The 71,907-nt window shown below is 51.1% G+C and overlaps 2 protein-coding genes across 2 annotated transcripts; one reads left to right on the top strand and one right to left on the bottom strand.

Moving 5' to 3' along the window:
• Positions 1–29,166: 29,166 nt before the first annotated feature.
• LOC101786174 (tropomyosin-1, isoforms 33/34-like) lies at positions 29,167–30,927 on the bottom strand. The gene is made up of 2 exons (XM_004963831.1): positions 30,333–30,927; positions 29,167–29,366 (listed from the first exon to the last, which is right to left on the bottom strand). The coding sequence occupies exons 1-2, from the start codon at positions 30,925–30,927 to the stop codon at positions 29,167–29,169; spliced, it is 795 nt and encodes a 264-aa protein (XP_004963888.1).
• A 33,798-nt stretch (positions 30,928–64,725) lies between these two features.
• LOC101765518 (ethylene-responsive transcription factor CRF3) lies at positions 64,726–66,779 on the top strand. The gene has a single exon (XM_004962409.3). It carries the CDS (start codon positions 65,367–65,369, stop codon positions 66,270–66,272), a length of 906 nt encoding a protein of 301 aa, XP_004962466.1. The 5' UTR covers positions 64,726–65,366; the 3' UTR covers positions 66,273–66,779.
• Positions 66,780–71,907: the final 5,128 nt, after the last annotated feature.

Genomic DNA, 71,907 nt, shown 5'->3' with positions numbered 1-71,907 from the left:
CAAAACTCGCGTAGTCTCTTCAGATCCAATCTGAAGACCCACCCGGACCTGCCCAATTTTCCGAACTGTGGCAAGTTCCAGACCCCTTGCATAACTCCGAACCCTTTTGGAAACGACGTCGAGACCAACTCCGAACCCTTAGAGAATCAAAGCCTTTGTGGTCTCCGCTGACGATCCACCCAAGGATGGCGAAACCTCTTCTCATGAAGAAGGTCACAACACCAAGAACCGGAACCATGTAGTACGACGCCAATGGTAGCAATTCGACGCCCAGCAACACCAACAACTTGCTGATAACATGAGAGCCATGGTAGCGGGAGACTAGGGCTGACTACCGCCCACCGCAAACGCTGACCCACCGCATGCCAACGATGGTGACAATGCCGATCAGGGCGGTGCCCGGGGCAGACGCAGGCACCCTATGCGCGCCTGCAATCTACAAGCCGACCTCGAGGAGGCCGGCCACAACATCTTCCCCACACCCTAGGCAAACTTTGGGGCTGCCTTCACCGATCTGGATAACCTTCTAGACTCGGAGCCACTCCGGCGGATCTGGGCATGTATCCACGTTGCCAACGCTCAAATCGAAGAGCGGGCCCAGAGCCGGTCAACACACTCCCAGTCCATATCTACCAGGCATGCTCGAAGCTGATCTGCTCATAGCAGATCCGATCACCACCGAGGTGACCATGGCAACCGCGCGGTTGCTCGGCTGGAGCCCATCCATAAAGAGAAGGTGGAGCAACCCACCAACCTACCCACCAACAACACCCATCAACTCAACAACCATGACAACCATCGCTGTGGTAGGAGAGGCGATGGCGAGAACCGTGGCAGACAAGATCAGCAACATGACCTCCGCGAAGAGTTACGCGACCGCCACGACCTCCGCGGCGACCTCAACAACCACCACCAAGAGCAGGAAGAGGCCGAGCTCCACCACCACGCTGAGTACGACCACGACTACGGTGCTTCTGAACTCGATGGCAGGCTAAACCACGACGCGGAACGGGAGGACCGTTGATGCCAAGAAGAGGAGATGCATCACCGTGACGACTACGATCGCATGTACGGTGACCCAAAATATGCCTACATCCCACCCAGACGCAACAATGGTGGACGCCCTAGGGCACCCCTCGTCGAATACAACCTCGAGGATGACGATGACATGGCAATTGATGGTTTCACTACCTTCAATCCCCACCTCAGGGCCGTTGAGTGGCCTGCCATGTTCAAGCAGGCGATCAACAAAAAGTACGATGGCTGCTCCGACCCACTATATGGCTCAAAACGTACAACACCGCGGTGAAAGCTGCCAACGGCACCTACAACCAGATGGCCGCCTATTTCCCGATGGTGATGGGTTGCGGCCCTCTCCTGCAGCTAGAGAACCTCCCGCCGAGCAGCATCGACACCTGGGGTCAGCTTGCTAGGACTCTCACCCAGAACTACCAGGCTAACTACAACCAACTTGGAAACACGGAGAATCTTGGGTAAGACCGCTAGTGGAAGAACCAAACTCTCCGAGAGTACATGAATTGCTTCTTCGAGAACTGCAACAGGCTGGTCGGCTTTGAGGACCGTGATGTCGTCTGGTACTTCTGCTCTGGCCTGATGAACCGCAACATGTTCCTGTATGAAGCTGACCCCACGACGGTCGGGCAGATGATGCAGCTCGTCAACCTTCAGCCTAACACAGAGGAGGTGGCGCAAGTACAGTTCTAGGGTAGCAAGCATTGCCAAAACGACGACCACGAACCACTGACCCATGAGGAACACCAAGCATGATCAGAGTCCTCCCGATTTCAAAAAAAGGCCCCCGAGGTCCTCATTGCCAAAGCCGATCCCGCCAGACCAACCACCTTCCTTCGAGAAGAGTTTGATGACACCCTGAACGCTCTGTGCCCCTTCCGTAAGGACGCACGTCACAATCTCTAGGACTGCACAGTCCTCAAGAAAGAGCTCGGTGCCCTGGTGGAATACAAGCAACCTTGCTGCAACGACTACCGCAGGGATGACAATCGTCGCGACAACTGCCGCCGTGATGACCATGATGACCGCGGCGACCGTCGCCGCGACAATCGTCACGACCGCCACCGCGACGACCGCGACCACCATCATGATGATCGCGACGATTGTGACCACTGCCACGATGATCGTGATGACCGTGGCAACTGCTGACACGACGACCGCGATGATCAGCACAGAGAGGAGCGTCGTGACCAGCCAAACCTAGACGCTCACTGGGCCAGTGCTGACCAGAACGGGGAGTTCCAACAACTGAACCGTCAAGTCAATGTCATCATGGGTGGCCCCAAGGCGTTCTGCAGCAACCGCAAACACAGGTTTCACCAACGAGAGGTGCACTTCGTCTCCATACGGCTAGTCCAGTATCTGCGTTGGTTAGAGATGCCCATAACCTTCTCCTAAAAAGATCACTAGGGTACACATTCCAGATCCCAGGTCATACCCGTTGGTGGTCTGCCCAACCATAGACCGGACTCTCCTCCCCAAATTGCTAATTGACGGCGGCAACGGGCTTAACATCATCTTCACCGAAAACCTTGAAGCGCATGGACTTCAATTTCGACCGCCTCCAGCCCTGTGTATGGCATTGTGCCTGGCAAAGGATCCTATCTTATTGACCGAGTTGTTTTGCCACTTACCTTTGGCATGCCTGACAACTACTGTACGGAGCACCTCACCTTCGAGGTGGCCAACTTCAAAACATCCTACCATGCCATTTTTGGCAGACCCATGCTCGCAAGGTTCATGGTGATACCGCATCACACCTACCTCGTCCTCAAGATGAAGGCTCCAAACAGTGTCCTCTCCATCTACGGTGATATTGAGATGTCATACAAGTGTGACACGGAGGCGGTACAGCTTGCTGAAGCCTTGGAGTACTCAACCAAAGCCACCACCATGCTTGCCGAGGCCCAGAAGGTGGACCAGAACCAGCTCACGATCCCAGAGACGAAGTCGACGCCTACAGCGCTGCAGCCCGATCCGAAAGTCAAGAAGATCAACCTCGACCTGGAAGACCCCTCCAAGATGGCCCTCATAGGGTCTGACCTCTCCCCTAAATAGGAACTCGCGCTCACCAGTTTCCACCAAGACAACTCGGACATATTCGCGTGGAAGCCATCCGATATGCCCGGTGTCCTGCGGGAGCTGGTTGAGCACTCCTTGTAATTGAGCAAGACAACAAGACCGGTCAAAAAAAAGCTTTGTCATTTCGCCCAAGATCGCAAGGAGGCCATTAGGGTAGAACTCAATAAGCTCTTAGATGCCGGTTTCATCCTTGAATGTAAGCACCCCGACTGGTTAGCAAATCCAGTCCTTGTAAAAAAGAAAATCGATGAATGGAGAATGTGTATCGACTACACCGACCTCAACAGGCACTGCCCTATGGACCCCTTTCCCCTTCCACGCATCGGCCAGGTCATAGACTCTACGGCTGGAAGAACCCTGTTGTTTTTCCTCAACTGTTACTCGGGCTATCACCAAATTGCCCTCGATCCTACCGACCAAGACAGAACGGTGTTCATAACACCCTTTGGCATCTACTGCTACAACACCATAACCTTTGCGTTAAAAAATGCCAGGGCCACCGACCAGAAGGCAATTCAAGGTTGTCTCAAGAAGCAGCTACACAAGAACATCGAGGCCTATGTCGATGATGTCATTGTCAAAACTAAGGATGAGAAGAACTTTATAGCCGACCTCGCAGCAACCTTCGACAACCTCCGAGCCTATCGCTGGAAACTCAATCCGGGCAAATGTGTCTTCGGTGTCCCATCTGGAAAGCTCTTGGGCTTCATGATCAGCCAGCACGGCATCGAAGCCAATCCCGTCAAGGTTGATGCAATCAGAAACATGAGGAAGCCAGCTAGCAAGAAATACATCATGAAGCTTACCGGCATGATGGCGGCCCTCAGTTGCTTCATCAACAAACTCGATGAAAAGGGACTGCCCTTCTTGAAGCTACTCAAAAAGGTGGACAAGTTCGAGTGGGATGACAAAGCCTTCCTTACCACTCCTCCCGTCATGACGGCCTTGGTCGACCAAATAACGCTACAACTCCACATCTCTGCAACGATGCACATTCTCAGCACTGTGCTAGTTGTGGAATGTGAAGAGCCCGACTATGCACACATGGTGCAATGATCGGTGTACTACATTAGCGAGGTCCTCAGTGACTCCAAGGTTCGTTACACACAAGTTCAGAAATTGCTCTACGCAATCCAGATCTCATCTAGAAAGGTGCACCATTAATTCTAGGCGCACAAGATCCGAGTAGTATCCTCGTACCCAATCAGCAAAATCCTCCACAACAGGCATGTCAACGGCCGAGTTGTCAAGTGGTTTGTAGAGCTCAGCGAGTTCGACCTCGATTTCTACCCACGTTATGCGATCGAGTCGCAGATCCTAGCCGACTTCCCTAGAGAGGCTAGAACACTAGACAATGTACTTTGACGGCGCCCTCAACCTCGAAGGAGCCAGCGCGGGAGTCCTCTTCATATCCTCCAAAGGGGAGCAGCTCAAGCACATCCTCTAGATCCATTACAAGGCAACCAACAACGGCGCCGAGTACGAGGCACTCATCCATGGCCTTCACGTTGTCGTTTCCCTTGGAATCAAGCACGTCCTCATGTACAGCAACTCCAAGGTCATCATCAAGTAGGTCAATAAGAATTGGGACTGCACTAAGGACACGATGGGCACTTACTGCACAGAAGCCCGCAAACTTGAGGCCCACTTCGACGGCCTCGAGTTTCACCATGTCCCCAGGGAGCATAACGTCACCGCCGATGTCTTCTCCAAGCTCGGCTCCAAGCGCACTCAAGTCCCAGTCGGCATCTTTGTCCAGGACCTTCGGAGACCCTCCATCAAGATTCTGGACCTGGACCAGATCAACGACAGTACTGAGGCTCCGGCCGACCCAACTCCTAGTGACGTCATGATGATTCAGGTAGAAGAAGACTGGCGCACTCCGTTCATAGCCTTGATCACTGACCAGCTGGTGCCAGGGGACAAGATAGAACACAAGAAACTAGCATGACACAGTGCAAACTACGTCATGATCAGGAAGGAGCTCTACAGAAAGGCCGCATCCATAGGCATCTTGATGACGTGCATTCTACGCAATGAGGGCATTGACCTCCTTCATGAGATCCACTCGGGCACATGCGGGAACCACGCCGCTTTAGGCACTTTGGTCGGCAAGGCATTTTGCTCTAGCTTCTATTGGCCAACAGCGGTAGCCGACACAAAGGAGCTCATCCAAAGGTGCAAAGGATGGCAGTTCTTCTAGAAGCAACAATGCTTACTAGCCCAAGCCTTGCGCACCATCCCACCATCTTGGCCCTTTGCATGCTAGGGGCTGGATATGGTCGGACCCTTCAAGACCACCCCGGGCAGCTACACTCATATCTTTGTGGCTGTTGACAAATTCATCAAATGGATTGAGGTCAAGGCTGTCACCAGCATCGAGTTGGCTAAAGCCGCTCAGTTCATGGAGGAGATCACACACCGCTTCGGAATCCCAAATAGGATTATCACCAAACTTGGCAAATGGTTCACAGGCTCCGATTTCTAGGACTTTTGCTAGGATAACCTCATCGATGTGTACTACTCCTCAGTAGTGCACCCGCATTGCAATGGACAGGTCGAATGTGCGAATGGGATGGTCCTCCAGTCCCTCAAGTCTTGCATCTTCGACGACACATCCAAGTACACCACCAAATGGCTATGCGAGCTACCCATGTCATCTAGGGCCTTCAGACCCAAAAAAGCCAGGCTACCGGCTACACTCTTTTCTTCATGGTGTACGGCTCAGAGGCCGTCTTGCCCTCTGACGTAGCTTTTAGCACCCCACGCATCCAATACTATGACGAAGGCAAAGCGGAAAAAGGCCGATGGATTGACATCGACAGTCTCGAGGAGCATCGAGTGGCGGCTCTCATCTAGCATGCACGCCATGAGCAGCAGATGCGGCGCTATCACAATCAGAATATTAAAGAACAATCCTTCAACATCGGCAATTTGGTGTTTCACTGGATCTAGTTCTCCAAAGATATGCACAAGATGGAAGCCCCCTGGGAGGGCCCCTTCATCATCAAAGAAGTCATCCAGCCAGGTACCTATCGACTCCAATGGGCGAACGGCTCAAGCATCCCCAATCCGTGGAACATTGAGCACCTGCGGCTCTTCTACCCTTAGGACTTAAAAGCTATGTATTCTTTTTTCCCTTTTTATTGCAAGAATAAAACCTTTGAGGTTCTTTGCATACCTACTTGCTTCTTGTTCCCTTGCCCGAGCTGTTCCTAACTCTCGAGGGCTGTCTGACCTGTTTGACAGACCACTCGCTTTCCAGCGCCAATCTCTGGGTCTCTAATCCTCCTCCTCCCCCTCTCAAGGCAATACGACTAACTCGTGTGGTCGGCATCCTATCTCACAAAATCCAGACAACCTTGCGTTCACCCCTTCTACAAGCTCGAGATCCGTTCTCAGCAGAATGCTAGTCAGGCAAGGCTGGGAGTTTAGTAGCTACAGGTCTCAGCTACACGTTGTCCTATCGTATACACCAAGGGAGGGATGGAGCCCTTTTTTTGTATATATTAAATCAATTAGATCACTTGTCTTATCACACAGTTTGAATTACCGCAAGTTTTATTTTATAGTTCTAGCTCCTTAACGATGTTTTCCACTACACCAATAATTCTTCGGCCAGTTCCGGAAGCTTCTCTACGTTGAAGTCCGACGTAACCCCTGTACCAGCTCGCTCCAAAGGAATTCACGAGAAGTGCATCTCTAACATTGCCAAGACATTCTTGATGCACTCCACCGCGGTGTCCTTCAGCAGCTCTTTCAGCCAACCAGGCGCACTCGTGAAGTAGCGTCGGCGTGGTTGGGTCGATTTTCGGTTGGACCATGTCCATCACATAGCTGGCTGCCCAACGCAGATCTTCCAGCTCCACCTCCAGCCTTGCAATCACCAATTGGTCATACTGAAGACTTTTCATTGCAGCTACTAAGCAGCGGTCAGTATCCTTGTGCAAGCTGGTCTCATAAGCTAGCTTCTACGACACAGCGTACTCACGGTGAACAGCCACGTCGTGATCTTCCTAGAGATGAGCATTTGCAGCTTCACATTCTTTGAGGTTTCACTTTAGCCTCTACTCCCTCACTTCGGCACCTGCTCATTTGAACCAGCACACATCTGCACCAAGACTTCAAGGATAGAACCAAGTCGACAGGTTGGCACAATGTACCTTCCAACTGTGCAGCAAGGATCTGTTTCTACTCGGCATGCTTCAGGTCTTTTTGCTTAATCTGCTCCGCGGCATCCTCTTTGGCCTTTTTGAGGTCGGCCTCAAGTTGTTGTGCCTTAAGGCAATATTCCTCGGCCTGTTGAATCACGTCTGCCCTCTTATGAGCACGCGCAGCCAGATTCTATTTACACTCTAAAAATCAGAGCACTGCAAAGAAACAAGATATAAGATGTAGGTTCTTCGGGTTGGTCAACATACTTACAAATAACAATGTGGAAATCCTAGAGGATGACTGCCGCAGCTCGGCAAGATCTTTCTTGTCCTCCGCCATGTCCCCAGCAAGGTTAGTCATGAAAAAGTCCAGGGTATCGGGATCATCTCCTCCTCGCATGTCCACGCTAGCGTCCCCGGTGGACTTCTCCGGTAGCAGATCATCCCCAGGCAACTCTTCCAGGTGAGGCTTGGCTCCAGCTCTCTCACTAAAGACTTGCTCGGCCTCGGAGCTGTCTACAGCAGCATCCGCGGCAACTGCACTCAAAACCACAATATCCCCGACTACGCCTTGCTACGGCACTGGGATTCGTACAGCTTCTCCTACGGCACGACTATCTTGATGCCCTACCAACCTCTGGAGGTGAGGACTGTTAAGGACACGGCCATCGCCCCTTTGGCATGGGATGAGCCAACAGTCAGTTGCGTACCAGATTCATCATCTAGCACGGCCTTCCTGTATCATTGGTGCGAGAGGCAACTTAAGCAAGATAGGCAGCAAAAGAACCACAAGACAAATAATATAACCAGATTGCACTTACATGGTGCTCTGCTTCACTTTTAACTTGGGACGCAAGGGCGGTGGTGGCGACAACACATCTTCACTCGGCCTCCTGCGAATTTTTGCCTTCATCATCTACTTGATCCGCTCCACGTCGGCCGCGGTCGTCTCAAGGAGCTCGGCCTTCTTCTTCTTGGTGGCCGGGCTCAGCGCATCTAACTTCTTGTATGCTTCTCTGGACGATCTGCCCACAGAGGCTATGCTCGGGGCAGCCTTCTCTTTCTTACCGGTCACCTTCTTCCTCTTGTCGATCGGCTTCTGAGATTTGGAGGAAGGAAGGTTCTTCACGGTCTACCGTGTTCGGCGTCCAATTGGTGCGGATCCTCGGCTCGGCCGACCTCATCTGACACATCCTCGTCTGACCCAATGGAGGAGTCTAACTCCCAATCAAGGGCAGCAAGCAGCAAGTCGGACTCGGTGGTCGGGCGGACCTTGGGTCATTGTTGCTCGGCCCCTCCAGGAAGTGGCACCAGGCAAAAGAACTAAAACTTGCGGTTCTACTCAATCAACAAGATTAGTCAGAGACCACACAATAGCAAACAGGAATGCCAAATCTAGGTATTTAAGATCATACTGGGTCGGTCGGCCTCTTGAGGGAATACGCCTTGGGGCAGCACTTGTTCTTGACGACACCACCAAAAAACTCGCATACCCGGTTGGCGACTTCTTCTTTGGTCATCTTTCACTACGCCTCTCAAGTTGGATCTAGTGGTCCTCTGTATTCATATGCTGGATGGACTCTGTCCTTGATTGGCTGCATTAACCTCTGACAGAAGTTGATGCTCATAACCCCGGATGTGAGCCCATGCCTTTTCAGGTCGGCGATTTCCTCCAAGAGCTGCTTCACCTGCACCATCTGTGTGGAGGTCGGCTGGTTTGACCACTCTGGCATTGTTACGGGTGCATATCCACGACGGGGTTGCAACTCAAGCTTCTGATTGGATATGATGAACCATTCCATATGCCACCCTTTGTTCAATTCTTTAAGCTTCAAATCAAAATATTCAAGGACTCTCTTCGGCTGCAATGAAAATCCACATCCCCCAATCACTCATAGCTTCCACTTGGTCGACACAGTTTTCAATTGATATAGATACTTCCTCAGATTGATGGCGAGGAACGCTTCACAGAGATGGATGAAAACTGCGATGTCCAGAATGGAGTTGGAGTTGAGATGCACTAACTCAAATTTGTAGTACTCCAGTAATTCACAGAAGAAATCCCCTGTTGGGATCCCAAATCCACGCTCAAAGAATGCCTCGAAGACAACGGTCTCCATCTTGTCCTCGGAGGGGAAATCTTGGTCGGTGATCACCTTCCACTCCAGCAGCATCTTAGGTCCCAGGAGATTCCGATCGACGAGGGCCTAGATTCGCTCTTCGGTCATCATGGATTTCATCTAGTAGGTGGATGGATCCAGTGCTTGCTCCACCACCATCTCCTCAGTTTCTAACCCTTGCTGCGCAGATCAAATATACGGGGCTTCTTGGTTCGCATATGGTGGGGAACCGTGCTCAGGTGGCAGTGGCTACACCCTGCGGGCGGAGGAGCACTGGATGTGCTCTATGGATATGATGGCGAGACCTCAGGATCCCAGGAGTGGTGACTGTGGCACTGGTGGCAGTGGTGTTCGAGTGTGGGCAGACGGGACATGAAAATGGATCTGCACCCCTTTGGATTTTGAAGACACTGACAGCGTAACCCTTGTGATGGAATCTGCGAACCATCAGTTACACGGCAAGTGTTGGATGGAATTTGCGGGTTTTCCATCAAGTCGGCGTGCCTCTGTGGCCCTGCCAGTCCTCGTACTCGGGGGCTGGGCGTCTATCTCTGATCGGCATGCTTCCATGGCCCCGCTAGTCCTAGTACTCAGGGCCTAGGTGCCTATTTCTGATCGTCGTGCCTCTGTGGCCTGTCAATCCTCGTACTTGGGGGCTGGGTGTCTATTTTTGGTCGGTGTGCCTCCGCAGCCCCGTCAGTCCTCTTTCTTGGGGCTAGGCGCCTATCTCTGATCGGCGTGCCTTCGCAGCCCGCCAATCCTCATACTCGGGGGCTGGGCACCTATTTCTAATCGGCGCGCCTCTGCGGCTCTGCTAGTCCTCATGCTCGGGGGGCTCGGTGTCTATTTCTGGTCGGTGTGCTTCTGCGGCTCTGCCAGTCCTTGTACATATGGATTCGTTCATACTATTTTATGTTGTGGACCATTGGACCAATTATTTTAATTGCTTCAATAATCGGGGGCTACTCCATATGGAGTGCACCTTGTGACGCCCTCCATGTCCTTCGTTTCGACCCACTAGATGCCCAACATCCATCAGCTTGACACTCGACTTTGTTCTGCGTGTATGGCTCTACGTTCGCTTAAATTTTCTTCTTTTTTGAGCACTACGCAGCCTCTCCGTCACTATGACACCATCGCAGCTTCAGCCGACCACATTCCAAGCTTCGCTGCGATGTCCTCAGGTTCCTGTTCGCCTACACATCGCTCGAGGGCTTGAAGGATATGGGTACCCCATGGGTCCCCACGACCAGGATACTAGCTGGCCCTAGCAAGTGGGCCTGCCCGACCAGAACATGCGGGCTAAGGACGTGAAGATACTTGGAGCGCAAGTCAAGGAGGTCGAGTGATTCAAATCAACCCGGATATTGTGTTATACTTGTTGTAATCCGACTCAGGTTGCTTTTCATGTAACCATCGACTAGATTAGATTCAAACCGACTTGTAACCCTAGGTCGTCAGCCTGTATAAGGTAGCGAAGGGCACCTCCCGAGGGCATCCGTTCTATTCTTCACACCCACACAAAGTAATACAAACTAGCAAAACACAGGACGTAGGGTATCACTCTTCGAAGGCCCGAACTTGTCCAAACCTTCGTGTTCTCATGATTACCTTCGAGTTCTTGATCTCGCAATCCTCCCTACCTACAAATCTACCACTTGGGTAACCCCTTGGTGGACTGCCAGGTTACTAAATCCGACAGTACTTCATCCGTTTCAAAATGTAGGCTACTCATTCTACTCCCTCCGTCCTAAGTGATTCAAAAAGCCAACATGCCTTACAATTTGGGATCAAGAGAATAAGTATTTTAACTTTATTTAAATTTAAAATATGATGTTTTCGTCTTTGCAACCACATTGTATTTTCTCCAGCAGGAAATCAAACCAATAGCTTAGGAACCATTTGGATCAGCCAAGATTTTAAGAATCTAGAATCTATAATCTGGATAGCTCCCAAACAGATTGGATTTTGGGGAGGATTCCAGAATTTACATTCCCGGATTCTCAAAATCCTAGAATCTGGCATGGAGGAGCTTCCAGCACCTACTGGATAGCGAAATTATGATTTTACCCCCGCTCTATCCATTCCAATCTGCTGTTCCAATGCCCTCAAACCTCCGTCATTCTCCTGTGCTCATCCGACCGATGCTCCAGGCCGCCGCCCCATTCTCCCTCCCCTCCGCCTAGTCCCTATCTGTACTTGCCCTCCCCTCCGCCTAGTCCCTATCTGCTGTTCCAATGCCCTCAAACCTCCGTCATTCTCCTGTGCTCATCCGACCGATGCTCCAGGCCACCGCCCCATTCTCCCTCCCCTCCGCCTAGTCCCTATCTGTACTTGCCCAGGCAACAGGCATCAGCAAGCTGGCTCCTGCTTCATCCGCTGCCTCCTCCTCCAGCTATGACATCTCAAGTAAATAATAGCCAAATCAAGAGAAATTGAGAATAAATCAAAGAAAAATCAAATTGGTTTAAGTGTCAATTACCCTTGTAATGATGCACTTGGGAAGAAAATAAAAACCAACTTTATATAAGAACTCAATTTTTGGCCAATATAAAAGTGATATATCTCTTTAAATTGAGCAACTTTCATCATTGGAACTTTTCTTGATTTTAAGTGGAAGTTGTTCAAAAATTTAGTTAAAGTTCGGCCGAAAATCAATCATTTTCAAAACCAGTTTTGGCCGGCGTTCCACCAAAATTCTCCCAAGTTTATCTCCAAATCCATGGAGTTTTTCATATGTTGGCTTTTACAAAAGTTATAGTCCATACTTTAAACTCAAACTTTTATATTTGGAGATTCAAACATGTAGTTCAAAATTTCTAAGAAAACTCATAGTGAAGCAGGCCTCTTCGCACACGCGCGCGACGCACCCTGGGCGCGGTCACCGCGCTCGCGACACGCTCACCGTCACCACGCGGCGCATGATTCCTACCGTCGTGCCACGCCAAGCCAATGGCCGGCGGCGAGGTGACAGCACAGGCGCAACAGCGGCTCGCCCACTCCTCCCGCACGCAATCCTCTTCCCCGCACATCAAAATCATCTTCGGCCAACCGCGCCCGCGACACGCCGCGACGCCGGCGCACGCCACAGCTGCCCAGCCACTCACGCACGCCCGGCCACTGCCCTGCCATGCCAATGCACTGAGAGGCTTGCCTCGATGCCTCGCCCCCTCCCCTTGCCCTTTGCTGCCTATAAAAAGGGCCCATGCCCATACCTCATCGGTCGCACGCACCCCCTCCACTCCGCCATTGCCACCGCACGATGAGCACCCCCTCCCGGCCATCCTCGTCTCCACCCGAGCGCACGCGCGCCCTCCCCTACCACCACTCCACCTCCCCAGCCCCACAAACCTCCACTACCACCGCCACCGTCGTCGGAACCCGAGCCGAAGCAGCCACGCCGCCACTGCTCCTTCGTGAGCCGTCACCGACCATCCTCCGACCCCGAGTCCTGCACCAAACCGGTTGCCGGTGAGTCCCTTGATGCCCTCATGAACCTAGCCCAAGACCTAGCGGCCCCACATCGCCGGAATCGCACTCCCCGAGCTGCCAGCCGGCCAAGGACCTAATTGCAATCTAGATTTTAGTTTTAGGGTCCTTAGTGCAAAGTGTAGGGGCATAGTTGTAAACCTTGAAAAGTTCTAAGGGTCGTTCTATAAAAGAGAAAAATTTAAGTGTGAATAAAATGCATAGAAATCGCTGAAACTTTGGAAATCCGTATAAATCGTAGAAAAATGATAAAAATGCAAAATAAATTGTGTTAGTTTCATGATGCTCATATCTAACTTGTAAAAATACTTGTTTTGTGCAATATGTATTTTTCTTGCTTATCAAAATGCATGTTTCCTTCTTGTGGAATAAATAGTTTTCGTACTCATAATCCTGATAAATTCACAGTAACATATGATAATGTTGAAAATCATTCTGTACAGTTTGTAGAACTAAACTGATGATAGAACTCTAGTTATAAATTATTCTTCATATCTGTAGTGTAACCATGTTTGATTTTTAGTAAATTCTGTAGTTGTCAAATCCATCTTAAATTTTTACAGTTGCTTTCTTGTGTAGGGGGAAAGCTCCTGTAAATCAATCATGTTCATATACTAGCATATGCTTCCTGAACATTTATTCATGTTGAAAGCTAGTTTATTTAGTAAAGATAACTGCTACTAGGATTTGTAGGCTCACAAATGATTATTTATGCTTATCATCAGTAGCATGATCATCCCTAAAAAGTTTGCTAAACAGTACCAAAATAGCACAACCTGTTGTCTTTTGAATAATAAATTTCTAAGAATTTTATATGTGTACACAATCACCATCAAAATAAAATCTATGTTTTCTTTCCAACCAAGCATGTTTTGCGAAGAAAGAAATATTTATAAACTTGTCTAGGTGAATGTGGCTTAAAGAAAAGAAATGTTTATAAACTTGTCTAGGTGAATGTGGCCAAAAGAAAATACACCCCATGTTTCTGTAATGGTTAACAAAATAAAACCTACATCATAAAAAATTATAAAAGAAATCTTATGCGTATGCATCTCGTGTAGAAGCTAATCCCGCCAATGGAACATACAAGCTCATCCTGGAATACGAACAAGGACAATAGGAGGGTGAGCTGAACATGATCGAGGCAAACCAAGGCCCGAACCAAAGTTCGGAAGAGCCGAAGGCTAATTCAGGGCAACAAGGCAAGCCCCGGAGCATAGGTTTCCAAATTTATACAATATTCTTGTTACTTATGTGTGTGCATTAAGTCCATAGGAGTTGTATTGAAACCCTAGTTGCATGTTCCTAGTACCCATGTTTTGAATACTAGCATGTTAGGTCGCTTAGTTGCTATACTAAATAGGGACATGGTAAAAGTCAAGTGATTTCTTGTCACTCGCGAGCTATAGGAGTTGCCTATTTACATATGTTGGAATCATAAGGTTGACGAGCGCGGCTTTGTGCGAATTCCTGAATTTGTTGATGCCCCGTCTGTATAGAGGAAACTGCTAAGGTCGAAACGTGTCGATGTTCGTGGTCAAGTTTTTGAACGTACTAAACACATGCTGAGAATATGGTAATCGGTAAGCTTAGTACCTGATTGAACCGGGGCATGGACTTTTTCCCCGCTCTCTCCGAAAACGGTTCCCTTAATGCATCATGTGGGTACCCGTGCGGCCACATCACGGCGTCGTTCTGGGGACCGGTGGGGCCTTGTATCCAAGGGAAGTGGGCCTTGGACATGCACCGGGGATCGATGGGAACCGTTGATAATATGTGGACCCGTCATGGTACGAGCATGTCGTGTGTTAGGTCCACCTTGCAAGGTTAAGAAATTCGATTTGAATCGTCTGTTTCTCGCAGTTATTGAGACTGCTTGACCACTAGGCTACATTGAGTAAGAAGATGAACAATGATGATGCTAATATTGAGGCTTGATTAAATTGCTTGTTCTACCATGATTGCTTAGAATAGATGCTTATCTAGAATGGTTAATCAACTAGAATTTGATGCTATAACTTAAAAGCAAGGACCCACTTTAGAAGCTTTTGGTAAAAATAACCCCCTAGCCAAAAAGCCTTGCATGTCTAGGAGTCGGTGGATTAGATACCACCTAACGGGTAAGCCTTGCGTATTAGTACACTCAGCCTTGCTTGTGGCTTTGTTTTCAGGTAATGAAATTGATGAAATGATTGATAGTGTGACTTGGCCGTACCAGCTCCCTCCAGGATGGACGGTTGAGTGGGACACGTCCTCGGCGAGCGAGGACCATGGTCAGTGATGTCATGGACAGCTTCACCATGATGTCATGTATCGTCATTAGATTATCGTTTCTTTCCACTGCACTTGAACTCTTAACCACTTTATGATTTGAACTCGGTTTGCAATAAATAAATATGGACCTCTGTGATATTTCAACTGGATCATTGTAATCTCTGGGCTCATCTTCATACGAGTATTTGTACACTTGTTTCGATCTCAAATACGTGGTTATATCAGGTGAAACCCGACAGACTACCATCTTGATCCGATTTATGTGTCTGATCGCATTTAAGGCGATGTTTAGCACACCTAAGCCGCGTTAATTTGGGTGGTTCTGCCACAGCTGGTATCAGAGCGAAAAGCATCACCGGAGAAAGCAACGAGCTGTAAAAACTTATTTCGATAAAACTTGCCTAGAAAAATCACGTTTGAAAAGTGTGTTGGTTCGTTAAGGATGAAATGTAGTCCGTGAAGCCCTAGGGGATTATGGGTTGATCAGGTGGCTAACTAACTTATGGTTATATAATACTGACTTCAAGCACATTACTTTTAGTCAAAACTTACTTTGTTCTACAATGGTTGGCGCAGGGGCACGGCGATTGCTGTAACGTACCCACGGCACCATATGAAAATATGGTGGCGGTACATAAAAAGATGGTTGGCGCAGGGGTACGGCGATTGCTGTAACGTACCCACAGCATCATATGAAAGTATGATGATGGCACATAAAAAGTGAATACGCTATTTCCGCATATGAACGTTGTTCGTACAGTGAAACTCGTGTGGATGCCATTTCTATAGTAAACACTAATGAATGGGGACGCTTTCGTGAGTGTTGGCACGAAAGGTTCAATTTATACTCTGGATGCTCATCTGCAGGTACACTAACCACGATTACGTTAAGTTAAAGAACGGTTAGATATTATAGGGAGAGCTATAATTTATGCCATGCCACCGGCACTAACCCCGTAAGTCCAAGGTTATTGGACAATTGTTTACCTTGTGAGGACGATTAGGACGAGCATGCATCATGATCATAAATGAAAACGGAATAAAAATCAGCATGAAATAAATAAGGATGGGTTTGTACAAAAGCACTTCAAAAACTTCCTGAAGATAACTCTAGAAATAATTTGTCCCTTAGTTTTCTACCTTCAATGAATCCTACCTATTCCTTGAGTGTTTCAACCCTCTTAATCAAGTTTTATGAAATAATAATGAATACAAATTTTGTTCCAAACTTAATCATGCACCCGTTGTTTTGTAGGGTTGCGCTAATAATTCCTCAGTTACAAATTACAAATCTAGCTAGCTGTTCCACACAAAAATAGGTTAGACCATAGTTTATAATCCTCTTAGAGGCTGTTTGAGCAAAAGTTTTGAATAACAAAGTTATGGACAAATACCTAAGGGACATTCTGGTAAAATTTGGGAGGTTTGGGATAGCTACTTTTTGAGTTACAGCCATGTTACTACCTATCCAGAAATCTATTGTCATTCTTGGATAAGTGGTCTTCCTAGCTCACACACTCCCTCATTTTTTTTCTTCCAGATGCCTGCCCCATTTACATCGTGGTGGACATGGACGAGCGTGTTCACTCCAAATGCCTACACTGGGAGGGCTTTCCTTCCATTTTGTAGGGCGTTTTAAGCTTGGTGGGCTACACTACCCCTCCACACTACATGGGACAGGAGTTCGAGGAGCACGGAGTGCCTCGTTGCTGCGTGCACCTCACGCTTCTCCCCTAACCAGCACACCTCGAGTGGCCTACTTTGGAGGTCGAGACTTTTGGGTACCGCCTCAACGACACGTGGGAGGTGACTGCTCTGCAAGTGCTTACTACCTTCTATAGTCAGCACCCGGAGGAGATTGCTGTCACCCCCGTGGGTCTGTTCCCGGCAGCACAGGAGGACGACCCCATGTGCTTGACAGAGTAGACCACATGGATGTTCTAGGGTGCATTTGTCCTCAAGAGATGATCCTCACTTCCGCGCGGTGCATGAATGCACTGTACCATCTTCAGGCTCTCCGGAGCAAGATGACAGCTCAGTTGTCCAATTTGGCACAGGCAAACCAAATGATGGTGGATGATAGGAGCAGCCAGATTGTTGACCTATCAATTGAGCTGGTTGACAAGGACACGAGGATCGACCAATATGAGGTTCAGGTGGAAGACCTCAAGAAGGAGCTGAGTGACAGAACGGCTACTATTGACCACTTGGAATATCAGATTCGCGACCTGAACATGGAGTTAGAGGACGCAAATGAGCACATCAAAATGCACCACGAGTAGGAGGTAGCTCTGCAGGCCTTTCCGGCTGACTTGGAGGAGGATGAGGAGGACCCAGAGGAGATGGAGGGTATCTCCGGTATGAACATGGAGAACGGAGCACCACAACCACCACCTGGGGGAGCTCACTCCTCGATGCTTAGTGTGTCTTCTGTCAACAACTTGGATGACTTCTAGATGCTTAGGATAGCTTTTGTGTATACTCCTCAGCGCAGCCTAACTTTTGGACCGTGGATGTAATAGGCTAGCTTGGAGTTGAGTATTCTTTTGCGTAGCAGATGCTACGATTGTGACACCTTGATGATGGGGGCAGTTCCCAAAAACTTGGCACTTGATGTAATCGACATGTGACTGTTGACTTTCTGCAACAGAAACGTGTTCAAATTTTTAACCTAGTTTCTTTTCATCTCTGGTCCATTTTATGAATATCAAAGTTGTTGGGAATTTCATAACCTAAATGCTCACAAAATTTCAGTATCATTGGACTTCCCTAACTCGAGTCATGAGTAAGACATTGCAGCTCGGCCTGCTGAAAAACAGCCAGAACAGAGAGGCAAAGATGGAATGTTTTGGCCTATATAACCCTTGAATTGGTCTCTGAGTTGAATACCAAAGTTGTATCATACTAAATTTACTACTCAATGAACAAAGATGAGAACTTATGGATGCTTGAGTAAGGAGATATGAATTTTCTCCTAGTTATAGTTTCTGCCCATATTATTTAACTGCATCTCAAACTTTAACATTCCGCACGTATTCTACCTTGTTTCATCTTTTTGTGAGCAAGTTTGAGAATTATGTGACTAAAGAAAAGGTTCACCACAGCAGATGGTGAATGGGACACGTCAAAACCCTGGGGATTTTGGAGGTAGTGGTAGCGGGCAACAGCCACCACCACCCCCGCCTTCCATGGAGGTAATTTTGGCTGCCCAAACCGAGTTGCTGTGACAACTTGTCCAAGGACAGCAGCAACAGCAGCAGCACCAGGGTGGCCAAAATGTCCATCCGCCCAGGTTGCGAGCTACCAGGATTTCCTAGGCACTCAGCCCCCATTGTTTTTCAAAACAGAGGAGTCTTTGGATGCGGATGCTTGGGTTCGCACCATTGAATCCAAGTTCTCTCTACTCGCGATAGTTTGTCCTGATGAGAACAAGGCAAAGTTTGTTGCACAGCAACTTCAAGGCTCGGCACGTTTATGGTGGGATCATTACCTTGCCATACTCCCGGCAAATCATGTTGTTTCCTAGGAGGAATTCAAAACTGCTTTCAGAGCCCATCATATTCTAGAAGGAATGTTGGACAGGAAGTTGAATGAGTTCCTGCCACTGACTCAGGGCATGTGCACTATACTCCAATATGCTCAGACTTTCAATGACTTATGTCAGTACGCAGGCTATCATGCTAACACGGATGAGAAAAAGAGGGACCGTTTCCGTCGAGGTCTCAACACCAAGCTCAAGGACCAACTGAATCCCATCAAAACAAACAGCTATAATGAGTTGGTGAACTTAGTGATTTCGCAAGAGGATTGTATTATGGCTCATCGTGCAAACAAAAAGAGGAAGGCTCCAATAGCATCAGTTAGTGCTCCAAACCCGAAGTTTCAGATAGTCTAGAACACTCCACCTAAGGTTCCCCTGAGAGCCTCACAACCTGGACGTTGGGTGATCAGATCACCGTAGCAATAGGGAACTTCACGTTTCCCTAGTTTCTAGCAGTAAGGTCCAAGGCCCAATGCTCAGCAGCCAGCTCGCTCTGGCAATGGGAATCGTTGCTTCATTTGTAGGAGTCCTAATCACTTTGCTAGATAGTGCCCCCAGAACAGACCCCAGAATCAGGGGCAAGGCTCCAGTCAGAACAAGGGCAAGAAGCAGACATTCCAGGTCAAACAAGGAAGAATCAATTTCACAACTCTCGCCGTTCTTTCCGAGGGTGCACTAGTGATGATGGGTATTTTCTCTATCCATAACCGGCCTGCGATTATATTATTCGATTCTAGTGCATCACATAGTTTTATTGGAACAAAATTCAGTTGTAAAAATGTTTAAAATACAATGGAGTCATCATACCGAAGATGAGGCAACGTGGGAAACCGAAGAATTTCTCAACAAAAATTTCCGCAGTTTCCTACTCAAAGGTACACGCACACCCACACTAGTTTTAATCACCCGAATCTCGGGACGAGATTCATTTTAAGGGGGTAGGCTGTGACATATCAAGTAATTAAGAGCCAAACAATGAGAAATTGAGAATAAATCAAAGAAAAATCAAATTTTTTTAACCCTTTGTAATGATGCACTTGGGAAGTAAATAAAAACCAATTTTATATAAGAACTCAATTTTTGGCCAATATAAAAGTGATGAATCTCTTCAAATTGAGAAACTTTCATAATTGGCACTTTTCTTGATTTTGAGTGGAAGATGTTCAAAAACTGAGTTGAATTTTCGCCGAAAATCAATCATTTTCAAAACCAATTTTGGCCGGCGTTCCACCAAATTTCTCCCAAGTTTATCTCCAAATCCATATGTTGGCTTTTACAAAAGTTGTAGTCTATACTTTGAACTCAAACTTTTATATTTGGAGATTTAAACACGTAGTTAAAAAATTTTGAGAAAACTCGCAGTGAAGCAGGCCCCTTCGCACGTCGCACACACGCGCGCGACGCGCCCTAGGCACGGTCACCGCGCTCGCGATGCGCTCACCGTCACCACACGGCGCACGATTCCTGCCGCCACGCAGCGCCAAGACAATGGCCAGCGGCGAGGCGACAGCATAGGTGTAGCAGTGGCTCGCCCACTCCCCGTGTGTGCAATCCCCTCCCCCGCATGGTAGAATCCCCGGCGGCCAACCGTGCCCGCAACACGCCGCGGAGCCGATGCATGCCACAGCCACCCGGCCACTCCCACGCGCCCGGCCACTGCTCCGCCACGCTAATGCGCTGAGAGGCTCGCCTCGATGCCTCGCCCCTCTCCTTGCCCTTTGCTGCCTATAAAAAGGGCCTCGTGCCCATACCTCGTTGGACGCACGCAACCCCGTCGCTCCGCCATTGCCGCTGCATGACGAGCACCCCCTCCCAACCATCCCCGTCGCCACCTGAGTGCACGCGCGCCCTCTCCTACCACCACTCCACCTCCCCAGCCCCACAAACCTCCACCACCGCCGCTGGAGCCCGAGCCAAAGCGGCCGCGTCGCCACTGCTCCTCCGCGAGCCATCACCGGCCATCCTTCAACCTCGAGTCCTGCTTGCTTAGAATAGATGCTTATCTAGAATGGTTAGTCAACTAGAATTTGATTCTAAAAACTTAAAAGCAAGGACCCACTTTAGAAGATTTTGGCAAAAACAACCCCTCAGCAAAAAAGCCTTGCATGTCTAGGAGTCGGTAGATTAGATACCATCTGACAGGTAAGCCTTGTAGAGTATTAGTATACTCAACCTTGCTTATAGCTTTGTTTTCAGGTAATGAAATTGATGAAATGGTTGCTAGTGTGACTTGGCTATACCAGCTCCCTCCGGGATGGACGGTTGAGTGGGACACGTCCTCGGCGGGCGAGGACCGTGGTGAGTGATGTCATGGATGGCTTTACCATGATGTCATGTATCGTCGTTAGATTATCATTTCTTTGTGTTGCACTTGAACTTTGAACTCGGTTTGTAATAAATAAATATGGACCTCTGGGATATTTTGTTCTGGATTGTTGTAATCTTTGGGCTCATCTTCATACGAGTATTTGTATGCTTGTTTCGATCTCAAATACGTGGTTGTATTGGGTGAAACCCAACAGACTGCCATCTTGATCCAATTTAAGTGTCTAATCGCATTTAAGGTGATGTTTAGCACACTTAAGCCGGGTTAATTTGGGTGGTTCTGCCACACCAGCATGTCGCGCTCGCTGACCCAGCCTGCATCCACATCCCACCGCCTCTTCTGCCCATCCAATCCGCCACAACACACTGCTTGGGCTCGTTGATTCTAGCCAGTAAAAGCCGGCGTGGCAGCCTGTTGGGGGGAAATATTAACGACCTCCCAATGCCGCTCAAAGCAACAGTCATAAAGGCCCAGGCCCACCTGCGGTAATTGCGATCACATCCGGCCTATTGAAGGCAGAGAACTCTCCACTCCGTCTCGCCCGACCCAGGGCCCTGGGGTCGGACAATCCCGACCCCTCGATGGAGGGACTCCGCCTCGCCCGACCGCGGCCCCAGGGTCGGGAGCGCCCGACCTCTCGCCGCAAGGTTCCGCCTCGCCCGACCACGGTCCCGGGGTCGGGAGCGCCCGACCCCTCGCCGCAAGTTTCCGCCTTGTCCGACCCGAGGAGCCGGGTCGGGAGCGCCCGACCCCCACCACAGAAACTCCGCCTCGCCCGACTCTGGGCGCGGGGGTCAGACTCACTCGGGTCCACGAGACGGATATTCCCCTCGGGCGCGGACTGGAGGATCAGGATAACAATCTCGTGGGTCCCCCTGTCGACTTCGCCATAAATGCACCGCGGCCCTATCAGGCCAAAAGAGAGCGGCGTCCGCAACGCAGTCGATCACGAATACCGGTGCACGGCCGTGCGGCGCGGGCTGCAGTGGCCGCAGCTCCTTTCGATTCGTCACAAAGTACTCATGAGCTGCGCCAAACGACGCAGGAGGGCGCACCGTTCGCTCTCGCGCCCCGTGCCCCCAACGGCAGTCTCAGGGACGTGACGTCCGGGTCCTACGGCAATCGGCGGGACAGCAGCCTCGGGCTTCCTCCCCGGCGGGCACGGATGTCGAAGCTGAAGATCATCATCACGCTCGATGGTGACGGCGACCAGGGAGATCATCGTCAAAGGAATCGCCCTCCCTCGGCGGGCGCGCTGACAGGGACTGGAAGCCGGAGCAAGAGCGGCGGCCTAGGGACCCCCCCCCCCCGGATTATTTTCCTACTTAGCTTATCCTTTCTACCCCTCCACTAGGGGCCCGGCTCACTTGTAACCCCGAGCTCCTACTTGCACTATAAAAGGAGGACCGGGGGTCCCAAGATGGGGACTTAGATTCTTTTTCCTCGAGCCAACAGCACACTCTCGCACTTCCTTAGAGCACAAGCTCCCTCAAGAGACCTGGGATCCGCTCCCTCTCTTGTCCTTCTGTAACCCCTACTACAGAACCCTGCGTGAGAAACACGAGCCGCCTTGATACTGGACGTAGGGCTTCCTTTGCCCGAACCAGTCTAACCCCGTGTCTTCCACGCCACCATCCGAAGCCTTACGCGCATAAAAGAAATTTACTAGTCTAAGTCTCGATCCGCAAATCTTGACAATGACAGTTGGCGCGCCAGGTAGGGGACCCTTGCGCGTACGTCTGCGACTTCAGATGGCCAACCACGACATCAGCTTCGCTCTGGGCTCCCTGATCCGCTTCGGGAGCCTGGACTTCCTCGCCACCGGGGAGGGGATCGAACTGATCCCTCTCCTCGTCTTGCCCGCTCATCCCGCCGTCTCCGGCCTCGCCGCTGGGATAGCGGCGAGCAGCCAGGCGCGCGCCAGAGGGCCCTTCCCAAGTGGTCGGCTCTTCGGGCTGCGCAATGCTGCAGCGGCTTACGGTCGCCTCCTGACGCGGTCCATGACCGTGTCGCCCGCGAGCGACAAACTCGCGGGCGTGGTGAGGACAATCTTCGACGCCGGCTCCAGCAGCGGGAGCCACCACCCCTCGCGTGAGTACTTCGTGGCCGAAGTGCACTCCGAGGGGTCCAACGACGACGGCACCGAGGGAAGACAGAGGACTCCTCCCCCGCGCGCCGCAACTATGACCGGGGCCTTACCAAGGGCCCCGGAGCGCCTTCGGCAGCCGGAGGCGCGTGCAGCATCCCGCAAAGAGGTTGAGCGCCCCCGCCATGAAGGCGGACCGCGACAGCGGGCGCGTGACGTCCAGCAGCGTATTTGCGCGAACAAAGAGAGCCCTTAGCTTTTCGCTCGCGCCAGCCAAAATGTTGCAGCTGCGGCGGCCTTACTCTGGCAACTCCCCGAGTCGGCGACGCCCGAGGAGCGACGAGCGCGCCAAGAGATGCGTGACTTGCTCGAATGCGCCGCCGTCCAGCAGGCGGAAAGTTCCGCGTCCCGGCGACGCGGGCAAAACGCCAGCAGGGCGGCGCCCGACGCACCTCCGGAGAGACAGGGGGAGTCTGTCCACCAGCCTCCTCCTAGAGCAAACTAGGCCGCGTCCGCCCGGTGGACACCACCACCCGCGGGAGGCGGGGCTCGATCCGTTCATCGACGCGTCGGCCCCGTCCGCAACGCCCACGACACCCTGGATGCGCGGAGGCGCTCCCGCGCGGATAGGGAGGACAGGGTAGATCGCGGCTACCACGTCCACCGCGGCGGGCGCTACGACAACGAGGAGGAACGCAGCCCGAGCCCCGGCCCGTCGGGGCCCCGGGCCTTCTCTACGCGCATCCTGAACGCGCATTTTCCGCCGCGCTTCAGGCAACCGACGAACGTAGCCAAATACTCGGGGGAGACGAACCCTGGGGTTTGGCTCAGTGACTACCGGCTCGCGTGTCAAGCCGGCGGGGCGGACGATGACCTGTTCATCATCCGCAACCTACCACTCTTCCTGGCCGACTCGGCACGAGCCTGGCTGGAACATATCCCTTCGGGACGTATCCGCTGCTGGAACGACCTGAAGGAGATATTCATAGGAAACTTCCAGGGCACGTACACGCGCCCCGGCAACTCCTGGGATCTCCGGAGCTGCCGCCAGGGATCGGACGAGTCCCTCCGGGACTACATCCGGCGCTTCTCCAGGAAGCGCACCGAGCTCTCCAACGTCGCGGACGCCGACGTCATAGGAGCCTTCTTAGCGGGGACCTCCTGCCGGCCCCTCGTCCACGAGCTAGGGCGCCGAGGCCCGTGAACCATGGAGGAGCTCCTCAATATTGCCACCAGCTACGCCTCGGGCGAAGAGGCCATTGGAGCGATCTTCAACCGCTCCAAAGGCAAGGCAAAGCGGGAGGAGGATGCCGACGAAGGCACCTCCAACCTCCAACAGAAGAAGAAGGGAAAACAGCGGCGCGAGCTCCCCTCGTGGCCGCTGTCGAGCGCAAGCGAGGACAGCCGCCCTAGAGGGCACTCCTGGCTTCTTCGACAAATTGCTTGAGGTACCGTGCCCGAACCACGAGTTCCCCGCGAAGCACGCCTACAAAGACTGCAACCTCATGAAGAGGTACTTTGCAGGCAATCCACTGAAGGGCGACCGGAAGCGGAAGCCCGATGAAGAGAAGAAGGCCGACGAAGAGAAGAAGGCCGGGAAAACAGGCGATGCCTCTCGGCAAATCGACTTGCCCGTCACTTTCGGGACCCCCTCCAACTACAGGAAGGAGGTCCTCACCTTCGAAGTGGTGGGGTTCCGCGGAACCTACCACACCATCTTGGGACGGCCATGCTACGCGAAGTTCATGGCCATCCCCAACTACACCTACCTCAAGCTCAAGCTGCCGGGGCCCAACGGGGTCATTATCGTCAGCACGTCTTTCCAGAAGGCGTATGAGTGCGACGTGGAATGCTGCGAGTACGCCGCAGCCATCACCGTCACGGGCAATCTAGCGGTCCAGCTCGCGGAGGGCGTCGAGAACCAGCCCGACTCCAAGCAGTCAGCCACCTCCTTCGAGGCCACCGAAGGCATCAAGGAGGTCCTCCTCAACCCCAACAGCTCCGACGGCAGGACCGTGAGGATCGGCGCTACTCTATCCCCCAAATAGGAAAGCGCGCTCGTCGACTTCCTCCGCGCGAACAGCGACATCTTCGCGTGGAAGCCCTCGGACATGCCCGGCATTCCGAGAGAAGTCGTCGAGCACTCCTTGAACATCAAGGCCGGCTCCAAGCCAGTGAAACAAGGACTGCGCCGCTTCGACGAGGAGAGGCGCAAGGCCATCGGCGAGGAGCTCAAGAAGCTTTTGACGGCCGGGTTCATCAAGGAAGTGTACCACCCCGAGTGGCTAGCTAATCCTATTCTTGTACGAAAAAAGAATGGGAAATGGAGGATGTGTGTTGATTACACCGGTCTCAACAAGGCGTGTCCGAAGGATCCGTTTCCTTTGCCACACATAGATCAAATAGTCGACTAAACCGCTAGGTGCGAAACCCTTAGCTTCCTTGACGCGTATTCCAGCTACCATCAGATCACAATGAAAGAGTCCGACCAGCTTGCTACCTCTTTCATCACCCCCTTCGGCCCCTACTGCTACGTTAAGATGCCATTCGGCCTCAAAAACACGAGGGCTACATTCTAGCGATGCATGCTGAAATGTTTCGGGGACCTCATCGGGCGGACCGTTGAGGCTTACGTTGACGATATCATAGTCAAATCCAAGAGGGGCGACCAGCTCGACCCCGACCTCAAACTAGCCTTCAAAAGGCTGAGGGATAAGCATATTAAGCTCAATCCCAAAGAGTGTGTTTTCGGAGTCCCAAGGGGCATGCTGTTAGGCTTCATCGTCTCCGTGCGCGGCATCAAAGCCAATCCGGAGAAGATAGCAGCCATCAGTGACATGGGGCCAATCCGGAACATAAAGGGAGTCCAGCGCATCACAGGATGCTTAGCGGCCCTGAGCCGCTTCATCTCGCGCCTTAGCGAGCGGGGGCTTCCTCTCTATCGACTCCTGAAGAAGACTGACCGCTTCGAATGGACCAGCAAGACCCAGGAGGCACTTGACCGGCTCAAGGACCTCCTGATGAAGGCCCCGATCCTGGTCCCGCCGACCGACGACAAGCCCCTCCTGCTCTACATCGCGGCGACCACCCAGGTGGTTAGCACGGCCCTGGTGGTGGAACGAGAAGAGGAGGGACACGCTCTCAAGGTGCAACGCCCGGTGTATTTCGTCAGCGAAGTCTTGTCCAAGTCCAAGGCGCGCTACCCGCAGATCCAGAAGCTCATCTACGCTGTCCTCATCACAAAGAGGAAGCTGCGCCACTACTTCACCTCCCACCCGGTAACGGTTGTTTCGTCGTTCCCACTAGGCGAAGTAATCCAGAACAGGACGCCACGGGACGGATCACGAAGTGGGTGCTCGAGCTCATGGACCAGGGCATCACCTACACCCCCCGCACCGCCATCAAGTCCCAGGTACTCGCTGATTTCGTGGCAGAGTGGACGGAGATTCAAACGCCATCGGCGCCGGAGAAGCAGGAGTACTGGACGATGTACTTCGATGGGTCGCTGATGAGGGCCCGTGCCGGAGCAGGTCTCGTCTTCGTCTCTCCTCTAGGCGTGCGCATCAGGTACATGATCCGCCTCCACTTTCCTGCATCCAACAATGTCACCGAGTATGAGGCCCTCCTCAACAGACTTCGCATCGCCATCGAACTGGGCATCCGTCGGCTAGACATCCGGGGCGACTCCCAGCTAGTCGTCAAACAAGTCATGAAGGAGTGGAGCTACCACGACCCCAAGATGGCAGCCTGCTGCAACGAGGTTCGCAAGCTTGAAGACAAGTTCGACGGGCTGGAGCTCAACCACGTCGCAAGGCGCTTCAACAAAGCCGCCGACGAGCTGGCGAAGGCAGCATCTGGCCGAATGCCCGTCCCCGACGGCGTCTTCGTCAGCGACCAGTTCAAGCCCTCAATCCGTTACCCAGAGCCGACGTGGGTCGGCGAAGCGCCCCCGGCCCTGGGGTCGGGCCCCGACCTAGAGGAGGTCGGCAACGCGCCACCCGTCCCAGGCCCGGACACCAGCCACGACAGGGTCGGCACCGCTTCACCCGACTCGGCCCCGGAAGCCGATCCCTCCGGCCCCGTGGTCATGGAAATAAAGGCAGACCCCGCGGCGGGGCCCGACCCCCCAGCCGACTGGAGAGCCTCATACCTCGACTACCTCATCCGCGACACGCTCCCGGCAAACAAAACGGAGGCCCGTAGGATCGCGCGTTGTGCCAAATCCTTCACCATTATCGATCAGGAGCTCTACAAGAGAAGCCACACCGGCATCCTCCAGTGCTGCATCCCGATCGAACAGGGAAAGGCACTGATCTAGGACATCCACGTCGGAGCCTGCGGTCACCACGCTGCGCCAAGGACCCTCGTCGACAACGCCTTCCGGCAAGGTTTCTACTGGCCGACGGCGGTCGCCGACGCTACCCAGGTAGTCCGCACCTGTGAGGGGTGCCAATTCTTTGCGCGCCAAACTCACCTGCCCGCGCAGGCGCTACATACCATCCCCATCACGTGGCCGTTCGTGGTCTGGGGGCTGGATCTCGTCGGGCACTTCAAGAAAGCGCCCGGGGGCTTCACCCACCTGTTTGTCGCCGTCGACAAGTTCTCTTAGTGGATCGAAGCAAGACCGGTGGCGCAAATCAAGTCCGAGCAGGCGGTACAGTTCTTCACTGACATCATCCACCGCTTCAGGATCCCCAACTCCATCATCACCGACAATGGCACGCAATTCACCGGGAAGAAATTCCTCCAGTTCTGCGACGACCACCACATCCGAGTGGACTGGTCGGCCGTGGCACACCCCCGCACGAACGGGCAGGTCGAGCGAGCCAACGGCATGATACTCCAATGTCTCAAGCCACGGATCTTCGACCGCCTCAAAAAGTTTGGCGGACGGTGGATCACTGAGCTTCCCGTAGTCCTTTGGAGCCTGAGGACAACCCCCAGCCGGGCGACTGGCTTCACCCCATTCTTCATGGTCAACAGGTCCGAGGCCATCCTGCCCACTGACTTGGAATACGGATCGCCGAGGGTCAAGGCGTACGACGAACAAGGGAACCAGGCATCGCTCGAAGACGCACAAGACCAGCTCGACGAGGCACGTGATGTGGCCCTGCTGCACTCGGCTAAGTACAAGCAGGCCCTACGGCGTTACCACAGCTGCAAGGTACAAGGCCGAGCCTTCAACGTCGGCAACCTGGTGCTCCGCCTCGTCCAGGATAACAGGGGTCAGCACAAGCTAACCCCCCCGTGGAAAGGCCCTTTCATCATCGCGCAAGTACTACGGCCAGGCACCTACAAGCTAGCGACCCCTGACGGGCAGATCTTCGGCAATGCTTGGAACATAGAACAGCTAAGGCGTTTTTACCCCTAGTTTTTGTTTCCAAGTTCTGTACGTAGACTCATCTGTAAATTCGAAGTTTCCTTTTTGCGGAAAAAGAAATTTCAAGCCAGTTCTGTTTAAGCTTTTCCCGTCGAGCTTAGGAATATCCGACCCTGGCTCCGCTCCAGGGTCGCATATCCCTCGGGGGCTATCAGGGGCTCTGGCTCAAGCCACTTGGCACCATCTGAAAAACGTTTTTTCTTTCGAACCGAGCCCCCCTTTCTAAACTTTTGGGCACAAAAAGGAGAGAGTGCGCGAACGGTGTTCAGGCAAGATTGATCGGACTACAAAGAAACCTACGCCCCAGCGGCTACGGTACCTTCGCTCATCAAAGCTTAATGACGTGCCCGACAACACACTCTAAATTTTCAAGTCCAAAAAACAAGAAAGGGGATCGGAAACTTTTGCACGACAAGTTATAGAAAAGGCCTCTATGGCCATCACGAAACAAGTCTGAAACTAATGTATTTACATCTGGGGCGCCAGCCCGATACAGTTAGCTCGCCGGGGGATCTTCGGGAGGGACGGCCTCATCCTCCAGGAGCTTCGCCAAGGCCTCCACCGGGGTGAACACCGCCGCGTCGATCTCATCCAGTTCGGCCTCGGAGTAACCGGCGGTGTATCCTCCGCTTATCCCGGTGAAGTTGATGCCGGAATAATGGGAGCCGAAGACCCCGAAGGCTCACCGCACGCCGGTGTGAAGTGCATCCACGGCGATCTTGCGGGTCCGGCGGTGCATCCCGAGGACATGAGCCGTCAGCGAGCTCGACCCCTCCTCCTGAACCACGCCGAGGCTGTCGCAGACGACACGGACCGCATCCCGCAAGGCGCCGTGCTCACCACGCTCCATGTCGAGTAGGTCCCTCAGCCTGGCGATTTCGTCTGCAAGAACCACCCGGAAGACCCACCAAGTTAGAAACCACCGCAACACCACGGAGACGCAGAAACGAAAAGGAGTCTCACCATCGGACCGGGCCTTCAACTCACGCTCCTGGTCGGCTCCCTGAGACACGGCGGTCTGGAGTCCCTGCACTTGCGACCGGAGTTGACCGACCTCCGCGCCAAGCTCGGCTGCCATCTTCTCAGCCTCGTCCTTTCGGACCTTCTCGGCGTCCTGGTCCTGCCAAGCCTTTTGCCGCTCGCGCCGGATGCGCTCGACGGTCTTCTGAAGGGCTTCATGCTCCCCCTTCAGCCGTGCGAGCTCCTCGGCGTCATGGTGGGCCTTTTCGGCGGCGGCCTGGAACTCCTCGCGGTCAAGGCGGGCCTTGTCGACGACGGCTTGGAGTTTGGCTTCCGACCGCCGTGCCTCCTCCTTCGCCGCCTGCTCGCGCCTTAGCAGGTCATTGATGGCCCCCTGAGCAGTAGCAACCTGCATGTTTAGGTCCCTGGTTCGCTCCCTCTCCAAGTTGAAGCGCTCCCAGAGCCCCCGCTCTAGCCGGAGGAAATCAGATTTCCCCCGACTGCACTCTTGGAGAGCCTACAAAGCAGTACACCATCGGGGGTAAGGCAACGGGAAAAGGGACAATCACCGACAGGAAAGGTAACGTACCTGGCTAATAGGGAGGACGACATTGTCCAACTCCCCCATCACCGAGGACAGAGCCGCGCGGGCGTTGGCGAGGCCGCCCTGCACCGCCTGCCACTTGCGCCACTCCGCGGCGTCATCCATGGTGAAGAGGTGCCTCGGTGGGTCCTCACGGGACGTCCAACGTAGGACGGACCCTCTCCACGCCCTGGGAACGGTAGCGGCCAAGGCTGAGGTGGGAGCCGATCCTGGCGCCGCCGTCGAAGCAGGCTCCGCCATCCCGGAAGCCGTCGGGTTCACCGACGATCCCGGCACCTGCGCACCTGTCGCCGTCGGGGTCGCCGCGGGCTCGCCCGACGGCGCCACCGCCTCCGACGCAGGCGGCGGAACAGGTATCCCCGCGGCTACCTCGCCCTCCGCCGCAACCGCCGAGGGAGGCTCCTCCGCCCCTGCCGAAGCCCCTCGAGCGGGCACCTCCGCCTCCGTCGTCGGTGCCACCTCCGGCGGGACCTCCGGGGCAGAGGTTCCCGCCTCCGTCACCACTGCCCCCTCCGCCGCAGCCGCGGAGGCAGACACTCCCTCCTCCGTCGCCGCCGCTGTCCCCGTCGCGGCTGCAGGAACATCAGTCCCTGTTCCCGTCGACGCCGTTTCCTCCGCCTCGTCGGCGTCGAGGTCGATCACTTCCCCGGCCTGAGGGCCCTTGGGAGCGATGCTCTGCACCGAGGGGTTGACCGGGGAAGCGGAAGGCGGAGCGGGGTCCGCGCCCTCTCCCGCGCCCGATGGCGCCGCCACTCCGCCGGTCGCCGTCACAGGGGCCGCTTCCGCGGCGGGACCTGCGACCTCACCAGGGACCTCGCCGCTCACCGCGGACAGGACCGCGGTCCGCCCCGCAGAGGCGGATGACACCCGCAGGGCCATCTTGGGCGCCAGCTGCAGGACGAGACCACGGAGGGTGGCGCTGCCAAACAACAAATAAATGTTAGCGGAAACGAACGCAAAGGGGGGAAAGGAGCGAGGCTCACGAGGAAGTCCAACTTACGTTCCTCCGGAGCAAGGAAGGCGCGCGCGCTTCACCTCGGAGCAGGACGCCGACCCCGGGGCATCCGGCAGCGGCCGCTTGTCGCCATTCCGCTGCCCTTGAGTCTCAGGCGCAATGGCGGGGGCGGGCTCCGTGGACCTCCGGGGAGCGCTCCGCGCTGACTCCTGGGGGACGCCCCGCGCTGGCTCCTGGGCGACGGCGAGGGCGGGCTCCGAAGACGTCCGGGGAGTGCTCCGCGCCGGCTCCTGGGAGGCGCCCCGCGCCGACCCCTGGGGGGCGCCCCGCGCCGACCCCTGTGGGGCGCTCTGCACCGACCCCTGGGGCGTGGCCTCGGAGCCTTGCGGAACCGAGCCCCGGGCAGATGATCCTTCCGCCTCACCCCTCATGGCCGTTTGCGGGCGCGCCTCCCGGATTACGAGCGCACCCGACCAAGGAGATAAGACCAGCTCTTCCTCCTCATCATCATCCTCTTCATCTTCCTCCTCGTCATCATCATCGTCGTCGTCATCGTCATCCAACACGACCTGCCCTCTCCACCGCCGTTGGAACTCCTTGGCGGCCCTCTTCCTCTTTTTCGCCGTCTCCTTGTCCTTACGGCGCTTCTGCTCTTCGGCAAGGAGACGGTTTTGCGCTCGCCGATCGGCGTCCTCCGGCACCGGCGGATGCGAGTCCACAACCTGGGTCAGCATGCCCTACGAACACAAAATGGCCTCGCGTCAGAGCAACGACCAAGAGACACGAGAAAAGAAGGTCGGCGCCCCAATCCCTTACCAGGTCGACAAAGCCCTCATTCGGGCGCATCGGCGGGTGCCCAGGCACCGGGTAGTTAGCGTCCTTGTCCTCCAACGCCTCCCGAATCCGCTGCCGGATCTCGGAGGTGGCGAGCGCACCCGCCGCCATGGCGGTGCCCTCGGTGGGAGCACCCGGAGTCATGGCGGCGAGCGAACGAACCCGGAGCATCAGCGGCGCCACCCGCCGGGCATGATACGCCCCGATGACCCCGGCGCCGGTAAGCCCTCTCCTCTTCAACTGCTCGATGGTCTGCAGCAGGTCGAGGATCCGCTTCTTCTCCTTCTCGACCGGCCCGTACGCCCACACCTCCGGCGCCACGTCGATGGTGCGGCCGGTGAACTCCGGCAGGGGGGAGTTCGAGTAGTTCTTCACATAGAACCACTGGTTGTGCCACCCCTTGTGGGACGCCGCGGTCTTCATCGGCATGTACTCCTTGGAGCGAGTGGGGCGGAGGTGGATCCCGGCGCACCCGATCGGCACCGGGGGCGACCGCTGTTGGTTCCCCCTCCTCTCCATCCTCTGGTACAGGCTGACCGTGAAGAAGTATTTCCACAGCGAGAAGTTGGGCTCGATGCCTAGGAACCCCTCGCACAGCACGACGAACGCCGCGATATGCTGGATCCCGTTGGGGTTGAGGTGCTGCAGCTCGAGCCCGTAGTAATGGAGGAGCCCGCGGAAGAAGCGGCTCGGCGGAGTCACGAATCCCCACTCGTGGAAGTGGGCGAAGGAGACGACGTAGCCGGCGGGAGGCGTCAGCACCTGCTCCGACCCCGGTAGCTCCCACTCGCCCACCTCCATCCTTTCGCAGAGGACGCCTTTCCTCACCAGACCTTCGGTGCGCGAGGAGTTGAAGTGGGAGATCCCCCAGGATCCCATCGCCGAAGGAGGGAAGAACTCGACGGGGATGGGGAGAAAGGGCGTAGCTCTGAGTGGAGGAAGACGAAGCGGGCGCGGATGAGCTGAGCACGACTTTGGAGGGCGAAAAGACTTGAAATCAGAAGGCGGGTGGAACCAGCAAGGCGGAGTTTTCGTTTTATAGGGAAGGCGCGAAGGGAGCGGAACCGACGCCCTTGTCGCCATAAATACAGCGGCAAGTACGCCCCCGTCACGCCCATTTTCTTTTCGGAAACCGCACGCACGATCAGCCGCAGAGATATCCTCTCCTCCTCGATTCGCGGGTCGGCACCCTCCATAACTCCGCCTCCCGGATGACGCGCACGCGCCGCCCCCCACGTTCGGCCCGAGATGCAATATCCGTCCCGATTCAGCCCAAGGCCCACCGAAAGGTAATAAGGGATACGAGGCTGGAAACGCCCCTACGGCCCATTACGATCCAGAGGTTCGAAGGCTAGCCCGCTACGGGTTCGACAGCTACCTCAGGATATCCCCCGAGCGAGGGGTGAGAAGGGACGGGTCCGCTAGCGGCCACCACCCAGGCGAACGAAAGCCAAGGGCGTCCCGACCTCACGTTCGAGTCCAGACCGGCATCAAAGTTCATGGTTTTTCCACGAGGAAAGGCAACGAGCCCCCGGATCCGACCGAACGGACTCGGGAACTATATGAACTGGCCGGCTGGAGCCTGGAGTACGCCACCAGCTTGGCCCGAGCCGGACCCCCCCGAACGGGGACCGGGACTCCACTCGAACCGACCCGTTCGCAGCTCAACGAGCACCACGGTTCGTCCAACGAGGATAGCGTGGCACGGCTCAACCCCTCCGTCCCAGCGAACGGATGCCTGAGGGGTAACGATCAAAAGCCGATCTGGCCTCCCGATCGGTCTCCTGCAACGCGCGGGGGCTCGGAGGCTAGCGTCGCAACCAACGACCACGCGTGTGGTCGTGAATTGAGGACTCGCTGGCCAAGCCGGGTCAGCAACACTCACTACCCCTGATCAACCGCAGCTTGCAGGGCGGGTAGAGATCTCCGGCGAAACAAGCCTCTGGAGGAGCATTCTTGCTCCACCACAGGTTCGGGGGCTACTGTTGGGGGGAAATATTAACGACCTCCCAATGCCGCTCAAAGCGACAGTCATAAAGGCCCAGGCCCACCTGCGGTAATTGCGATCACATCCGGCCCATTGAAGGCAGAGAACTCTCCACTCCGTCTCGCCCGACCCAGGGCCCCGGGGTCAGACAATCCCGACCCCTCGATGGAGGGACTCCGCCTCGCCCGACCACGGCCCTAGGGTCGGGAGCGCCCGACCTCTCGCCGCAAGGTTCCGCCTCGCCCGACCACGGTCCCGGGGTCGGGAGCGCCCGACCCCTCGCCGCGAGTTTCCGCCTCGTCCAACCCGGGGAGCCGGGTCGGGAGCGCCCGACCCCCACCACAGAAACTCCGCCTCGCCCGACTCTGGGCGCGGGGGTCGGACTCACTCAGGTCCACGAGACGGATATTCCCCTCGGGCGCGGACTGGAGGATCAGGATAACGATCTCGTGGGTCCCCCTATCGACTTCGCCATAAATGCGCCGCGGCCCTGTCAGGTCAAAAGGGAGCGGCGTCCCCAACATAGCTGATCACGAATACCAGTGCACGGCCGTGCGGTGCGGGCTGCAGTGGCCGCAGCTCCTTCCGATTCGTCACAAAGTACTCATGAGCTGCGCCGAACGACGCAGGAGGGCACACCGTTCGCTCTCGCGCCCTGTGCGCCCAACGGCAGTCTCAGGGACGTGACGGCCGGGTCCTACGGCAATCGGCGGGACAGCAGCCTCGGGCTTCCTCCCCGGCGGGCACGGATGTCGAAGCTGAAGATCATCATCACGCTCGACGGCGACGGCGACCAGGGAGATCATCGTCAAAGGAATCGCCCTCCCTCGGCGGGCGCGCTGACAGGGACTGGAAGCCGGAGCAAGAGCGGTGGCCTAGGGACCCCCCCCCCCGGATTATTTTCCTACTTAGCTTATCCTTTCTACCCCTCCACTGGGGGCCTGGCTCACTTGTAACCCCGAGCTCCTTCTTGCACTATAAAAGGAGGACCGGGGGTCCCGAGACGGGGACTTAGATTCTTTTTCCTCAAGCCAACATGTGACGACCGGTCCCTAATCTTCCTAGTCAATCGTATCCTAGCCCTTGATCTTAATCATCTGTCTTGTTTTGTCGCGCCTGGATGCTCAGCCTTCCGCCCGGTTCCGACCCCTGAGACCCGACCCCTCCCCGCTTGCTTCGGTTCCGACCCCGCCAAAACCAACCCACCGTCGGATCTTCTAAGTCTTTTCCCAAACGCCCGTTCTATCCGGCCAGTGGACCCGCGAGATCTTTTTCCCCCAGATCTTCCGCGACCGGCGCACTTGAGTTGCATGCCCGCTTCAGAGTCTCCCCGCCGCGTGGCTCATCTTCTCCGACGCCCGCCGCTCAGTTTTGTCTCTGGCTCGCGACCGAATGGATTCTCGCGCTCCTTTCCCCAATGGCAGCGGAAGCCCCTCTGCAACCTTTCTGCAGCACCTCGCCTCCCGCGCCCATCATCACACCACCAGATCCCGGCCGCAGAGCCCGATGTCGCCCGTCTTTTCCGTCACTTCGATCTCAGTCGCGCCGCCTGGTCCCCGCTACACGACGATTCCTCCATCGCCAACCCCGACCACGGCAGCGATAGCTCCTTTCCCCGCCCTTTCAGAAGCCGCCCAACAATCTGTTGCTCCGCGCTCGCCCACGCGCCCACGGCTGCATGTCTTTTCACCTGTGCGCCCTCGATTCTAGCGCCGTTAAACCAGTCGCTTCTATCAAATCTTCCGCACGGCGACGCCCGCCTCCGCCAAATCTCAACCACCGGCATACCCGCTCCTGCGCCGCCCTGACGCCAGAGCCCAATGACCGCTGGCGTCATCCCCGAGTCCTGCACCACCGCCCTCTTCGCTCAATCGCCACCCCGGCAGAGCACTCCATTGCTTCTCCCCGGCCTTCGCGCCACTCCCCTTCCACGCCGCTTCCTTTCCCCGTTCCAGTAGCTATAAAAAGGAATGCACAAACCCACCGGAGTTCCCTCCGCCATTGTTGCCTTCAGCCATTCTCGTGCTCCCTGCTCAAGCCCTAGCACCACACCCTAAAGTTCTTGAGGAACTCTCCTCTTAGCTTCCCTCCGTTTTCTCCAAGCCACCCAGCCGCTTGCTCCTCCGTGCTGCGTAAAAGCTCACTTGTGATCCACAAGAAGCACCGCCGCCGGAGCACTGCCGGTCTTAGCCGTTGTTCAAAGCCTTAGTCCCTCCGCCCAAGTCTGCCTCTTCCCGACCCCAAGCCTTCCTTGTAGGAAGAAGGTAAGCTGCCGACCCCAGCCCGCTTCGCCCGACCCCTCTTATCCACCCGACCCCGGTTCCGTCTCGCCCGACCCTATCCGTTCCGCCGACCCTTATCCGCCTTGCCCGAGGGCTCGGCTGTGATCTTTTTCTTCAACCCGAGGGTGTATGTGTAAAACTTAGGAACCCTTCAGCGCTTGCGTCTGAGGATCCCTAGTATACCCCATCCTTTAGTTCAAGGATCAGATCATAAGTTCCTTTCCGACCCTTGCCTCTTGATCTTCACTAGCTCTCTTGAACCTCCCCACCCTCCTACTCTTTGTCACGAGTTTCTGGGCTCAGGCGAGCAAGTGTTGCTGTTAAAATAACCATCTATGCTAACTCTTGCATTGCATTCGTGTAGAGCTGCGCCTCGCCGACGGCTTCTACGAGCTACACCCGGCGCCAGAAGACGAAGCTGTAGCTGAGCTCCTGCCCGCTGAAGCCGAAGTCGCCCCTGAAGTCGAGCAGTTCTCTTCCTCTTTGCTCGAAGGCAACCCCCGGTTGCATAAAAACCCTGCGTTGTTTTCCAAACTTGCGCATGCCTTCTGTAACATGCTTGTGCATTTACGTATAGGAGTTGTTTGAAACCCTAGATGCATGACTTAGTTATCCCCATGATCTGAGCACTAGCTGTTGGACCGAGTAGTTGCCTTGCTTAACTAGGAGACGGTAAAAGCCGAGTGATTCCCTGTCACTCGCGAGTTGTAGGAGTTGGATGTCTACCTTTCTGTTACAACTATAAGGACGATGGACAGGGCAGGGTTTTGGTAACTCTTTGGTGGACGGATGGTTGCCCTGTCTGTCTATGAAAACTTGCTAAGGCCCGACAGTGGTGGTGTTCGTGATCAAGTGTTTGAAAGTACTAGCCTCATACTTAGTATGGGATGAGGAAGCCTAGTACCGGATTGAACCTAGACGTGAGCGGTCGCCCTATTGTTCTTGGAACGGAGTTTCCCCTGCTGGATGTCGCACGTGGTGGCATGCGTGGCCACAGAATGGTAGAGGCCGGATCTGTGGAACCTTGCACCAAAGGAAATAGGCCCGACACGGGTTAGGGGATTGATGGGGACGGCCGACACAGGAAGCGACCTCCGGGTACGTGGATGTCGTGAGGCTAGGTTCACCATGCATGGTTAAAGAACTCGAATCGATTCGTCTGCCTCTCACAGTTTGAGATTGCTTGATCGCCATGTCACCCTGAGTAAAGGAGGAATCTGATAATGACATGGTTTTGTTGATATACATACCTTGTTTGGCTCTATGACTGTTTAGAATAGGTTGCAAAACCTAGACTGGTTAAAGAACTTAGAATCGGAACTAAAACTTGAAAATAGGGTTTTACCTAGTGCTTTTGGCAAACAAACCCCTTAGCCAGAAAGCCCTGCATGTCTAGAAGTGTGGAGTAGTTTTACTCCTATCGGTTAAGTCTTGTTGAGCTTAGTAGCTCAGCCTTGTTGTGGCTCCTGTTTTTCAGGTGAGGTTGCTGCCTCCGACCCTTCTCTTGCTGGCACTTGGCCGCCCCAGCTCCCGCCGGGCTGGACGGTCGAGTGGGATCCCTCCTCGGACGGCGAGGAGAGGGATCAGTGATGTTCCGGCCGGCCTCACCAGGACATCCGACCCCGACAACTGCTTCCGCTAGTGTTTTACCTTCTGCTGTTTTCAGAAAGCTTGTAAAACTCTGATGTTCTTTTCGCAACTAAATCCAGTGGTCAATTTGTTAACATGAGTGGACTTGTTGTACTCTTTGGAACCGCTCACCTTCGTGTGAGTCTGCTAAATCGGTCCTGTTCAAGTGGTTAAATCGGAGGAGAATCCGACGGCACTTCGTGTTTACTCGGCTTAGGCATGAGCGTCGCATATCAGGCGGCTAAATCATGTCTAACCCAGTAGATCCGAGGTGGATCCGCCACAGCTAGTATCAGAGCCGTGTTTAGCAGTACAGAGAACACAACAAGCCCTAACACTTCTTTGAAAGGATAAAAGTTGCAAGAAACTTTTTGAAAAATCTCGTCCGATCGTTAAGGATGGCTTTAGTGCGAGAGGCCCTAGGGGATTTTGGGGTTGTTTTAGGTGACTAATATCTTACTTGGTTATCCTTCTAACCCTTCCAGCACTTCGCCACATCTATCATACGTGTGCCGAGTTCCGCATCACGAGCATGCGAAGGTTGATAGGGAGTTCTATTCAAAGGACCCTATCATCGTGGTTGTTCTCGCCCACGTCTATCACACGTGCGCAGGTTCCGTATGTGATCCATACGAAGGTTGTTACGGTTCGATTCCAACGAACCTATCAGCACGGTTGATTTCGCCACGTTTATCATACGTGTGCTGATTCCGCATCGCGAGTATGCGAAGGGTTGTATGGTTCCATTCCAAGGGAACCTATTTCCACGGTTGAGTGCTGTCCATGCAGCCTTAAACGCATGGGTGCCGTTCCTATAGTGAGCGGTAATGTTTGGAACGCTTTCGTGGGTGCTGGCACGAAAGGTTCGTGTGTTGGTGTTTTTCTTGCAGGTACACTAATCGCGTTCGTTTAGGAGACGTTGTTAGAACCGACTAGCTATTATAGGGAGAGACGTAATTGTTGCCTTGTCACCGGCACTGACCGCGTAAGACCCAAGTTTTGGGCAGTTGTTTTTGGTTAAGGGTAAGGTAGGCCATGCATGCGTCATAACCAGAAAGTTGTAAGGTTTCCTTCTCAAAAGCAACCTTGTTCGGAGGAGTTCTTTTCGGTTCTAAGGATTTCTAGTTTCTTCCGGTTGCTCTCGGTTAAAGCCGAATGCTTCTCTGTCCGACCCCTGACCCTTGGAGTCTATCTCACGTGGTTTCGGTTTCTTGGTTCCAGATGGCTATCCCCGGGCATGTTCTATTTGGAGCGGATGGTACTTTCTAGTCGACATGTCTGCATTTCGAGGGTTTCCCCGCGATTCTGTGGGACACGTTGAAGTGGTTTGGGTACCAGTCCCCACCCTTGTACGCCGGACGGCTATATCTGGAGCAGGGCATCCAGACATGCCAGGTGCAGGCGGTGGTACCTCCTCCCCCTGTGCGGCCCGACTGGCCCTCTTTCGGCATATCAGCCTACGGCCTTGCTCCGGAGGACACTTGGGAGTCTGCCGCCCTCCAGCTTCTCATCCAGTTTTGCCAGCTACATCCCCTGGAGATCACGCTCGACCCGATCGGCCTGTTCCCTGCCAGGAACCGGCTGGACCCGGCATGGCTCGACCGCGTCGGGAATATTGAGGTGCTAGCCACCACGTACGCCATGGTCACCATCTCCACCAATGTCAGATGCATGGCAGCCCTTTACCGGCTGATCGAGCTTCAAGGGAGAGCTATGACCCTCTTCGCCCGGACCGCAGCGGATGCTCACGGGTACCTCCAGCCAGCTAGGAGAGATACGGTAGGCCAAAGCTACCAGCTTATCCAAAGAGGCATTCAGATACACGACATGCACGATCGGATCTCCGAGCTCGAGGGAGAAGTCGCCAACTTAGTGGACGGCATGATCAAGCTGTCGGAGGAGAAGATGGAGATAGAAATGGAGCTGGCAGTTGCCAATGCTCATTTGGAGGAGCATCAAGCTGAGCTCGACGATATGCATGCCCTCAACGTGCAGCTCGAAGCTCAAGAGGATCCCGAGGAGGACGAAGGAGCGTCGAGTATGGACATCGAAGAAGATGGCGCCCCTTCTCCTACTCATAGTGTCCATTTGTAGATTAAGAGTTCTCAGGGAATCATTCTTTTGTTGTACTCCTCGGCAGCCTAAGTTTTGGAAAGATTGTCATAGGTTAGCCTTGACTCGAGTACTCCCTGTATTGGAACACCGCTGTATATAAAGTAAATTTTGGTGTCTGGCCTTTAACCCTTGCAAAGTGTTGGAATGCTAAGCTAAGTGAGTGGTGCTGCGACCACACATGTTGTTTCTGGGAGTCTGTTCAAGTTGGCCGACCCCGGTTCGTGAGATCGGGTGCGCCGACCCTTCGATGCAGTTTCCGCCTCGACCGACCCCTTTTTAAGTGTGGATCGTTGCCGACCCTTTTCTCGGAAGGATCGCCTAGCCCGACCCCTTGGCTTGAGTTGGATTATAGGAGCCTGGATAGGACATGATTCGCCCGAAGTTGAGTACAAAGTTAAGATAAACGTTATCTAACATGAGGATGAGAAAAGTGTATTTCCCCTATGAGGACGTGTGTTGCATTCTCGGCAAGAGTTACATTGGAGAATTTAACTTGTACGTTCCATTCGTTGGAGTACTTCTAAGGTTATGAACTTAATGGAACGCTAACTCTTGCAGATGGCGCATCGCACCAGGTCGGGTTCTGTGCCCGGCAGTAGCGAGCAGCGACAGGATCTTCCCCCACCCCCGCCCTCATCTCCATTGGAGGCAATCCTAGCAACTCAAACTGAGCTGCTAAGGCATCTGGTACAAGGACAACAGCAACAGCCCCATGGTGGAAGGGCTCAGCAGCAGCCGCATGTCGCTCGGTATGAGGACTTTTTGGGGACACAGCCCCTTTGTTCCAAAAGACACAAGAACCGCTCGACGCTGACGCTTGGGTTCGTACGATCGAATCCAAGTTTGAGCTTCTCACCGCCCCATGCCCCGACAACAACAAGGCTCGGTTTGCAGCTCAACAGCTGTGTGGCTCCGCACGGCTTTGGTGGGATCACTACCATGCCATGCTGCCGGCTGGCCATGTGGTCAGCTGGAATGAGTTCAAGACAGCGTTCAAAGCGCATCACATTCCGGAAGGTCTCTTGGAGCGAAAGCTCAACGAGTTCCTGGCCCTTACCCAGGGAACCCGAGATGTGCTGCACTACGCTCAAGCTTTCAACGACCTGTGCCGTTATGCCAGCTACCATGTGGACACGGATGAAAAGAAGCGGGACCGATTCCGCCGAGGACTGAGCTTGGAGCTCAGGGAAAGGTTGAACCCCATCAAGGTGGACACCTACAACGAGTTGGTCAATCTGGCCATCTCTCAAGAGGATTGCATGCAAGCTCTCAAAGCCGACCAGAAGAGGAAAGCCTCCATGGCATTTCCGAGTCAGCCCACCCGAAGGTTCCGGATGGTTCCTCCACAAGCCCCCGGCCGACCCTAGCAGTCAGGAAGGTGGATTGCCCGACCCCCGCCAGTAGCAGCGCCCCGTTTTCCAGGCTTCCAACCATAGGTGCCCCAGCCAACCCCACCAGCACCACCTCACCCTGCAGTTAGTAGCCGCTGTTTTACCTACGGCAGCGAAGGGCATTTTGCAAAGGACTGCCCCAGGAACAAGAACCAACAGCAAGGCCAAAACCCCCTGGCAACCAGAGGAAGAAGGCCCAAGGTGCAAGTCCGACAAGGCCGACTCAACTACACCAGCTTGACCGAGCTCCCCGAAGGTGCGCCAGTAATGACGGGTACTTTCCTTGTTTTAAATCAAGCTGTTGTTGTGCTGTTTGATTCGGGAGCCTCTCATAGCTTTATCGGGAGTAAGGCTAGGGAAAGATGTGAGCTGGATGTCGGTCACACTAAGGAACCTTATGTGATCGCCACTCCTGGAGGGAAGATAACATCGGATCAGATCGTTACTCTTGTACCTCTCCAGCTAGGTCCAACCCTTTTCAAGGAAAACCTTATCATCCTTGACCTAGAAGGCATAGATGTCATCCTTGGTATGGATTGGATGGCCCGACATCATGTGGTTCTAGATACAGCAGTCCGATCTCTCTGCATCAACTCACCCTTCCATGGCAGTTCTACCCTATCCTTGACACATCCTGAGTCTGCACTCCCTTGTGCATACCCTCTATCGGGAGTCCGTCTAGAAGGCCTCCCTGTTATTTGTGAGTACCCTGACGTGTTTCCGGAAGACTTGCCTGGTATGCCACCTGATAGAGAAGTGGAGTTTTCCATAGAATTGATCCCTAGCACCGCACCAATATCTAAGAGGCCCTATCGGATGCCACCCGCTGAGTTGGCCGAGTTGAAGACCCAGTTGCATGATCTGTTGGAAAAAGGCTTCATCCGACCTAGCACATCATCTTGGGGTTGCCCTGCCCTGTTTGTGAAGAAGAAGGATGGCAGTCTCCGCATGTGTGTGGACTACCGACCCCTCAATGCTGTGACCGTCAAGAACAAGTACCCACTGCCACGCATTGATGTCTTATTTGATCAGTTAGCCGGAGCAAAAGTGTTCTCCAAGATCGATCTTCGTTCTGGTTATCACCAAATCAAGATCCGACCCTGTGACATACCCAAGACAACCTTCTCTACCAGATATGGACTATACGAGTACCTGGTCATGTCCTTTGGACTCACCAATGCACCCGCCTATTTCATGTACCTCATGAACTCGGTGTTCATGCCCGAGCTGGACCAGTTTGTAGTGGTGTTCATTGATGATATCCTAGTGTACTCAAAGAGCGAAGAAGAACATGCCAATCATCTTCATGTAGTTCTCCAACGGCTGAGAGATCACCAACTCTATGCCAAGTTCTCCAAGTGTGAGTTTTGGTTAGATAGTGTCAAGTTTTTGGGACACACTATCTCCAAGGATGGTATAGCCGTCGACCCCAGTAAGGTACAGGAAGTCATGGAATGGAAGCCTCCTGCCTCAGTGCACCAGATCAGGAGTTTCCTTGGACTGGCTGGCTACTATCGGCGCTTCATACCGGATTTCTCTAAGGTAGCTAAGCCGATGACAGAGTTGTTGAAGAAGGAGGTCAAATTCGTGTGGGACGACAAGTGTGAAGAAGCCTTCAAGACCCTGAAGCACCTGCTGACCACAGCCCCAGTTTTGGCTCAGCCCGACCCTTCTAGGCCGTTTGATGTGTACTGTGACCCCTCCGGCACTGGACTTGGGTGTGTTCTTATGCAAGACAACCGAGTCATTGCCTATGCCTCACGAGCATTACGACCTCATGAGCTGAACTACCCAACCCATGACCTTGAGCTAGCAGCAGTGATACATGCCTTGAAGATATGGAGACACTATCTGATGGGAACCCATTGCCACGTCTATACCGACCACAAGAGCCTCAAGTACATCTTTACTCAAGCCGACCTCAATATGCGCCAGAGAAGATGGTTGGAGTTGATAAAAGACTATGATTTGGAAGTTCACTATCATCCCGGCAAAGCCAATGTGGTGGCCGATGCCCTTAGTCGCAAGCACCGTTGCAACTGCTTGTTAGTAACAGCTTTCACCGAGACTCTGTGTCATGAGATGGGAAAACTCAGTTTGGAGATTATTTCTCATGGAACCCTTGGTCACATCACCCTTAACTCAGTTCTGGAAGACCAAATACGGTCAGCACAAGTAGAGGATGAGGAAATAAGGCGGATCATCAGGAAAATCTCAGTAAAGGATGCAGGATATAAGCAATTCCGGCAGGACGAAACTGGAGGTGTGCATTATGAAAACCGACTAGTTGTACCCGCCGACCCCGACACTAAGAAGCATATCTTAGATGAAGCTCATCTCTCCAAGTTCTCAATCCATCCTGGCAGCAATAAGATGTACCATGATCTCCGTCAAACCTTTTGGTGGAGTGGCATGAAACCGGAAATAGCCCGGTATGTCTCAGAATGTGACACCTGTCAGCGTGTCAAAGCCAGCCATCTGAAGGTAGCAGGTACCCTGCAGCCACTACCTGTTCCCTCTTGGAAATGGGAAGACATCAGCATGGACTTCATAGTGGGATTACCCCTTACATCACAGAGATATGATTCCATCTGGGTTATAGTGGACCGTTTGACCAAGACCGCACATTTCCTTCCTGTCCGCACCACCCACACAGTCAAGCAGTATGCAGAGTTGTACCTCGACCGCATAGTTTCCCTACACGGTGTACCCAAGACCATCATCTCTGATCGAGGAGTTCAGTTTGTGGCAGGCTTTTGGGAACAGCTACAAGCATCCATGGGCACCAAGCTCATCCGAAGCTCAACATATCATCCTCAAACCGATGGCCAAACCGAGAGAGTCAATCAGATCCTCGAAGACATGTTAAGAGCTTGTGTCATCCACTATGACAAGAATTGGGACAAGTGCCTGCCCTTGGCAGAATTCTCCTACAACAACAGCTACCAGGCCAGTTTGAAGATGGCACCGTTCGAAGCCATGTATGGCCGGAGATGTCGGACGCCCTTGAACTGGTCCCAAGCAGGAGAACGACAGGTCTATGGCCCTGACTTAGTGACAGAAGCCGAAGAGCAAGTAAGGGTAATTCAAGCCAATCTCAAGGCTGCCCAATCTCGACAAAAGAGTTATTCCGACCGATGGAGAAGACCCCTGCAGTTCGACCTTGGTGATCATGTGTATCTTCGAGTCTCCCCGACCAAAGGAGTACAACGGTTTGGAGTAAAAGGCAAGTTGGCTCCCCGTTACATTGGCCCTTATGAGATTGTGGAGATATGTGGACCCGTTGCTTACAGGATCCAACTCCCAGAACGGTTGTCGGCCATACACGATGTTTTCCATGTGTCTCAACTGAAGAAATGTGCCCAAGTTCCGGCAGAGATCTTAGAGCAAGAGCAGCTTCAGGTAGAGCCCGACTTGACCTACACCGAGTACCCAGACCGAGTTCTTGACCAGAAGGAAAGGCATACCCGGCGCCAAGTGGTGAAAATGTACAAGATTCTCTGGAGAAACCACACCGAAGATGAAGCAACATGGGAAACGGACGAGTATCTGAACAAGCGCTTCCCAAGTTTTCTATCTTGTCAAGGAGCTAAGAACCGCACACCCCCTTTTTGATACCTGAATCTCGGGACGAGATTCTTTTTAAGAGGGGTAGGCTGTGACGACCGGTCCCTAATCTTCCTAGTCAATCGTATCCTAGCCCTTGATCTTAATCATCTGTCTTGTTTTGCCGCGCCTGGGTGCTCAGCCTTCCGCCCGGTTCCGACCCCTGAGACCCGACCCCTCCCCGCTTGCTTCGGTTCCGACCCCGCCAAAACCAGCCCACCGTCGGATCTTCTAAGTCTTTTCCCAAACGCCCGTTCTATCCAGCCAGTGGACCCGCGAGATCTTTTTCCCCCAGATCTTCCGCGACCGGCGCACTCGAGTTGCATGCCCGCTTCAGAGTCTCCCCGCCGCGTGGCTCATCTTCTCCGACGCCCGCCGCTCAGTTTTGTCTCTGGCTCGCGACCGAATGGATTCTCGCGCTCCTTTCCCCAATGGCAGCGGAAGCCCCTCTGCAACCTTTCTGCAGCGCCTCGCCTCCCGCGCCCATCATCACACCACCAGATCCCGGCCGCAGAGCCCGATGTCGCCCGTCTTTTCCGTCACTTCGATCTCAGTCGCGCCGCCCGGTCTCCGCTACACGACGATTCCTCCATCGCCAACCCCAACCACGGCAGCGACAGCTCCTTTCCCCGCCCTGTCAGAAGCCGCCCGACAATCTGTTGCTCCGCGCTCGCCCACGCACCCACGGCTGCATGTCTTTTCACCTGTGCGCCCTTGATTCTAGTGCCGTTAAACCAGTCGCTTCTATCAAATCTTCCGCACGGCGACGCCCGCCTCCGCCAAATCTCAACCACCGGCATACCCGCTCCTGCGCCGCCCTAACACCAGAGCCCAATGACCGCTGGCGTCATCCCCGAGTCCTGCACCACCGCCCTCTTCGCTCAATCGCCACCCCGGCAGAGCACTCCATTGCTTCTCCCCGGCCTTCGCGCCGCTCCCCTTCCACGCCGCTTCCTTTCCCCGTTCCAGCAGCTATAAAAAGGAATGCACAAACCCACCGGAGTTCCCTCCGCCATTGTTGCCTTCAGCCATTCTCGTGCTCCCTGCTCAAGCCCTAGCACCACACCCTAAAGTTCTTGAGGAACTCTCCTCTCAGCTTCCCTCCGTTTTCTCCAAGCCACCCAGTCGCTTGCTCCTCCGTGTTGCGTAAAAGCTCACTTGTGATCCACAAGAAGCACCGCCGCCGGAGCACTGCCGGTCTTAGCCGTTGTTCAAAGCCTTAGTCCCTCCGCCCAAGTCTGCCTCTTCCCGACCCCAAGCCTTCCTTGTAGGAAGAAGGTAAGCTGCCGACCCCAGTCCGCTTCGCCCGACCCCTCTTATCCACCCGACCCCGGTTCCGTCTCGCCCGACCCTATCTGTTCCGCCGACCCTTATCCGCCTCGCCCGAGGGCTCGGCTGTGATCTTTTTCTTCAACCTGAGGGTGTATGTGTAAAACTTAGGAACCCTTCAGCGCTTGCGTCTGAGGATCCCTAGTATACCCCATCCTCTAGTTCAAGGATCAGATCATAAGTTCCTTTCCGACCCTTGCCTCTTGATCTTCACCAGCTCTCTTGAACCTCCCCACCCTCCTGTTCTTTGTCGCGAGTTTCTGGGCTCAGGCGAGCAAGTGTTGCTGTTAAAATAACCATCTATGCTAACTCTTGCATTGCATTCGTGTAGAGCTGCGCCTCGCCGACGGCTTCTACGAGCTACACCCGGCGCCAGAAGACGAAGCTGTAGCTGAGCTCCTGCCCGCTGAAGCCGAAGTCGCCCCCGAAGTCGAGCAGTTCTCTTCCTCTTTGCTCGAAGGCAAGCCCCGGTTGCATAAAAACCCTGCGTTGTTTTCCAAACTTGCGCATGCCTTCTGTAACATGCTTGTGCATTTACGTATAGGAGTTGTTTGAAACCCTAGATGCATGACTTAGTTATCCCCATGATCTGAGCACTAGCTGTTGGACCGAGTAGTTGCCTTGCTTAACTAGGAGACGGTAAAAGCCGAGTGATTCCCTATCACTCGCGAGTTGTAGGAGTTGGATGTCTACCTTTCTGTTATAACTATAAGGATGATGGACGGGGCAGGGTTTTGGTAACTCTTTGGTGGACGGATGGTTGCCCCGTCTGTCTATGAAACCTTGCTAAGGCCCGACAGTGGAGGTGTTCGTGATCAAGTGTTTGAAAGTACTAGCCTCATACTTAGTATGGGATGAGGAAGCCTAGTACCGGATTGAACCTAGACGTGAGCGGTCGCCCCATTGTTCTTGGAACGGAGTTTCCCCTGCTGGATGTCGCACGTGGTGGCATGCGTGGCCACAGAACGGTAGAGGCCGGGTCTGTGGAACCTTGCACCAAAGGAAATGGGCCCGACACGGGTTAGGGGATTGATGGGGACGGCCGACACAGGAAGCGACCTCCGGGTACGTGGATGTCGTGAGGCTAGGTTCACCATGCATGGTTAAAGAACTCGAATCGATTCGTCTGCCTCTCACAGTTTGAGATTGCTTGATCGCCATGTCACCCTGAGTAAAGGAGGAATCTGATAATGACATGGTTTTGTTGATATACATACCTTGTTTGGCTCTATGACTGTTTAGAATAGGTTGCAAAACCTAGACTGGTTAAAGAACTTAGAATCGGAACTAAAACTTGAAAATAGGGTTTTACCTAGTGCTTTTGGCAAACAAACCCCTTAGCCAGAAAGCCCTGCATGTCTAGAAGTGTGGAGTAGTTTTACTCCTATCGGTTAAGTCTTGTTGAGCTTAGTAGCTCAGCCTTGTTGTGGCTCCTGTTTTTCAGGTGAGGTTGCTGCCTCCGACCCTTCTCTTACTGGCACTTGGCCGCCCCAGCTCCCGCCGGGCTGGACGGTCGAGTGGGATCCCTCCTCGGACGGCGAGGAAAGGGATCAGTGATGTTCCGGCCGGCCTCACCAGGACATCCGACCCCGACGACTGCTTCCGCTAGTGTTTTACCTTCTGCTGTTTTCAGAAAGCTTGTAAAACTCTGATGTTCTTTTCGCAACTAAATCCAGTGGTCAATTTGTTAACATGGGTGGACTTGTTGTACTCTCTGGAACCGCTCACCTTCGTGTGAGTCTGCTAAATCGGTCCTGTTCAAGTGGTTAAATCGGAGGAGAATCCGACGGCACTTCGTGTTTACTCGGCTTAGGCATGAGCGTCGCATATCAGGCGGCTAAATCATGTCTAACCCAGTAGATCCGAGGTGGATCCGCCACACAACAGCACACTCTCGCACTTCCTTAGAGCACAAGCTCCCTCAAGAGACCTGGGATCAGCTCCCTCTCTTGTCCTTCTGTAACCCCTACTACAGAACCCCGCGTGAGAAACACAAGCCGCCTCGATACTGGACGTAGGGCTTCCTTTGCCCGAACCAGTCTAACCCCGTGTCTTCCACGCCACCATCCGAAGCCTTACGCGCATAAAAGAAATTTACTAGTCTAAGTCTTGATCCGCAAATCTTGACAACGACACAGCCGCTGAAGATAGAACCGGAAGGGGAGCGCGACCACGTGGGGTTTTGTTGGGACTCCAATGCCAATTCAACGAATCTTGGGTTCGATTTTGTCATCCAGCCCCCAAGCTGCTCTGTGGCAGTGTCCTCCTCTTGCGGTCATGGCCGCGGACCTTGTCGCAAAGCGATTGGAGTGGAGGGGCTGGACCTCAACTCACAGGCTTTGGACATCACCGACAACATGTTCTACTTGGACCTCATGCGCTCGTCGCTGGTCCGCTTGCTTAGGGAGGGTGACTACTCCGGCGTGGGTCGTGGTGCATGTATGCCTTCTGGTTGTGGATGAACAAATAGAGTGGACTTGGACGGGGTAAGGGCAAAGTCGTGGCAACTGACGCTTGATGGAAACAACACACAAAGGTACTTGATGCCTATCTCCTAGCTATTGCCATATTGAACATATTTGTGAGACATGACCTTTATGCATTAATCTCTTTTCTGTATTAATTTTCAGAAGCATGCCGAATGGAGGAAGATGCAATATAGACCTCCAGATAATCTAGATGAGCTTGAAGTGATGTTTGAGATTATTGCCATGGATGGGTCATCTTCTTGCATACCTGGTAAACAGAAGTATCATTTGTACCTTACAAGGGAACGAAGTATCATTTGCCAGAATTTCGACAAGGTCCAAGACCAAGAGGCAAGAAAGAGGTATTCAATTACTTGCACTCATCCCTGTGCAATGTCATTGAGTGATCATTTGGAGTATTGAAGATGAAATAATGGATTTTGTTAGACTTGCCAAGTTACCCGATGAACAAACAAAGCAAAATAATATTTGCTTTCATGGCCCTGCATAATTTTATTCGTGAAAGTAAGATGAGGGATAAGACTTTGATACGTGTGATCAAGATGAGGAGTACATGCCAATACCGGCGGCATCTTCTTCTCAACAAAGTGGTGCTAATAATCATTTAGGTGACGAAGATGTTGACATGAATGGGTTCAGAGATTCTATAGCAAATTCTTTGGTTGCTAAAGAAGAGTAAAGTTATTGTGAAAGGGTGTTTGTATTGATAAATATTATATATGTGCGAACTTGTACACTGATCCATTTATGCATCGTGGATTGTTTCTTTTATCTTATTTACTGATGATGAGCAGCCGTATCTTGACAACAAATGGTAGCAAAGGCATAATAGGCATGTATCAACCATAAAATCTGATTCTGGAATCCAGGGATCCAAGGTCATCTGGATTTTGCCCATAATCCAGATTTTGGAAATCCAACAAAATACAGCTTTTGAAAATCCATAATCGAATGCAAAATTCAACCGCAGCTCCGAGCCTCCGACGGTCCAACCGAACCCCGAACCGAGGCGCGTCCCGCCGTGTGGCCCCCACGCCGGCAGCTGCGAAGGATGATGGGTACGAAATTACCTCTCTGCCCCCGTGAAAAATATGACACGAATCTGCCGCTGACGTGGGCACAGTGATTCGGTTAGGTCGGATGGCGCATGGGTCAACGCAGTGGGGCCCTGGCCCTGCATGATGAGTCAAATCCGCTTCGGATTTCAAGGCTCATGTCCCTGACAGGGTGGGTCCTCACGGGCAGTGCGCTGCCACGACCACGGGCCGCCCCCCTGGCCCCTGCAGCACCCTGCACGCTGCATGCCTATGCAGCTAGCCAGCTGGAGTGTCCAGACCTGCTCTCTCTCTCTCTCTCTCGATGTGCCAGCGACTGATCAGACGAAAGGTGCTACTTCCATTTGGCTTCGCAAGCATGATGCGAGGCCACTGTCGATGCCAAGCGAGGTGCTTGAGTTGCCAGATGTATGAGAAATCGTAGTGTGAACAAGAGAAATCAACTAATCAAGAGCATATTAGTACTAGTATAGGCAAAGACAAAAGTTTGCAATGGCTTGTTACTAGGAAGTTTTCTCATCTTCCATGTCTTCAATCTTGAATCATGGCCAAAGTTCGAAGTGGTGTGTTTGTTACTTGTTCATATATGAGTTCAAAATAATAATGATGTTTTTGTTTGGTTGGGTGAATTGTACTGACCCATCCCACTTAATACATTGTTCTACTAATTAAAGTGAACTATATAGTATTAGAAAATTGGTTGAACCCCACCATCTAGGATCATCCATACATACACCATGTGGTGCATGCAACCAAACACACCCATAATGGATGACCTCAACTATCAAAACTGTTTTACTGTTTATCTCAATAAAGTAATTGACTTTTTATGGTATTCGGTATGCTTTGATGACACTATTTCTATCAACTAATGGTTATACTAATCATCCACAAAATATAAGGATTTTATGACGTCATTATGGTTTACAATATACTGTTTTGACCAATAGTGCCTATAAAGATAATTTATCATGAATAGAAAAAAGTTACATATCAGAATAGTGGTTTCATGATAAATCTGGTATCATAATTTTTACATTATCAATCTTTCTTATTAACAATCAAAGTTAAAAATATTTAACTTAGGACAAACTAAAAAAACTTATATTTGATAATATATAAGGCTGTGGCATGACTCGGCTATACAACATTGGATCTTGACGCATAAGCTATTTTATACTGTAATGTATGTAGCAACAAAATCATAATAAGGAAATAGTAAATTAAAAATAAACTAAATTATAACAATTTTGTATTACATAATTTATATATTCAACGCTAATTCGTTGGGGGTATTTAAGACAAATCTACGCCTTATTACTTTATATTTCCAAACTATTTCGAAAGCTGATGACAACGAACTTTTAAATGTTTAAACAATGTTATGTATTTGCTACCGCCTACCAACAGTGGTATATTGTCTTTACATAATCTTATATTTCTAGATAAGTATAGCTTGACAAAATTTTGTAACGAAATACGGATCCTATTGGATGAACTAGAACTAATTTTTACGTAGGTAGGATTAAATTTTAGCTGGTTAAAAGATAGATGGCTAAAAATTAGTCCAAGACAATTTGAATCCATTACTAAACATTAGTTGGGTACAGAGCAAATACCATGCTGCCTCTACTGTGGGTCCCACGGAGTTTATCTTGCCATCCTTTTGTCCTTTTGCACGGTATCTCTCTCTCATTATAGGGTGTTTGGATACTAGTGCTAAACTTTAGCAGTGTCACATTGAATGTTCGGATGCTAATTAGGAGGACTAAACATGAGCTAATTATAAAACTAATTGCAGAACCCTGTGCTAATTCGCGAGACGAATCTATTAAAGCTAAATAATTCATCATTAGCAATAGTTACTGTAGCACTACGTTATCAAATCATGGACTAATTAGCCTTAATAGATTTGTCTCGCGAATTAGACTCCATCTGTGCAATTATTTTTGTAATTAGACTATGTTTAATACTTCTAGTTAGTGTCAAACATCCGATGTGACATGTGCTAAAGTTTAGCGGGGTGTATCCAAACAGGCCCTATACTCTTCGCCGACCTCTCTAGATTTCTCTCTCTTCGAATCGTGGGGCGGTGGCAGCTCTTGGTGCATGCGAAGAGCTTGGACCCTCGGGAGCGACGTCTGAGGGGGTGTTTGGATTCTGGAGCTAAAGTTTAGTCCATGTCACATCGGATATTCAGATGCTAATTAGGAGGATTAAACATGAGCTAATTACAAAACTAATTGCAGAACCCCTAGGCTAAATCGCGAGATGAATCTATTAAGCCTAATTAATCCATCATTAGCGAATGTTTACTGTAGCACCATATTGTCAAATCATGGACTAATTAGGCTTAATGGATTCGTCTCACGATTTAACCTAGGGGTTGTGAAATTGGTTTTGTAATTAGCCTATGTTTAATACTCCTAATTAGTGTCCAAATATTCGATGTGACAGGGGTTAAAGTTTAGCCCGAGGATCCAAACACCCCCTCAGTCCTCGTCCCCATTCGGAGCATCCGACCATCTACGTTGAGGGTTAGCAGGAGTGCCACATGTGGCGGTAGATCTGGGCCACGCTGGCAGAGGCAGAGCTCGGCCAAAGGCAGATCTCCGGATCGTGCGGGCGAAGGCTGAGCTCCAGGCACCTCGGTGCCACGGGGATGACGAGCAAGGCTGGCACATACGATGTGGCGGTAGAACTCCTCCGCGGCTCGGCACTGAGCTCGCGGCCTTGTCCGGCACCTCTCCCAGGGCCCAAGCAGCACCTCGTCCGGCTACTTGCTTGCCGCTGCCATCCATGACAAATGCGCGGCAGCGGGCAAGGCGGATCCCCACGGGCGAACGACGACGATGACGAGTAAGGGGGTGTTTGGCTTCAAGGGTTAAACTTTAGTCCTGTCACATCGAATGTTTAGATATTAATTAGAAATATTAAACATAGTTTAATTACAAAACTAATTGCACAGATGAAGACTAATTCGTGAGATGAATCTATTAAGACTAATTAGTCCATGATTTGACAATGTGGGGGTTACGGTAACCATTCGCTAATGATGGATTAATTAGGCTTAATAGATTTATCTCGCGAATTAGCCCAGGGGTTCTGCAATTAGTTTTATAATTAGCTCATATTTAATTCTCCTAATTAGTATCGAACATCCGATGTGACGGGGCTAAACTTTAGCCCTGGTGTCCAAACAGCCTCTAAGGCAGGCGCATGGGGCTAGGGCTATGATCCGGTAATGTTTGGTGGAGGTGTTTCTGTCATTTCTCGTGCATTCCATGCTTTTGGCTATTTTAGCCCATTTGAGCTCCCTCCTCGCATCTAACGAGTTAGCTCGCACATAGCTAAAGTAGCAACACTTTTAGCCTCCGTTTGGAGCCCTCCGAACTAATTTTTAGCAGTTAATTTTTGGAGGAGATCCAAGCAGAATTGTATCATCAAACTTGTTGCCATTCCTTAGCCGTTGGATAAGCTTCGTCACCGTTTTGCTCTTATCATCGTCAGCCCTGCTACTAGCTAGCTAGCCGCCTACGTTCCTTGACTACGTACCCAACCAGCACATTCATGCCTTGCAGCAAAGCAATCTCACCGCCAGACCGCCTTTTCCTTTAACCGGCACGATCGACCACACATGTCAGCAATTTGATTCGAATCCATTGCCGTTAGATCATTGCATTTGTATATCTAGAACAGTTACACGAGCACCGTGCAGCAGTCCAAAACATACTCCTAGAACCACAGCCTATTGAGGACCACGTACGTACGGCGCAGATCGCAGGGGATCCAAACCTGGACGGTACAGATGTACAGCCTGATCCTTGATCGATCGTGTTTAATTGGCCATTTAATTTGTACGTCGCGAGTAGTTATTGGAGAATGATAATGCCCTGACGATACCTCCGTGCTTGCGTTGTGTATACGTACTGGTACTGTCCCGTCCTGTCCTCCCACGTTCTCTCTGCCCTCAAATTTTAGGACTCCTCCGATCCGATGACATGAGCTACTAAAGGGGGTGTTTGGCTACACCGTCCTAGACTTTAGTACCTATCTCATCGGATGTTTAGATACTAATTAGAAGTATTAAATATAATCTAATTACAAAACCAATTGCACAGATGGAGTCTAATTCGTGAGACGAATCTATTAAGCCTAATTAGTTCATGATTTGACAATGCGGTGCTACAGTAACCATTTGCTAATGATGGATTAATTAGGCTTAATAGATTCGTCTCGTGAATTAGTATAGAGGTTCTGCAATTAGTTTTATAATTAGCTCATGTTTAGTCATTCTAATTAGCATCCGAACATCCGATGTGACACTCCTAAAGTTTAGTACCTCGTATCTAAACACACTTCGGGAGCTCTTAGCACATACTCCCTCTGTCCCTTTTTAAGTATCGCTCGGGAATCGTGTTTCCCTCACAGTCATGCTTCCCGAGCGACACTTAAAAAGGGATGGAGGGAGTAGTTCATAATATGAATAACCTCATTCGTTATCCCCACGTAATCTTGAAGTACATACATGGGACTATCTATTGAGAGATAGCTCTTCTCTTTTCTATTAAAATATAAAAAAAATATTCTATGAGATAGCTTATATGCAACTGTTAGAGGAGGGCTTAGGGGGTGTTTGGATAACATGTGCTAAACTTTAGACGTGTCATATCGAATTTTCGGATGCTAATTAGGAGGACTAAATATGAGCTAATTATAAAACTAATTGCAAAACCCCTGAGCTAATTCGCGAGACTAATCTATTAAGGCTAATTAATTCATCATTAGCAAATGGTTACTGTAGTACCACATTGTCAAATCATGGACTAATTAGGCTTAATAAATTCGTCTCATGAATTAGACTCCATCGGTGTAATTAGTTTTATAATTAGACTATATTTAATACTCCTACTAATTAGTATCCAAATATCCGATGTGACAGGTACTAAAGTTTATCACGTGTGAGCTAAACATGCCCTTACCCAATCTGCTAGTACCAGTTTTTCGCTCCAGGGTCTCGTCTGAAATTTTTATTCTCTTAGAGCAGTCACATCACCAAGTGTAGAAATTCGGCCTGGTTTAGTTCCTCTTGCTTGTTTTTAGCACCCGTCACATCGAATGTTTAGACACTAATTAGGGGTATTAAACGTAGACTATTTACAAGACCCATTACATAAGTGGAGGCTAAACAGTGAGACGAATCTATTAAGCCTAATTAGTCCATGATTTGACAATGTGTTGCTACAGTAAACATTTGCTAATGATGGATTAATTAGGCTTAATAGATTCATCTCGCCGTTTAGCCTTCACTTATGTAATAGGTTTTGTAAATAGTCTATGTTTAATACTTCTAATTAGTATCTAAACATTCGATGTGACACGTGCTAAAAATAAGCAAAGGAAACCAAACGCTCCCGAACCAGCGCGTGAGCGGCGATGGCCGGCCACGCTCGTTCGCGGAGCGGCGCTGCCCAGGCACGGGGGACGAGAGGGTGAGGCCGGGGCAGAGCCGGCGAGCCAGCAGTGTGGTCGCGGCGCCACGGCGGGATCTAGCCACGACAAATGGGCACAGTTGCCGGCGGCGGGGCACTGGGAGGCGCACGCTGGGCAGCACCGGCGAGCTCAAGGGCGGAGAAAGCCACGACGGCGAGCGGGCAGGTGAAGGGCTCCGCGCGGGAGGTCCGAGTCCAAATCGAAGTCCTACAATCCAAATCGAAGCACAAATGCTTACTCATCGAAGCACAAATCCTTACTCTGCCGCATAAATCGCACATTTTAGAATGAAATGTGCATGCTTGCATTTGGTGCCGTTGATGGCTTGGTCGCCGGTGCTTACAAAAAATCGACGATTGGATAGTGTGAAGGAGCTAGCAAGCGAAGCATAGGAGGAAGACAGGAGCAGGCCGTTCTCGTCATTAGGGAAAGGGAGGTTGCAGCGTGAGCAAGTTGCAAGCTCGCCGATGAAAAAAAGAATGGGGGACAACGGCCGGATAGGGGAGGCTCATCCGCCGCATTGCTGGCTTGCTGCTTCGTACTGCTGCGGCACTCGCCGTTGTGCCCTTCGCGCTGCGCTCACTGCATCTCGGATTTGGATGCAGCACCGCACCAGGAGCAGCGCGCGACGACTCTGCACCGTCAGCGGGCCGCGCGCGGGCGAGAGATACCAATTAGAAACTAAGGGCGTGATTGGTTGCCCGCGTCCCACCGTCCGCTGCATGACCCCGAAGCATCCCGTGCACTCTCGCGTGTTCGGTTGCTCTCCCGGAACCGAAACGGCCCCCCCCCCCCCCCCCGTTCGTTTCCCCCACTCCATCCTGCATCGCCCCGTCCGCCCAGAGGGCTCCTTCGCTCGCGAGCCGGGATGGAGCGATGCTGGCGGGAAGATTTGGGTGGAGGGCGGGAGATGGCGCTGTATCGGGGCTAAAGGCGCGGGAGGTTACGGTGACCTCCCATCCTCGGGCCACTTTCTTCGCTCCCCTCCTCCCCGGTGCGCCTTCTCCTCTTCCTCCTCCTGTTCGATCTCGGTTCGCCGGTGGCTCAAGGTACTCCGGCGGCGCCCTGTGCCACCGCCGGTGCTGCGACGGTACATCTCCCCCTCCTCTTTACGCTGCTTCATCCCCTCTCCCCCGCTGATCTGTCGATTCGTATTTTTTTGGTTGGTGTCGATGAACCCTAGGTTACTGTTCTGTCAGATCCGTGCGCTCCTTTTGTGGATTTAAGGTTGTGATGAACCCTAGGTACTTTTCCGATGCAGATCTATGGTTCTCACATGTGTAGAGGTCGATCTGATTTTTTTTGGTTCTTGTACCATCCTATATGTGGGTCGGGGTCCTCCGGCGGCACCCTGTGCCTCCGCTGGTCCTGCGACGGTACATCTTGGTTGGTTTTCATGAACCCTAGGTTGTTTGTGCATCTGCATTTATGGTTTTCATGAACCCTATGTTCGTTCTTATGCGGATCTATGGTTGTCATGTATATTTGTCGATCTGATTTCTTGTGTCCTAAAATCATGCCTTACTGCTTTGCAACCAATCACGTCCTACTGAGCTGAGCAAAGTGCCTAGGTCGATGATGATTCCTTGCCGCCGGAGAAGCACCTTTGGGTGTGGCAGCCGCGTCTAGGATAAAATGTAGTTGAGAATGTTTGCTTGCTTAACAACATGACCCCAAGTTCTTGTATACTGAGCTCTAATGAACACTGCATTTTATTCTTAGACATGGACTTGCAAGGTAGGTGCCGGGCTGCGGCTGCTCTTGTTGCTGCTGTTGCTGCTTGGTTTTTCTTGTGGTTTAGAAGGAGAAGTGAGGATGCTCGATCTATTACCTATGGTCCCATGGCAGAGAGGGATAGAGAGAGGAATAGCAACCTCAGATTCATTTATGAATCTGATGATGTGCATTGTGTCAACCTGCTAAGGATGAGAAGGGCACCTTTTTTCCAACTGTGTGACCTGTTTCGGTCTAGAGAGTTGGTTGTGGATAGCATCCATGCCACTGTTGAAGAACAGGTAGCAATGTTCTTGCATGTAGTGGGACACAACCAAAGGTTCAGGGTCATTAACATGACATTTAGGAGGTCACCTGAAACTATCAGTAGGTTCTTTCATCAAGTCTTGTATGCAGTTGGTGAGTTGAGAAATGAGTTGATTGTTCCACCATCCACTAGTGTCCATCCTAGGATCCTTGGCAGCAGGAGATAGAACCCATATTTCAAGATTGGTGGCGCTTTCCTAACCAATTGACCTGACCCATATGGTAGCAACCTGTTAATATGGCTTTTTATTTTTAGGATTGCATAGGAGCAATTGATGGGACACATGTCTTAGCTAGAGTGCCTTTGAAGATGCAAGCTGCCTTTAGAGGCAGGAAGCACACCATCACTCAGAATGTACTGGCAGCAGTGGACTTTGATCTAAGGTTCACATGATGCTCTGATTTTATCAGATGCTCTTGAAAGGGAAGATGGTCTTACAGTCCCACAAGGTACCATAACTCACATACACACATGCCAACAGTACTTGCACACACTAAACTGATAAACCGTCTCCATTTGTTACATTGTCTAGGGAAATTCTATCTTGTGGATGCTGGATATGCAGCCAGGCCTGGGTTCCTGCCGCCATATCGTGGTACAAGGTACCACTTGAGGGAGTTTGGTTCAAATAGGCCACAAAATCAAAGAGAGTTGTTTAACCTGAGGCATTCTTCTCTTAGGGTGACAGTAGAGAGGGCCTTTGGTGCTCTAAAGAATAGATTCAGAATCCTTGATAACAAGCCTTTCCATCCTTACAAAACCCAAGTTAAGTTGGTTCTTGCCTGTTGTATTCTGCACAATTGGATACTTAGGCATGGACAAGATGAACATGTTCCCACTGAAGCTGCTTGGACTCCTAACTCCACTGATACCCCCCTGAGCCAGAACATAGTCCTGGTAATGGAACCTGGGCACAGCAAAGGGATGCATGGGCTGCACAAATGTGGCAGAATAGGGGATCTTCTAGAGTTTAATTGCACTTAAGTACTTGGGGTCATGTACTGTTAAGTAGCATTGATGAATTTGTAATATGTTCTGAGACCTTGGTACTTTGCTATGATGTGTAACTGCAATCATGAACAATACAACTTGGTATGATATTTGCATGCAGTACTTACTTTCCTGTTTGATTTCTAAGTGCTTTGGTGTTTCTTTTTGTGATGGTATGATGGTTAGGACATGGCTGTGATGGGTGAGGATGTGGTTGGTGTTGTCAATGAGGCAGGGGCCGAGGGTGGGGTGGCTGCTGTGGTGGAAGGGAACCCAGCAGCCCCTCCACCCAATGGAGCCCAGCCTGGGGGGCCAATGCAATGGACCAGTGTTCAGTCAGCCTTCATGCTTAGGAGGTTTCATGATCTGGTTGGGCAAGGGGTCAAAACTGACAAAGGCTTCAAGGAAGTGCATGTTAGGCAAGTTGCTAGGATGGTTTCTGATTTTGCTAAAGTGAATGTTACCACCAACCAAATTTATAACCACCTGCGCAAGTGGAGGCAGAGGTGGGTTAAGATTGCTAGGCTCAAGGATCTCAGTGGTGCTCTCTGGAATGAGGACCATCATATGATAGTCCTTGAGGAGGAGCATCTGATAGGGCACACTAAGGTTAGGCCACAGCTTAAATATATCTCACTGTTATGGTTAATAGTTACCCTTTTCTCTAACTGTTTGCACAACCTTTTGCCCAACTAGGATCATCCTGCTGATGCCAAGTTCTTGAACACCCCAATTGAGAACTATGTCCAAATGGAGGCCATTTTTGGGTCTAGTCAGGCTACTGGTAGGTTTGCCATGGGTTCCAATGAACCTTTAGGTGTTCCAACTGACCTTGGCCACCTTGAGGGGGGGATGTTACAACAGAGACAATTAATTTAGATGGGAATGAGGGTGATTCTAGTAAGCAAAATGTAGGCTCCAATGGTCTGGACACCTCTAAGAGTTCTGATGATAAGGAAGGGAGAGGTGGTAAAAGGAGAAAGTTGGGTGAGGAAGAATACCAGCTGATGCATGGTATGACTGTTGCTGTTGCCTCTGTTGCAGAAGCCCTGAAAGCTCCTCAGCACAATGAGGTCCGTGCAGATCTTTATGGTTGTGTCATGTCCTGTCCTGGGTACTCACAGGAGGCCTTGATGTTTGCACTTGTGTACTTGCTGAAGAACAAAGCAGAAGGCCTATGCTTTGTTCAGATGAGTGAAGCCCATAGGATCCTTTGGCTTAGGACCTACCTGAGCCAATCTAACTTCCTCTAGGTGGTTAAGGACTATTATATGATATTTTGCTTGCCTATGCTATAGTCTGACATTTTGGGTTAGCACTAACCACTAATGGTGAGGGTAGAGACAACATTTGGAATATTTTCAAGGCTGCAAATATTTTTGTATAGCATAGGCCACATGGTTCCATCTGGTAAAGGTGTTTGGGAGGGATCTGTTGGGTGTGTAAACATGAACACCTGCACCTGGTCAATGTGATGGATGCCAAGTCTTTGTTCTGGTAAATTGAGCTTTCCTGGTGGTTCATGTGCTGGTGATGCTATTTTTCTTTCATCTTGGATAGATGTTCTGAATTGATGGATGCATATGTTTGGTTCAAATGAATGAACCTGTGCCTATGATGATAAACTTATTTGCCCAATTCAAAGTAGATGGGTACCACCAGATGACCTTGAGCTTGTGAGTGACTATGACATTAATCTTGTTCTTAAGACCTGCTACTGCTTTTGTGCTACCTGGTAAGTCCATCTTCTTTTCAGCATTTCCTATATGTTGGTTGCTTCCTTCTGCCTTGATGGTTACTTCTGTTATTTAAGGTAAGAAAATATGCCTATGATGATAAACTTATTTGCCCATTTCAAAGTATATGGGTACCATCAGATGACCTTGAGCTTGTGAGGGACTATGACATTGATCTTGTTCATCTTGTTGCCAACTGGTACTGCATGTTCCTTACTTCTGGTTGTGTTGTTCCTGAGCTGTTGTCCATGTTGTGCTACTACTGTTATTTGTGTTGACTGTGCTATTGTTCCTGTTGCCATTGTGCTACTGTTTTTGGTCTTCTTTTGCTCTTCTGTCACTGATGCTCCAAGCTCAAGGTCAAGGGAAGATGAAAATAACATCTGAGGCTAATTTTTTTGTAACTTAGCATATCAGACTTGCTATTACCATACATATACCTTTGCAAATTGGATAATATGCAAATTGGGTAACCTATCTTGGTTACCCAACATTTTTGTTGTTGTTGAACCTATCCCTTGGTACTGCTTCTTTCTGGTTCTGTTGTTGCTCAGATGTTGTCCTGGTAGTTGCTCTTTCTGTTGGCAGTCCTGTTGTTTCTGTTGCCTCTGTTGCAAATTGGGTAACCTATCATGCTTATGGCACATTATTTTTACTGTCCACCTCCCTGGTACTACTAGTTCTTTTTTTCTGGTTGTGCTGTTGATGATAAACTCATTTACCCGATGGGTACCATCACATGACCTTGAGCTTGTGAGTGACTATGCCATTGTTCTTGTTCTTAAGACCTGCTACTGCTTTTGTGCTACCTGGTAAGTCCATCTTTCTTTCATCTTTCCTATATGTTGGTTGCTTCCTTCTGCCTTTATGGTTACTTATGTTATTTAAGGTACGAAAATATGCCTATGATGATTGGAATATTTGCCTAATTCAAAGTATATGGGTAGCATCAGATGACCTTGAGCTTGTGAGGGACTATGACATTGATCTTGTTGTTCTTGTTGCCAACTAGTACTGCATGTTCCTTACTTATGGTTGTGCTGTTGATGAGCTATTGTCCATGTTGTGCTGCCACTGTTATTTCTGTTCACATTGTTGTTCTTCCTGTTGCCATTGTGCTACTATTTTTAGTCTTATTTTGCTCTTGTGTCACTGATGCTCCAAGCTCAAGGTCAAGGGAAGATGAAAATAACATCTGAGGCCAATTTTTTTGTAACTTAGCATATCAGACTTGCTATTACCATACATATGCCTTTGCAAATTGGATAATATGCAAATTGGGTAACCTATCTTGGTTACCCAACATTTTTGTTGTTGTTGAACCTATCCCTTGGTACTGCTTCTTTCTGGTTCTGTTGTTGCTCAGATATTGTCCTGGTAGTTGCTCTTTCTGTTGGCATTCCTGTTGTTTCTGTTGCCTCTGTTGCAAATTGGGTAACCTGTCATGCTTGTGTCATATTGTTTTTGTTGTCGACCTCCTTGGTACTGCTTGTTCCTTTTTTCTGGTTGTGCTGTTGTCATACTTGTCATTCTATTGCCAATGACCTGTTGTTTCTGTTACCATTGTCATACTGTTTGTGGTCTGCTATTGATCTAGTGTCACTGATGCTCCAAGCCCAAGGTTAAGAGAAGATGCAAATAAAATCTGAGGCCAATAGTTACTATATCCACCTTTTCTTTTATTATTCATCTACGTTTGCAATTGAATCAAGTTCATTTCCTTTATAAGGCACAATGGCTTGGTACGTTGTGTACCGTGGTAGGAAGCCTGGAGTGTATGCAACTTGGGTAACCTGTCATCAACAGGTCACCGGTTATCCAAACTGTTGCTACAAGAGTTTTAGTTCCAAAGAGGAGGCAATTGCATCTTTCCTAGAGTGCACTGGTGACGAAGATGTCAAAGAAGCGACTGACGGTTCAAAAAAGACGGCAAATGAACTTAGTTGGCTCCATATCGTAGTTACGCTACAATTTATTATTATTATTGTACTCCTACTACTAGTTAATTATCTTTGGAAGTAGTCAAGCGCGAGATCAGCCTTTGTAATATTAAAACATCTCATGTTCATCATCTTTGTTGGTAACCTCACCAATATGGTGCTAGGGTGCTCCGATCTCATCCAATTCTATGTACCAAACACAATCTAGTGACTCCTGTCGTACACGCGAACGATACAACCAGAACAACCAAACACAACCTCGCATGATTCATGCCGACAGCAAAGTGCAACCAAACAAACCCCCCTGTATCACTCTATTCCGTCTCCCACGATCCAGTACAACCCATCCGTTCTGGACGGTCCGGTCCTTTGCAACCAATCACGCCCTAATTGCATAAATGTGGGATAATTTAATCTATTAAACTTAATTAATTCATAATTAGCATATGTTTACAGTAGTATCATATGGGCTAATCATGGACTAATTAGACTTAATAGATTCGTCCCGCGAATTAGTCCTCATCTAGGGAGCTAGTGGTAGCATTGGACTGGATTGAATACTCCGAATGGGTGTACAAACATCCGATATGATAGGGATTAAAGTTGAGTTCGGGGTATTATACCCCTTAAATGCTATAAAATCCATGGAGGGTTGGGATTGCTCTTAAGTTTTTAGAGATGTTTTTAGAGATGGAGAATCCGGCTGTTGTTTTAAAAATGGAATGGAAATGGAGCTCCAATGTGGTGGGTCCAGCTCCCGTTCTGGCCAATGAGAACAGAAAAGACGAAGACGAAGGTGATCACGAACCACTACCTTCACACGCAAAGGAGCAAACAACATTGGCTCGCAGCCACCAAACCAAACTGATAACAGAGTGAGAGACCGATCTCGAAATGAGATTGCAGACTGAACTTTGCCGTTTTCTAGGGTAGCTAAATTTGTAGCCTACATGACCAATCAGCAATCATATTTGGTAGACAACGCATTTACAGAGACCTTCAGCGAAAAATCATGGTTATGTGTCGTCAAGTTCTGAAGTTCGTGGTCATTCTAGAGTCCCGTTTGGATATTACTTTAACTCGGATGTTTGATACTAATTAGGAGTATTAAATATAAGTTAATTACAAAATTAATTGCACAGATAGAGGCTAATTCGCGAGACGAATCTATTAAGCCTAATTAGTCCATGATTTGATAATATGGTGCTACAGTAACCATTTGCTAATGATGGATCAATTAGGTTTAATAGATTCGTCTCGCGAATTAGCCCAGGGCTTCTGCAATTAGTTTTATAATTAGCTCATATTTAGTTCTTCTAATTAGCATCCAAGTATTCGATGTGATAAGGGCTAAACTTTAGCTAAGGATCGAAACACGCCAATCAGTGCAGACAAATCTGGAATTGGGATCTGTGTAATAATTGTAAAGATTGAAGCAATGAAAGGTCACTTCCATCTCTGTTTCACCCACGCTTGACAATTTGCTTTATTTTTTCAAACACAAAATAGACCAAAGACGTTAACATACAAGGAGTAGTGCTCAATACAATCCCACCACGTGCACAGATTCCGCAACCAAGGATCTTTACACAATTTGCTTCCAATGTTAATATGAAAATTTCTGTACAAACTATAAGTATGCAGAGCAGATGTGTAAAAAGAGGTAATATTGACAATGACTCCAGAGTACTTCTTCATACATCAGAGAACACTTGAGGACTAGGATTAAAGTTTGACCGCATATATTGAAGAGTGTGATGTTGGTCAAAGGACAGGAGTCCCTGAGACCCTGACGCTGTTCCGTCAAATGGGGCACGTATAGGTATGGAATAACAGGTTTATGGACAAACAGAATTCCACAAGTTTGCTGGACCAAATTTCTGACAGATCGAAGGCCATAATCATATGTCCACTTGAGCAACCCCATGAAACTTCAAGGTCTTGTTTAGTTGCTCAAATTTTAAAGGTGCAAAATTACTGTTACAGCACTGTAGCACACTGTAGTATTTTGTTTGTATTTGTGAATTATTATCCAAATATTGACTAATTAGGTTCAAAAGATTCGTCTCACAAAGTACAACAAAATTGTGCAATTAGTTTTTGATTTCGTCTACATTTAGTACTTCATACATTACCGAAAGTTAGGAGTTTTGAGGAACTAAACATGGCCAAGAACAAAAATCCACACACAAGTCACGCCACGATGGTACGTTCAATTACTGCTATGCGCAAGTATTTGCATGAAGTTTGAACCGTTGAAGGAAGCAGTAACTCAAATTCACATGCTGGTTTCCGTAAATAATAAGAACTACGAAATGGACAGGATCACAGGACCACCCATCGGGGGCGTGTGCCATAACTCAAATTCACGCCGCCTCAAATCCAAATCACGCCGCACACGTTTTGTCCATGAACCGAGGCACCGAGCACACACAGAGGGGCAAAGCCGTAAACTCCGGCCGTGCACCAAGCCCTTTCACCCTCAACTTCCAACTTTAGCACCGTGCAAAAAGAAGATTCCCCATCACATCAAACTTGTGGTACATGTATGGAGTACTAAATGTAGACGAAATTAAAAACTAATTGCACAGTTTTGTTGTACTTTACGAGACGAATCTTTTGAGCCTAATTAGTCAATGTTTGGACAATAATTCACAAATACAAACGAAACGCTACAGTGTGCTACAGTGCTGATACAGTAAATTTTAGCAATCCAAATTTTAGCAACGCCCAAGTATCGAGGCCTCTGGTCTTCGCCCCCGTGCTCTCGCTGTCAGAAAGATCCAGCTGGACGGACGGGCGGACCAGGCAGGGGAGTCACGCCGCGCCGGGGGCACAACGGTAAAACCCCCCCAGCAGTGATAAGATCAACAAGACAACAACAAGGGGCCCCGGTAGTGGCTTCCACCTGTGGCATAAATATAGACCGCCTCGGCGCCCCACCCTTTCTCCTCCCCTGCCTCCTTTCCCGCCCTTAAGCACCTGCAAAACCCCTCTTAAACCCCCAAATCGCACCAGGATTCCTCGCGTTCTTGGGTCCTGGTCACGATCTGTCCCGGGAACCTCCAGACGGGGCCGTCCGCGGGTCCGATTTCATAGGTCTCGTCTCTGATTTTGAGGTCTTGGGGTGGGGATTTGGGGCGCCTTTGCTTGTTTGACCCGGTTCTTGGAGTGTGAGCTGCCGGTGTAGCTCACTCGGAGTTGGAGCGGTAGATCTGTGGAGATAAACCCCTACAAAGCCCTCCAAATCTTCTGAGTTCCTTCGTTTTCGAGCGGGGTTGGTGCTGGTCTCGCGAAAAGGTGGTGATTTTTTGGGGGATTTTGGTTCTAGATTGGTCGATTTGAGTGATCTTTTTGGGGATTTTTCTTGGGGGGTTTTGGTGGTGGATGAGATTTGCGGCGGCGGCGTGGCAGTAGCAGCACCGGTGGTTCCGCAGCCTCCGGTGATGTCCTCCGCCGACTCCCTCGCCTCCGGCCGGAGCCGCCGCGCTGGGCCGCCCCCGCCCCGGCCCAAGCGCGTCCGCGTCTACTTCGTGGACGCCGACGCCACGGACACCGACTCCTCCGGCGACGAGGACGAGCGCGCCAAGCGGCGCGTGCGGGAGATCATCAACATCGACGTGGAGGCCGCCGCCTCGGCGCGCGCGGCGCAGGCGGCGCAGGCGCTGATGGCCCCGAAGAAGCGGCCGCTGTACTCCTCGCCCGCGGCGGCGGCGCTGGCGCGGCTACGCGCGGCCGGCGGGTTCCGGCGGTTCCGCGGCGTGCGGGTCCGGCCGTGGGGCAAGTACGCAGCGGAGATCCGCGACCCGGCGCAGCGCAAGCGCCTGTGGCTAGGCACCTTCGACACCCCCGAGGAGGCCGCCGCGGTGTACGACGACGCCGCCCTGCGGCTCAAGGGCTCCCATGCCGTCGTCAACTTCCCCTCCGCCCCCGCCGCCCCCTCGCGGCGCATGAAGCTCCGCCCTCGCCGGGAGATCCCCCGCCGGCACGCGGCGGCGTCGGACTCCGAAGCGACCGACGACGACGGCGACGCGCTCGCCTCGCCCTTGGCGCCGACGCCGTCCCCCACGCCGCTGGAGCTGGAGCCCCAAGCGGCGGCGGCCCCGTTGTGCCCGTTCGCGTCGCCGACCTCCGTGCTCCGGTACGGCGCGGACGAGGTTCCCGCCGCGCCCGCGCTGCCGGCGTTCGACTTCATCTACGGCGAGCTCGGCGAAATCGGCGCCGCGGCGGCGCCGTCGTCGAAGGCGGCGGCGGCGGAGTTCGACTGGCTGCCGTGGTGGGAGGGCGAGGACTTCGTGACGGCGACGGGGCTGACGCCGTCAGCCGGCGCCGCCGCCGTGAGCGTGGTATGACGGCGTCACGCCCTGCCTGTCGTGGCGCCGGTTCGGGCGCTCGGGGCGGGAACCGGCGGGCGACGCGTGGGCGGCTGTGCAGCGCAGGCGCACGCAGCAGTAGTAGTATTAAATGAAAAAAGTATTATTTTATTTGTTATTAACTGCTGCTGCTATAGCAGTGGGCGGAGCAGTGAGTGAGGCGAGCGAGCAGAGTGGTTGCTTGTGGCGGCGAGTCCTGGCTGGGCAGGGCGCGGGCGTGGCGGGGCCCACCAGGGCGGGCGCTGCTTTCCGCGCGGGGCTTGCCTTGAACCGCACGGCTCCCGCGTGGGAGCGCAGCCGCCCGATGCTTTTGGAGTGGAGTGAGGGGTGATGTGTAATTGTAATCGTCATGGTGAACTGTTAATGTTGTGGTTAGCTAGTGATTAGTGGCCTGTGATGCATGTGCTTATTGTCCCGTTGATTGTTACTGCTGCTGGGTTAGCATCCTTGTGGGCAGGTAAACGAAACTCCTGTGGGAATTGTTCATGCGATCGTGTCAGTTCTTGTTTGAAATCTCATGATCTAACAAGAGGCGAACTGCTGCTATTCGCCCCTTGCGATCCTGGAACGGTCATACTGATGCCATGCCTCGCTGGATGGGCGGCATGAGAAACCGACCGGGGCCCGACAGGTCACGGAGATCAAGTGAACTTGGTCAGTAGTAGTAGTGCACAGAGGCTCGCCGCGCGTCAGCGTCAGTCGCCTCCAACAGCAAGCGCACAAGCATCTCTCTCCCCAGCGGCAGCCTTGACCCCCGCCACGTAAGCGATGATCCCAGAGACCCAGGCGGCCAGGCCGAGGTGTCCCTTCTCCCTTCCACCGCAAGCCGGCGACTCGTCAAAGCGAACCCAGCTAGCCCCCGGCATGGATATTTTGCGAAGCGTGGGCGTGCCCAACGGGCGGGGCGGCCGGGCGGGTGCTCCCCGCGCCACGTGACGGCCGCCCGAGCTGTTGCCTGGCGCGCGGCCGCGGGGGTGGGGCCCGTGGCAGTGCGATTGCGCGGGAACCCGCCGCGCGGCCCAAAGCGAACGCTACGCTTTCGCGCCAATTCTCCCCGCCGCCGACGGGGCGAATTGACGGGAACGCCCTCGGCCGGTTATCGTCTCATCGATGCTGGGAGAGAGAGAGGAGGGCCCCCAAGCTCTGTCCTTCGGGGTCGCGGTCATCTGGATAGAGACAAGAACCATTTTTTCTCCCGTCTTCTACGTGAGCCTGATTTCGCATGTAGGGCCGGGCCCCACCGGCCAGGAGTCTTCGGGAAATGCGTTCATCTTTTCTCCTTTCTTTTTTTCCTTTTCCTTTTTTCCTTTTCTTTCCGTAAGTTGTTGCCTTGTCTGCCTTTCTTTTCTCGATTCCACCGTTCCAGCGTGGAAATTTGACTGGAACTGATCCTTTTTTCGAATTTATAATCACAAAGTATTATCATCATGAACTGCACACAGACGGAACGAATAAGAATTGCACAAACACCCGTTATCCAGATATTTCTGCCGAAAATGCAGCACCACGTACTCACTAAACCCCTCTAATTATTTGCAAAAGAGACAATCTCACAATATCTGAGCACCAAAACTTGACTAACCGTTGACACAACAATAGACCAGTGGAGTGGGTCCCTAATGCCATCAACTCTCACCTAGTACTATATCAGTATATCCAAAGACCAAGTGCAGTAATGCAGGCCACGAGGCCAAAGTTGTCTTCTTCGAAAATGCACCCGAAGTGAAGGATTTTTTTTCGAGTTTCCGACATGATTGGCTGGGTTCAGTTCAATGTTACTGAACGCTAAATGCTAGACCGTTGGTCATCTACTATTTAGCTCTTTATTCGAACTAAACGACCAATTAAACAGGTTAAATGGTCATTAAACAGGCTAAACAGGTGATTAAACGGACACGGCTAGGCACTGTGTAGCGTGTAAACGGGTTAAATGGCCGTGTACGCGAACACTAGTTCAGTTACATTTGCGTGTACTTAGGATACTTTCTACAGCTAAATTACTTGGGAGCTTATGTAATTTACTATTTTTTATGAAATAGTAGGTAAGGTTCCTACCTCATCTTTTTGATTTTATACATAAAAGGGATATGTACATGTACAAGGCCGTAAGCCCAAAATGAGGAAAAACAAGAAAAAGCTAATTGAGATTACATAACTAAGGTTTAAAAAGAGCTTCAAGGAGGGCTTAGCTCTAACGATGGTCTTCGACATCTCCTCTCTGAAGTTGGCCTTCCATCTAGCTAGAGATATACTCGCCGAATCAAAAATAATATCATTTCGATGACACCAAATGCACCAACTAGCAGTGATCATTAATTCTCTGAATGCTAGCGACCCAAAATTTTGTTTTGCTTGAATTACCATGTCAATAGGTTGAGTTGCGGGGTTCCAAATAATTCCAACATAGTCCCAACAAGCTTGACTGAACTGGCATTGGAAGAACATACGAAACATTGTTTCCTCTACTGCTCCCTGGCAGAGGATACAATTGTAACTATCCAGGTTTCTGTTTTTCCTCCTAAGAATATTTCTGGTGTTTAGCCTGTCTTTCAATAATAGCCGGAAGAAAAATTTCAGCCTTGACCTGTAGCAAGTCTTCCACATCCATTTGAAAAGAGGAGATACCTGAGCATGCCCAATGAGCTGTTTGTATGCTTGTTTACAGATAAAGATACCTGAACCCCACACATATTGCCATATATCCTTCTCAGCAGTATTAATGGTGATGTCTTGCAGTAGAAGCAGAAGTTCATTCAGTTGATCAGAGGCTACCGTTGAAATTGGAGTATGGAAGGAGTCACGTACATCCTGTTGTGTGAATTTCAGCACAGATACTGAAGCTTTTCTAGCAAAGGAGAAAAGCTGAGGAAATCTTTCCTTTAGTAACCCAAGACTCCAAGTGTCCTCCCAGAACATTATAATATCACCTTTTTTAACATAGTAGGTAGCTAAACTTCTGAAATCTTGAAATAGAGACATCACATCCCTCCACCAAAATGATCCCACTCCATGTCTAGCATGGGGGACAATAGGCCGGCTGTAATGTGAATTCCAAGTTAAATGTACCTAGGGAAGATCCTCTTTGTTATAGAATTTGTGCAAATGCTTCATAAGGAGAGCCTTATTATGTGTTTTCAGATCAATAATCACTAGGCCACCTTGATCTTTGGGTTTACATGCCTCTGTCCAAGCCATTAAACAACCACCTTTCCTATTGATATCACCTCTGTCCCAAAGACAGTGCTTCTTATATGAGTCAATCTGATTAATGATTCAGGCAGGAAATTTGAACATTCCCATGAAAAAGGTAGGTGTAGTGCTGAGAAGAGAATCTACCATGACCAATCAGCCAGAATAGGATAGGAGGGGATTGATTCCCATCATTCTTCTTTCAATTTTATTTAAAAGTGGCATGTACTCATTGAAAGATGGTCTTGTTGTTCCAAGTGGCAGTCCTAGATAAGTAAAGGGCATGCTTCCAACTTTACATCCAATAGTGTTTGCTAGATGTAGAGCTTTGTCTTCAGTCACATTGATAGGGACAAGGAAGGATTTTGAGAAGTTTACTTTTAATCATGTGGAATCTGCAAAGCTCCTAAGCAAACCTTTAGGACAGAACAACTGCCAAGCTTCAACATGCATAATCAAAAGGGTGTCATCAGCATACTGCACAATAGGAAAATCCCCTCCATAACTGTTTCCAAGTAGGTGTGTCAACAAACCATTACCAGCAGCTTTATTAATTATAGATTGTAGCAAATTAGTAGCCAGAACAAAGAGAAGCGGAGATAAAGGGTCTCCTTGTCTGACACCTCTCAAACAGTGAAAGTTCTTTCCTAGAACCCCATTAAGAAGCACAGAGAAAGTGCTAGAATCTAGTATAGCTTTGATCCAAGATATCTATTTTTCTTAGAAACCTTTGGCCCTTAAGACTTGCAAAATGACCTCATATTCCACCTTGTCAAAAGTGTTTTCAAAGTCCAATTTCAAGATCACTATTTCTTTTTTAGATTGATGACAAATGTGTAAAAACTGAAAAGCCCAGACCAAACAGTCTTGAATTGATCTTCCTTTTATGAACCAATATTGATTAGCATGTACTACTGACATGATGATTGCTTGTAATCTATTAGCTATCAGCTAGGTGAGAAGCTTAAGACAATAGTCATTTTTTGGAATCAAAGTGATGAATGAGCCATTTATTGGAGCCAAATCAGCTGTGCCATCACAAAAACATTGACACAATCTGTATAGATCTTCAGCAATTATGTTCCAACATTTTTTATGAAAAACCCATTAAATCCAGTAGGCCCAGGTGCATGATCAGAAGGCATCTCTTTCACTTCATTGTCAATTTCCTCTTTGCTGAAAGGCTCATCAAGAATTGGCACTTCAACATTTTCCAACATAGTTGTTAGGTCAAAATACATTTCAACAAACTCAGATATGCCAAGTCTATCTTTGAATGAGTTCTAAAGGTTGATGTAGCAATGGCCTGAAAGACACTTGTATTCTCATCCCAAACTTAACCCATCTAATGGTTGCTCTCTATTTCCAATATATTCTTTTAGCCTCCAGAAGATGTAACAAATGCTTTTTTGATTTTTTTCTTCTCAAATTCTTCTCCACAATACATATAGGTCTCTAATCTTCCAGACCATCTAGCAATGCTAAAACTGAGTTACTATTATTGATCAGCTTATTCAAGTTTGACAAATTCTGATTTCATGCTTTTAGACCTTTCCTTAGCTGTTTCAATTTTCCTAAAATGGTCTTTGAGGATTGGCAAAAAAAGGTTGGAGTTCCAATGCAGATCAAGTACTGACATAAATTCACTGAATTCTTCCTAGAAATTTTGAAATTTGAAAATTGTTGCTTTTGGGATGAAAGAGTTCACCTTGATTACATAGGGGACATGATCAGAAATAGGCCTGGATAGGGGAAAACCTTGGTGTCAAGGAAAGACAAGGCCCAAGTTGCTGAGGTAAAAACCCAATCCAATTTCTCCAAGAGAGAATTATCTTGCATGTTGCTCCAGGTAAAATCTCTGCCAATGAAATGTTTATCAGTCAAATCAAGGTGCTGAATTAGATCATTGAAGGCTAACATATCAGACTGCGAGCCACCAGGTTTGCTCCTGTTGTCTGAAGTTATGATTAAATTGAAATCCCCAGCTAAAATCCATTCTTCAAAATCAGAGGTATCAAAGTTATATAACCAGTTAATGAAAGCCACCTTTTCAGCTGAGGTAGCTAGCCCATAGATGTTTGTTAGATGAAAGCTATTCCTTGATTTTAGAGATGCTCGTCGTCGGCTCGTTGTGGCTCGTCAGCGGCTCGTCCAACTGCTGCAGGTGCAACACCTCCAAGGTATCCACATGTGCAGGGAGGAAGCGTCGCAAGCCGGACTGCTAGGTCCCGAGTTGCAACAGGTGAGGGCGTGGGAGGCACGGCAGATGTGTTTTGCCAAAAAGGTGTAAACCCTAGGGCGCCCCCACCCCTCTATTTATAGAGGTTCCTGACGGGCCTCTGGGTCCGAGGCCCATTAGTACTTCTAAACCTAATCCAACTCAGATCACATCCGAATTGGGCTTCCAGCCCCTTAAATGTGTGAC

The sequence above is a fragment of the Setaria italica genome, chromosome III, assembly GCF_000263155.2.
Source record: "Setaria italica strain Yugu1 chromosome III, Setaria_italica_v2.0, whole genome shotgun sequence".
NCBI classification, from domain to species: domain Eukaryota; kingdom Viridiplantae; phylum Streptophyta; class Magnoliopsida; order Poales; family Poaceae; genus Setaria; species Setaria italica.
This window is presented reverse-complemented; position numbering and strand designations above follow the sequence as displayed.

Bases quoted from the DNA above. Each gene is read 5' to 3' on its own strand.
- LOC101765518 (XM_004962409.3), top strand. From the start codon at position 65,367: ATGTCCTCCGCCGACTCCCTCGCCTCCGGCCGGAGCCGCCGCGCTGGG.
- LOC101786174 (XM_004963831.1), bottom strand. From the start codon at position 30,927: ATGGCCCTGCGGGTGTCATCCGCCTCTGCGGGGCGGACCGCGGTCCTG. The intron at 29,367-30,332 runs GTGCGCAGGTGC...TGGTTCTTGCAG, and splicing joins GGCGACCCCGACGGCGACAG to ACGAAATCGCCAGGCTGAGG.